At 43.7% G+C, this 61,343-nt stretch overlaps 1 protein-coding gene and 1 non-coding gene across 3 annotated transcripts; both read left to right on the forward strand.

Annotated features, from left to right (window-relative positions):
* The first annotated feature begins 14,494 nt into the window (after window positions 1–14,494).
* On the forward strand, window positions 14,495–14,549 carry LOC123726249 (U7 small nuclear RNA). Its single transcript, XR_006758641.1, has one exon. It is a non-coding gene; the product is annotated as a U7 small nuclear RNA (small nuclear RNA).
* Window positions 14,550–35,963: 21,414 nt separating this feature from the next.
* On the forward strand, window positions 35,964–56,405 carry LOC106568073 (cytochrome P450 3A30). 2 transcript variants are annotated; one of them, XM_045692985.1, is made up of 14 exons: window positions 36,022–36,258; window positions 38,103–38,233; window positions 39,086–39,179; window positions 39,314–39,366; window positions 39,859–39,958; window positions 40,039–40,152; window positions 40,737–40,825; window positions 40,919–41,067; window positions 41,293–41,420; window positions 42,068–42,146; window positions 50,881–51,041; window positions 51,190–51,416; window positions 55,543–55,705; window positions 55,957–56,405. In XM_045692985.1, exons 2-14 carry the CDS (start codon window positions 38,196–38,198, stop codon window positions 56,044–56,046), a joined length of 1,485 nt encoding a protein of 494 aa, XP_045548941.1. In that variant the 5' UTR covers window positions 36,022–36,258; window positions 38,103–38,195; the 3' UTR covers window positions 56,047–56,405. The 2 variants fall into 2 exon arrangements, with proteins under 2 accessions (XP_013993552.1, XP_045548941.1); XM_014138077.2 differs by lacking the exon at window positions 38,103–38,233 and having other exon boundaries at window positions 35,964–36,258.
* Window positions 56,406–61,343: the final 4,938 nt, after the last annotated feature.

A 61,343-nucleotide genomic window follows, 5' to 3' on the forward strand; every position in this document is an offset into this window, starting at 1 on the left:
TTAAACTTGAATAAAAATCTCCCCCATGTATACAGGGGACTTTCAAGATCGAAAGAAATCCATGTTATTCCTGCAATACTAACAAACTTCACAAGCTAACTGGAATTGAAACGACAGTAAGATTGGTGTGTTTACAGTGAAGATGATCTCACCAGCACATCGCTTGCACTAGTAAACAAAATGTATGCTCTTGGTGGTGAATTTTACCTCGCCAATCTCTCTGTCCATACTGTCTCTGAGTTGACTGATTTCACTTTGAAAAGTATTGAGCACCTTTCTACCTTTCTGTCTGTCACTGTCTCCCTGTCCACTCAGCCAGCCAACTCACCGTATCCCCCCTTTTCCCTCCCCTTCACTCTCTCCCTGTCCACTCAGCCAGCCAACTCACCGTATCCCCCCTTTTACCTCCCCTTCACTCTCTCCCTGTCCACTCAGCCAGCCAACTCACCGTATCCCCCCTTTTCCCTCCCCTTCACTCTCTCCCTGTCCACTCAGCCAGCCAACTCACCGTATCCCCCCTTTTCTCTCCCCTTCACTCTCTCCCTGTCCACTCAGCCAGCCAACTCACCGTATCCCCCCTTTTCCCTCCCCTTCACTCTCTCCCTGTCCACTCAGCCAGCCAACTCACCGTATCCCCCCTTTTCCCTCCCCTTCACTCTCTCCCTGTCCACTCAGCCAGCCAACTCACCGTATCCCCCCTTTTCCCTCCCCCCTCCCCTTTACTCTCCTCCAGTCCACACAGCTACTCAACATAATACCACCCTATCCCAGCATGACTCATCATGCAACCCCCCCAAACACATATAAACACTTTCTATTTTCCCTTTCTTAGACACTTCCTATTGTCCCTTCCTTGGACACTTCCTATTGTCCCTTCCTTGGACACTTCCTATTGTCGCTTCCTTGGACACTTCTTATTGTCCCTTCCTTGGACACTTCAAATGCATCTCCATCATTCCTCTCTCTACTTTCTTGCTAGACACAATTGATCTGATCTGAGCCAGACATCCACAGAGAAGCAAGAGAGGTACCAATCCCACACAGTCAGGCACACACACACACACACACACACACACACACACACACACACACACACACACACACACACACACACACACACACACACACACACACACACACACACACACACACACACACACACACACACACACATGCACATGCACACACTGGTTGTATGGTGGAGTACAGCTGGTCAGTCAGTGACCAGCTAGGGCACCTTACCCCAGCTAGGGCACCTTACCCCAGCTAGGGCACCTTACCACAGAGTGCAGTATTTCCAGTTTTCGTGAATGGTAGCTCTCAGGGATGAGTTGAGTGATGGGGACAGAACAAGAGAGGAATCAATTCAAAGTTCCCCAAGGATATCAGACAACAAACACCTGAGCCCAGTCAATACCTACTCTCTACTCCAGTGGAGGCTGGTGGGAGGAGCTATAGGAGGATGGGCTCATTGTAATTGCTGGAATGGAAGAAATGGAACAGAGTATCCCCCTTCTTCTCCCACCTTTACTCTCTTCCTGTCCACACAGCAACTCAACATAATACCACCTCTTCCCAGCATGACTCATCATACCCCCCCACACACACACACACACACACACACACACACACACACACACACACACACACACACACACACACACACACACACACACTGAAGTCTGTGAAAGGTGACATTCACCAAGCTGTCCACCAACCCCGCCAGACAAGTCATGGCATTGTCAGTCGACCACGCAAGGGTACAATTAACTTTGGGAGCCTCCTGACAGCTGTGTGTGTGTGTGTGTGTGTGTGTGTGTGTGTGTGTGTGTGTGTGTGTGTGTGTGTGTGTGTGCGTGTGTGTGTGCGTGTGTGCACGTGTGTGTGTGTGCGTGTGTGTCTGACTAGTTGAGACGTGTGTGCGTGCGTGCGTGTGTGCGTATGTGTGTGTGTTAGTGGCCCTTTATCAACTAGCTGAGATGTTGATGAAACATGCTGATGAAACATCTCTTACCTCAGCTGACCTCATCTCGTCTCAACTAGTCAGACGAGGTGGGTGTCATTTTACAGACTCTGCCCAGTCTCTGGCCCCGGGGTGACAGGACAAGCCCAAAGTTTATTACTCAAACAATTAACAACTATCATCAACAACAACTGGGTGACCCCCAGTCCCAAACCAACCTCTAGTCATGCAGAGGACTCAATGGTCCCCAGTCCCAAACCAACCTCTAGTCATGCAGAGGACTCAATGGTCCCCAGTCCCAAACTGGTGGTGTACGGCTGGTGAGTCCTAAGCAACTTTGCAGTATTTCATTTTTTGTGTTATTTCTTACATCATTAGCCCAGAACGTCTTTTGTGATATTATTAAATACAGACGGAAATAACTTTAGCATATCAGAGCAGCGGTAACTCACCAGCATTATGACCAGGAATACCAATATCCAAAATTGGATCCTTTGTTCGTACCCCCCGGGGCAATAGAACTTATCGCAGAGAATGCTCCAAGACGCCGCCGGCGGAGAAGTGGACTTCTAGTCCGACTCAGGAGGCATGCTCACCATCCACTGCTTCTGAGTGTATTACTCGCTAATGTTCAATTTCTGTACAATTCTAGTAGACGAGCTCAGGGCGAGGATCTCCTTCCAGTGAGACATCAGTGACTGTAACATACTCTGTTTCACGGAATGATGGCTCTCTCCGGAAATATTGTCCCGTCCATACAGCCAGCTGGGTTCTCAGTACATCGCACAGACAGGAATGAAGAACTCTCCAGGAAGAAGAAGGGCGGTGGTGTATGTTTTATGATTTACTACTCATGGTGTGATTGTGATAACATCCAGAAAGTCCTTTTGTTCACCCGACCTAGAATACCTCACAATCAAATGCCGACCGTATTACCTCCCAAGAGAATTCTCTTCGGTTATAGTCACAGTCCCTCAAGCCGATACCACGACGGACCTCAAGGAACTACACTGGACTTTGTGCAAACTGGAAACCACATATTCTGAGGCCGCATATATTGTAGCTAGGGATCTTAACAAATCAAATTTGAGGAAAACGCTACCAAAGTTATATCAACACATTGCCTGTAGTACTCCCGCTGCAAAAACATTGTTACTCTCTCTTCCGGGATGGCTACAAGGCCCTCTCTCGCACACCCTTCGGCAAATCAGGTCACGACTCCATTTTGCTCCTCCCTTCCTATAGGCAGAAACTCAAACAGGAAGTACCCTTGCTAAGGTCTATTCAAGGCTGGTCTGACCAATCGGAATCCATGCTTCAAGAAAGTTTTGATCACGTGGACTGGGATATGTTCCGGGTAGCCTCTGAGAATAACATTGACGTAAACACGGACACGGTGACTGAGTTCATCAGGAAGTGTATAGGGCATGTTGTACCCACTGGGACTACTAAAACCTACCCAATCAAAAACCACGGATAGATGGCAGCATTTATGCAAAACTGAAAGCATGAACCACCGCATTTAACCATGGCAAGGTGACTGGGAATATGGTTGAATACAAACAGTGTAGTTATTCCCTCCGTAAGGCAATCAAGTAGGCAAAACGTCAGTACAGAGAGAAAGTGCAGTCGCAATTCAACAGCTCAGACGTGAGACATATGTGGCAGAGCCTACAGACAATCATGTATTACAAAGGGAAAACCAGCCATGTCGCGGACACAACCTCTTGCTCCCGGAAAGGCTAAACACCTTCTTCGCCCGCTTTGAGGATAACACAGTGTCACTGACACGGTCCACTCCCAAGGACTGTGGGCTCTCGTTCTCCATGGCCGATGTGAGTAAGACATTTAAGTGTGTTAACCCTCGCAAGGCTGCCGGCCCAGACACCATCCCTAGCCGCGTCCTCAGAGCATGCGCCCCAGCCTGCTGTCCCCACTTGCTTCAAGTGAACCCAAGAAAGCAAAGGTAACAGATCTAAATGACTATTGCCCCGTAGCACTCACTTCTGTCATCATGAAGTGCTTTGAGAGGCTAGCTAAGGATCATATCACCTTTACTTTTCCTGCATAACACATCAAAAGATCCACAGACGCTGCAATTGCCATTGCACTGCACACTGCCCTATTCCTTCTGGACATTAGGAATACCTATGTAAAAATGCTGTTAATTGACTATAGCTCAGCCTTCAATACCATAGTACCCTCCAAGCTCATCATTAAGCTTGAGGCCCTGCGTCTTAACCCCGCTCTGTGCTACTAGGTCCAAGACTTTCTGACGGTCCGCTCCCAGGTGGTCAAGGTAGGAAACAACACCTCCACTTTGCTGATCCTCAACACAGGGGGCCCACAAGGGCAAGTGCTCAGCCCCCTCCTGCACTCCCTGTTCATCCATGACCCTATAGCCACGCAAGCCTCTAACTCAATCATCAAGTTTGCAGACGACACAACAATAGTAGGCCTGATTACCAACAATGACGAGACAGCCTACAGGGAGGAGGAGAAGGCCCTGGCGGCATGGGGCCATGAAAATAACCTCTCCCTCAACGTCAACAAAACAAAGGAGCTGATCGTGGACTTCAGGAAACAGCAGAGAGAGTACGCCCCTATCCACATCGATGGGACCGGAGTGGAGAAGGTGAAAAGCTTGAAGTTCCTCAGCGTACACATCACTGATAGTCAGAAATCGTCCACCCACACAGACAGTGTGGCAAAGAAGGCGCAACAGTCCCTCTTCAACCTGAGGAGGCTGAAGAAATTCGGCTTAGCCCCTAAAACCCTCAAAAACTTTTACAGAGAGCATCCTGTCGGGCTGTATCACACACCTGGTACAGCAACTGCACCGCCCGAAACCGCAGGGCTCTCCAGAGGGTGGTGCGGTCTGCCCAACGCATCACCGGGGGCACACTGCCTGCCCTCCAGGACACCTACAGCACCCGATGTCACAGGAAGGCCAAAAAGATCATCAAGGACATCAACCACCGGAGCCATTGCCTGTTCACCCCACTATCATCCAGAAGGCAAGGTCAGTACAGGTGCATCAAAGCTGGGACCGAGAGACTGAAAAACAGCTTCTATCTCAAGGCCATCAGACTGTTATAGCCATCACTAGGCGGCATCCACCTGGTTACTCAACCCTGCCCTATGTACATAGACATGGAATCACTGACCACTTTAATAATGGAACACTAGTCACTCTAATAATATTTACATACTGCTTTACTTCATATGAAAAAAAGTGTTCTATTCTACTGTATTTTAGTCAATGCCACTCCGACATTGGCCGTTCTTAATTCCATTCTTTTATTTATAAATGTGTGTGTATTATTGTGAATTGTTAGATACTACTGCACTGTTGGAACTAGACCCGCAATAACATCTGCTAAATATATGTACGTGACCAATAAAATTTGATTTGATTTGAATACCTACTCTCTTCTCCAGTGGAGGCTGGTGGGAGGAGCTATAAGAGGACGGGATCATTGTAATGGCTGAAATGGAAGTAACGAAACGGAATCAAATATGGTTGGATATGTTTGATACCATTCCATTTATTCCATTCCAGCCATTACAATGAGGCCATCCTCCTATAGCTACTCCCAACAGCCTCCTCTGCCTCTACTCTGTCTCTGTTCTTCCTCTGATACGCTGTTCCTCCATACATCCTCCTAGAAATATGATGCGCTATTGTACGACCGGGTAAGACGTATGATACTATACGTAAGTCGTCCTCTGATTCTTATTAATGTGTACGATTCCATTCATAATGTAACCTAATGTAACGTAATATTATTCTAAATGAAGGGACCAGATTTACATACCAAATCCTACAAATCCTGTTACCTCAACCAAGTTGAGTTAACAGCTTGCAACCCTAGATAGGTATAGGTGCTGTCAAGCTCATATGAGAAAAAAATATGTGGTCTTATTATAGCCTTGTGTGCTCTAGTCTAGATTGTAAACTCTGGCACAGTAACATAGATACAGTTGAAGTCGGAAGTTTACATGAGCTTAGGTTGGTGTCACAGGCGTCAAAATGAGTAGACCAAGGTGCAGTGTGGAATATGTTAATCTTGATGTTTAATGAAAGAATGAACACTTACAAATTAAACAAAAATGACAGCAGACAGTTCCGTCAGGTACTCACAACTAAACGGAAAACAACTACCCACAAAAAACAAAGGAAAAACAGGCTGCCTAAGTATGGCTTCCAATCAGAGACAACGATAGACACCTGCCTCTGATTGGAAACCATACCCGGCCAAAACATAGAACACAAAACATAGAATGCCCACCCACCTATCACACCCTGGCCTAGCTAAATGGAGAAAACACAGCTCTCCGAGGTCAGAGCGTGACAGTTGGAGTCATTAAAACTCGTTTTTTCAACCACACCACAAATTTCTTGTTAACAAACTATAGTTTTGGCAAGTCGGTTAGGACATCAACTTTGTGCATGACACAAGTAATTTTTCCAACAATTGTTTACAGACAGATTATTTCACTTATAATTCACTGTATCACAATTCCAGTGGGTCAGAAGTTTACATACACTAAGTTGACTGTGCCTTTAAACAGCTTAGAAAATTCAAGAAAAAGATGTAATGGCTTTAGAAGCTTCTGATAGGCTAATTGACATCATTTGAGTAAATTGGAGGTGTACCTGTGGATTTATTTCAAGGCTTACCTTCAAACTCAGTGCCTCTTTGCTTGACATCATAGGAAAATCAAAAGAAATCAGCCAAGTCCTCAGAAAAAAAATTGTAGACCTCCACAAGTCTGGTTCATCCTTTGGAGCAATTTCCAAACGCCTGAAGGTACCACGATCATTTGTACAAACAACAGTACGCAAGTATAAACACCATGGGACCACGCAGCCGTCATACCGCTCAAGAAGGGGACGTGTTCTGTTCCCTAGAGATGAACCTACTTTGGTGCGAAAAGTGCAAATCAATTCCAGAACAAAAGCAAAGGACCTTGTGAAGATGCTGGAGGAAACAGGTACAAAATTATCTATATCCACAGTAAAACTAGTCCTATATCGACATAACCTGAAAGGCCGCTCAGCAAGGAAGAAGCCACTGCTCCAAAACTGCCATAAAAAGCCAGACTACGGTTTGCAACTGCACATGGTGACAAAGATCGTACTTTTTGGAGAAATGTCCTCTGGTCTGATGAAACCAAAGTAGAACTGTTTGGCCATAATGACCATCGTTATGTTTGGAGGAAAAAGGAGGAGGCTTGTAAGCCGAAGAACACCATCACAACCGTGAAGCATGGTGGTGGCAGCATCATGTTGTGGGGGTGCTTTGCTGCAGGAGGAACTGGTGCACTTCACAAAATAGATGGTATCAAGGGGTAGGGAGATTATGTGGATATATTGAAGCAACATCTCAAGACATCATTCAGAAAGTTAAAGCTTGGTCGCAAATGGGTCTTCCAAATGGACAATGACCCCAAGCATACTTCCAAAGTTGTGGCAAAATAGCTTAAGGACAACAAAGTCAAGGTATTGGAGTGGTCATCACAAAACCCTGACCTCAATCCTATAGAAAATTTGTGGGCAGAACTGGAAAAGCGTGTGCGAGCAAGGAGGCCAAAATTCATCCAACTTATTGTGGGAAGCTTGTGGAAGGCTACCCGAAACGTTTGACCCACGTTAAACAATTTATAGGCAATGCTACCAAATACTAATTGAGAGTATGTAAACTTCTGACCCACTGGGAATGTGATGAAAAAAATAAAAGCTGAAATAAATCATTCTCGCAACGATATTTCTGACATTTCACATTCTTAAAATGAAGTGGTGATCCTAACTGACCTAAGACAGGGACTTTTTACTTGGATTAAATGTCAAGAATTGTGAATAACTGAGTTTAAAAATATTTGGCGAAGGTGTATGCACACTTCCGACTTCAACTGTACATAAATGACACTGCAATACATCCTTTCAACCATATATGGGCTAAGCTTACTTTAAACGACTCATCAACTGCTTTCTCAACATGATTGCGTGGGTCAGTGAGCCTCCGCTCAGTATGACCAAAAGTCAAATGACGTCAGCGCTAATCAGTCAGAGCTAATCAGTTGGAGCTAATCAGTCAGGGACATACATAGAGATATAACTGCTCATAGTCCTTTGAGATTAAAACATTAACATATGATCCTCATGACTTCTTCAATAATATAACGTAAAATGCCTCATGAGGTAGGTTTAGAAATTCTTTGGGATTGGTGTCACTTCCAAGGGACGGTTGAGTTAACATAGGCAAAACCTCATGCTAATCACTACAGTTGTGATTAGCATGAGGTTGTAAGTAACAAGAACATTTCCCAGGACAAAGACATATCTGATATTGGCAGAAAGCTTCAATTCTTGTTAATCTTACTGCACTGTCCAATTTACAGTAGCTATTACAGTGAAATAACTACTGACCAATACTCTAGTTATAGAGTCTGTAGAGTTACTGACCACTACTCTAGTTATAGAGTCTGTAGAGTTACTGACCACAACTCTAGTTATAGAGCCTGTAGAGTTACTGACCACTACTAGTTATAGAGTCTGTAGAGTTACTGACCACTACTAGTTATAGAGTCTGTAGAGTTACTGACCACTACTAGGGTTATATCCTGCCTGTTTGGCCCTGTCCGGGGGTATCATCGGATGGGGCCACAGTGTCTTCTGATCCCTCCTGTCTCAGCCTCCAGTATTTATGCTGCAGTAGTTTATGTGTCGGGGGGCTAGGGTCAGTCTGTTACATCTGGAGTATTTCTCTTGTCTTATCCGGTGTCCTGTGTGTATTTAAATATGCTCTCTCTAATTCTCTCTTTCTCTCTTTCTGTCTTTCTCTCGGAGGACCTGAGCCCTAGGACCATGCCTCAGGACTACCTGGTATGATGACTCCTTGCTGTCCCCAGTCCACCTGGCCGTGCTGCTGCTCCAGTTTCAACTGTTCTGCCTGCGGCTATGGAACCCTGACCATAGCCGCAGGTGCTTGTTGCACCCTCGACAACTACTATGATTATTATTATTTGACCATGCTGGTCATTTATGAACATTTTAACATTTTAACATTTTGACCATGTTCTGTTATAATATCCACCCTGCACAGCCAGAAGAGGACTGGCCACCCCTCATAGCCTGGTTCCTCTCTAGGTTTCTTCCTAGGTTTTTGGCCTTTCTAGGGAGTTTTTCCTAGGGAGTTTTTCCTAGCCACCGTGCTTCTTTCACATGCTTTGCTTGCTGTTTGGGGTTTTAGGCTGGGTTTCTGTACAGCACTTTGAGAATATCAGCTGATGTACGAAGGGCTATATAAAAATAAATTTGATTTGATTTGATACTCTAGTTATAGAGTCTGTAGAGTTACTGACCACTACTAGTCATAGATTCTGTAGAGTTACTGACCACTAATCTAGTTATAGAGTCTGTAGAGTTACTGACCACTACTAGTTATAGAGTCTGTAGAGTTACTGACCACTACTCTAGTTATAGAGTCTGTAGAGTTACTGACCACTACTAGTCATAGATTCTGTAGAGTTACTGACCACTACTCTAGTTATAGAGTCTGTAGAGTTACTAACCACTACTCTAGTTATAGAGTATGTAGAGTTACTGACCACTAATCTAGTTATAGAGTCTGTAGAGTTACTGACCACTAATCTAGTTATAAAGTCTGTAGAGTTACTGACCACTACTCTAGTTAAATATTCTGTAGCATTGCTGAACACTACTCTAGTGTTTCGATCTGTAGCATTGCTGAACATTTCTTTAGCGTTGGACACAGTGCTGAATGCTACTTTGATCTGAACACTCCTCTGTCCTCAGGTTCAGTAAGGAGAACAGAGAGAACATTGATCCCTACACCTTCCTTCCGTTTGGGATGGGGCCCAGAAACTGTATCGGCATGAGATTCGCCCTCCAGACCATTACGCTGGTGATAGTAGAGATCCTGCAGAATTTCAGTTTTGTCACCTGCAAGGAGACAGAGGTGAGATTACTGATTGTCTCAATGAGATTATTGATGTGCTTGAGTCCATACGTACAGTGAAATCGTGTGTTTGAAAATGGTGGTGAAATTTTGGCTTGTGATGGCATATCTTTGTGTTGTTGACTGTAGTAGCTGTTTGGGTGAGTTTAGGTTCTCAAAACAGAATTAAACTGTAACTGATCATATTGATCTGATCTTCTCGAGTGTTTCATCAAGTCATTTGTGTCCATGTTGAACTAAGCAAAGGGGCTTTCATTCCCAGCACCATGTGGAGACTGTATGGTGCTGTTTTCATATCGGTATTCATATTGACTTCCTGGATGTGTCCTCAGGCTCCTCTGGAGCTGTTTGACAACGGCTTCATCACCCCAACGAAGCCCATCAAGCTGAAGCTGGTCCCCCATGTTGTGGCCCCCAGCCAGGACTGAGGGAGAGGAGAGGAGAGGAGAGGAGAGGAGAGGAGAGGAGAGGAGAGGAGAGGAGAGGAGAGGAGAGGAGAGGAGAGGAGAGGAGAGGAGAGGAGAGGAGAGGAGAGGAGAGGAGAGGCACAGGTATACAGGACACTACCCTTGTTAGTCTAGCCTGTGCGCTCCAGGCTGTGCGCTCCAGACCTCCTGTGCTGGTTCATGGCCCGGTGTATCCAGTTCCTGCTCCTCGTACTAGCCTCAAGGTGCGTGTTTCCAGTCTGGCACCTCCAAAGCCAGCACCACGCACCAGGCCTCCAGTGCGTCAGCCCAGTCCAGTACGTCCAGTTCCCGCTCCTCGCACTAGCCTTGGGGTGCGTGTCTCCAGTCTGGTACCTCCAGTACCAGCCCCACGCACCAGGCCTCCAGTGCGTCAGCCCAGTCCAGTTCGTCCTGCTCCTGCTCCTCGCACTAGCCCTGTGGTGCGTGTCCCTAGTCTGGCGCCTCCAAAGCCAGTCCCACACATCAGGCCTTCAGTGCGCAGTCCCCGTCCAGAGCTTCCGACGACAGTTCCCCGTCCAGAGCTTCCGACGACAGTTTTCACCGTCCAGAGCTTCTGGTGACAGTTCCCCGTCCAGAGCTTCCGGTGACAGTTCCCCATCCAGAGCTTCCGGTGACAGTTCCCCATCCAGAGCTTCTGACGACAGTTCCCCGTCCAGAGCTTCTGGCGACAGTTCCCCGTCCAGAGCTTCCGGTGACAGTTCCCCGTCCAGAGCTTCTGGTGACAGTTCCCGGTCCAGAGCTTCCGGTGACAGTTCCCCGTCCAGAGCTTCTGGCGACAGTGCCCCGTCTAGAGATGGCCCACAGTTCAGAGCCTGCAGAGACGGCCCACAGTCCGGAGCCTGCAGAGACGGCCCACAGTCCGGAGCCTGCAGAGACGGCCCACAGTCCGGAGCCAGCAGAGACGGCCCACAGTCCGGAGCCAGCAGAGACGGCCCACAGTCCGGAGCCAGCAGAGACGGCCCACAGTCCGGAACCGACAGAGACGGCCCACAGTCCGGAACCGACAGAGATGGCCCACAGTCCGGAACCGACAGAGACGGCCCACAGTCCGGAACCGACAGAGACGGCCCACAGTCCGGAACCGACAGAGACGGCCCACAGTCCGGAACCGACAGAGACGCCCTACAGTTCGGAACTGGCGCAGCCAGAGACGCCCTACAGTCCAGAACCGGCGCAGCCAGAGTCGCCCTACAGTCCGGAACCGGCGCAGCCAGAGTCGCCCTACAGTTTGGAACCGGCGCAGCCAGAGTCGCCCTACAGTCCGGAACCGGCGCAGCCAGAGTCGCCCTACAGTCCCGAACCGGCGCAGCCAGAGTCGCCCTACAGTCCCGAACCGGCGCAGCCAGAGTCGCCCTACAGTCCAGAACCGGCACAGCCAGAGTCGCCTTCCAGTCCAGAGCTCCCGGTGTCGCCTTCCAGTCCAGAGCTCCCGGTGTCGCCCTCCAGTCCGGAGCTCCCGGAGTCGCCCTCCAGTCCGGAGCTCCCGGAGTCGCCCTCCAGTCCGGAGCTCCCGGAGTCGCCCTCCAGTCCGGAGCTCCCGGAGTCGCCCTCCAGTCCGGAGCTCCCGGAGTCACCCTCCAGTCCGGAGCTCCCGGAGTCGCCCTCCAGTCCGAGGTCTCGAGCGACGCGCATCAGCCCGAGGTCTCCAGCGACGCGCCTCAGCCCGAGGTCCCCAGCGACGGGCCTTAGCCCTGAGCCTTCAGTGGGGGTGGACAGGTTAGGTTGGGTACTAGGGCCAGAACCAGAGCCACCTCCGTAGGGGGAGTATTGGGGAAGGGGGGGTGTTTGCACAGGAACCGTCGGTGACGGTGGCCACCCTCCCTTCCCTCCCTGTAGTTTGGGGATTTTTGTTGTGGGGTTTTCATTTGTGTCATATGGTTAAGGTGCATTCAGTGTCTGCACCTTTGGGGGGGGGGTTCTGTCACGTCCTGACCAAAGGGTGATTTTGTTATTGTAGTTGGTCAGGACATGGCAGGGGTGTGTTTGTTTTATGTGTTTCACGTTTTTTTTTTTGGGGGGGGGGTTATGTTCTATGTTAATATATTTGTATGTTCGTTCTAGTTCTTATATTTCTATGTTTAGTTTATTGGGCTTACCTTCAATTGGAGGCAGCTGTTCCTCGTTGCCTCTAATTGAAGGTCCTATCTAGTAGGGGTGTTTTTCCATGGGTTTTGTGGGTAGTTGTTCCTTGTATAGTCAGAGCACCTTACAGGACTGTTTTTTGTCGTTGTTTTTGTAATAGTGTTTTGTTTTGGTTTCCATCTAATAAAAGAAGATGAGTATTCATATACCCTCTGCGTTTTGGTCCACTTCTTACGACGCATATGACATGAAGAGAGTGAACGAAGTATGTTATAGGTTAAAGCTCCCCTCCTATTACCGCATTAACCCCTCGTTCCATGTGTCTCTCCTCAGGCCGGTGGTGGCTGGCCAACTCCAGGAGGCTGAGGTGCAGGAGGTTCCTCCGCCCCCTCTGGACATTGAGATGGCCCCGGCATACTCCGTTCGATCCATCCTGGATTCGAGACGTCGGGCGGGGGGTCTTCAGTACCTTGTGGACTGGGAGGGGTACGGTCCGGAGGAGAGATGATGGGTTCCGGTGGAGGATGTGTTGGATCCTTCCCTGCTTCGAGAGTTCCATGGTCTCCATCCGGATTGCCCTGCACCTCGTCCTCCAGGTTGTCCCGAGGCCGGTGTCGACGCACTGCTGGAGCCGCGCATCAGGGAGGGGTACTGTCACGACTTCTACCGAAGTCGATGCCCCTCCTTGCTCGGGTGGTGTTCGGCGGTCGACGTCACCGGCCTTCTAGCCATCATTGATCAGTTTCTCATTTTCCATTGGTCTTGTCTTGTTTTCCTACACACCTGTTTCCAATCCCATTAATTACATGTTGTGTATTTAACATTCTGTTTCCCCTCATGTCCTTGTCGGTGATTGTTTTTGTGATGTTAAGTTACCTGTGTTTTGTATCGGTGTGCGACGGGTATATGTTTCCCATGTTATTTTGTACTTTGGTTGTGGAGTTTATTTTTTAAATTAAAATACTCCAGATCAAGCAATTTGGTTTCTCCTGCACCTGACTTCCCTGCCACCTACATACACGAATATGACACATTTTGCATTTAGAAATGTTGTATCATTTTGTATAATCACCTTCTAGTGTAAAAATAGGCATTGGTCTGATGCCGAAAAAGAAAGGAAATTCACATGAGCATCACAATGCCTATTCCACCCATGCTCTACCAAGGTTTTCCAGCACACAGTTCTGATCTACTACAGTAGCTTTGTTGGTATTGTACTTCAGACTATGTGTAGGCAGGTTGCTTAGGATTCACACCTGTTTTTAGTTTTTAATGTTTTTTAGGAATGTATTGTTATGTAATTTGTAGTGTAACTACAATAATACTGCTGGACTGAAGTAAACGTTTTTTACTGAATAGACGAGCTGTTTGAGTTGAATCTCTTCTGTTCCCAAGTCACCTATATGTTCAACTGTTGGCCAGTTGTGTGTAGTCTATCAACATGAACAAGGTATTTATTACCAACAAGATATTTATTACCTTGACCTATTGCCAGATAGTTGTTCAGTACCAATCTCTCTCTTTCAGAGACAACCCAACCAGCCAGTCAGGTTTCTGTCAGTCAGGTTCCAAACTCTCACAGTGACTCAGCACTCTGACACACACACACTCCGAGACACACACACACACACGCCGGGTATAAGCAATATTCCAGTCTCAGATCCCACATAAACAATACTACAGTTTACTATAGAATACATTTAAATCCATTAAAGTTTGTTGTACTCAAATCAAGTTGAGGAAGAAAAAAGGAGAACTCCCCCACCACCTCCCCTTGTACCTTGCCAAACCTTACCATCAACAGACAAATACATGGAGAAGAGGGTTTGAAGTGGGCATGAAGCCCTGAGATGTTCCAACCAGTCCCAAAGTTTGTTGTCGTCGTCCTTACAGGTTACAGAAAAGAGCAGAAGCTCTGAACTCTCTGTTCAGAACCCAGTCCTACCTACCTACCTAGCTACCTACCTAGCTACCTACCTACCTACCTACAGGTTATGGAAAATTAGCTCTTTTAGCATTTCTCCAGTAGGTTTCCTCAAGGAGAAAGCCCCCCTATTCTATGACAAAAACACTACAGTAAATGCTACAGGGATATACCCCAAAACATTACAGTGAATACTACAGTATACTACAGTGCCCCAAAACACTACAGTAAATAGTACAGTATACTCCAGTCCCCCAAAACACTAAAGTTAATAATTCAGCAGGGCTATTCAACTATATTCTTAAGGGGGCCAGATTTGAAAAAGGTTATTTACAGGGGGGCCAGACATTTACTTTATGGGATTACTCTTCCTAAAACCAGTATAAAAAACAATGCACAAACACAATTATAATCTTACTACGTAAGCACTTTTCTTAAAAATTAATCGTTGCTAAAAGTTAATTTTAAGTGCTTTAAGATTAGCCTAATTCAGCGCATCCAATTGTTTTAATAATGGAATATATTTTTACTTGTAACACAGTTGACCTGCATCACATTAATACATTACTTTTCTGTCCGTTTTACATACATACACTGAACAAAAATATAAGCGCAACATGTAAAGCGTTGGTCTCATGTTTCATGAGCTGAAATAAAAGATCCAAGATCTTTTCCATACGCACAAAAATCTTATCCTCTCAAATTGTGTGCACTCATTTGTTTACATCCCTGTTAGTGAGCATTTCTCCTTTGCCAAGACAATCCATCCACCTGACAGGTGTGGTATATCAAGAAGCTGATTAAACAGGGACAATAAAAGGCCACTCTAAAATGTGCAGTTTTGTCACACAACACAATACATCGGATGTCTCAAGTTGTGAGGGAGCGTGCAATTGGCATGCTGACTGCAGGAATAACCCCCAGAGCTGTTGCCAGAGAATTGAATGTTAATGTCCCTACCATAAGCTGCCTCCAACATCGTTTTTAAGAATTTAATAGTACGTCCAACCGGCCTCACAACCGCAGACCACATGTAACCACGCCAGTCCAGGACTTCTGCTGAAGAGTATTTCTGCCTGTAATAAAGCCCTTTTGTGGGGAAAAACTAATTCTGATTGGTTAGGCCTGGCTCCATGGTGGGTTATCCAAAAGCATTGCACTACACCCACATTAACATCTGCTAAGTATGTGTATGTGACCAATACAATTTGATTTGGGCCTGGCTCCCAAGTGTTGCATGTTGCGTTTATATTTTTGTTCAGTATACATGATCTAAGTGATTGATACAGTTGGTAATCAGCAGTCATAAAAGTAAACCTTATTTAATTGGAAGAACTACAAAATAGTGATTTTGTCAGACAGCATAGGCAGCAGCTCTATACAGATGAGACGATGACTTGGAATAAAATAATATTTGTCAAATAAAACACATGTAATATACACAACAACTGAAATATTTTATTAAAGTAAAGTCATGTGAATAAATAATGGTTAATAAGCAGTCACTACCATCATGGGACTTTTATTAATTGTTTTATTATGTGTTGTTACAGCATTCAACCCACATAATGCATAGTGCATTTAATAGTAAAAAATAACTAATCGAAACCAAATCAAAAACCCTTGATTCTTTTTTTATAATCAAACCAAAATTTAACTGACCTCAAAAAGCACCAATCGCTCAGCACAAAAATGTAGCCACAACACAACTAGCTGTTCTATATTTGGCGTGTTCAGTGGTGGCAAAAGTAGCCAATTGTCATACCTGAGTAAAAGTCAAGATACCTTAATAGAAAATGAAGTAAAATTGAAAGTCACCCAGTTGTAAATACTAATTGAGGAAAAGTCTAAAAGTATTTGGTTTTAAATATACTAAAGTATCAAAAGTAAAAGTATTTTATATTTTATATTCCTTATACTAAGCAAACCAGACAGCATCATTTTCTTGTTTTTTAATATACGGATAGCAAGGGGTACACTCCAACACTCAGACATCATTACAAATGAATCAATTGTGTTTAGTGAGTCTGCCAGATCAGAGGCAGTAAATGTTCTCTTGATAAGTCTGTGAAATTGACCATTTTCCTGTCCTGCTAAGCATTTGAAATGTAACAGGTACTTTTGGGTGTCAGGGAAAATGTATGGAGTAAAAAGTACATTATTTTCTTTAGGAATGTAGTGAAGTAAAAGTAAGTTATCAAAAATATGAATAGTAAAGTAAAGATAAACTCAAAAAACTACTTAAGGACGTCTTTTCCGTCTTTTCCTTTATGCAGATGACTCTACACTTCTGGTGTCTCATACAAGTAAAGCTATGTTGGAGAGCATACTTAGCACAAAGCTTACTAACATTATCAAATGGCTTGGAGATAATAAGCTATCCCTGCACTTAGGTAAAACTGAGGCAATTATTTTGGGGTCCAGACCTAAATTGTGTAGGACCTCTGAAATCAGAGTGGAGTTAGGTTTTAGTAGTCAACACCTCACCTCCTATGTTAGCTACTTGGGATGCATTCTTGATGGAAGCTTGGGATGTGTGAGTATTGCCACTAAAATGCTAGTGAAGGTTAATGCCAGAATTACGTTTTTGGCTAGAAAGTCCAAGCTGCTTGATAAGGACTCCATGAGAGTGCTAGTCACCACCCTCGTTCAATGCCATTTTGACTATGCTAGTACTTCCTGGTTTGGGGGATTAGCTAAGCTTCTGAAGGGGAAGCTACAGATAGCCCAGAATAAGCTGATCAGGGTAATATTGAAGGTGAGTCCATGTACTCACTTAGGCAAGAGCTGCTTTCAGGAACTCAACTGGTTGCCTGTTGAGGCTAGGGTGTCCCAGATCAGACTGGGTTCGGTTTACAGGAGTATTTATGGTTCTGCGCCCAGATATCTAACTGATTACTTTCCCCATGTTAGGGATGCACACAATCACAGCACCAGATCAGGTATAGCTAATGTATGCTTATACAGGTTCAGGAGTAATCCTGGGAAAGGTACGTTCTTGTATACTGGAGCCTCAGAGTGGAATGTGTTGCCTCTGCCCATAAAAACGACGTCCTCTATAGGCAGCTTTGAAAACAAAGTAAAAAACAGTTTGATGTGTTCTGTGCCCACTTGACTGTTGCAACTGCGATGATGAGATAATGTTATTTTTCTTTGTTTTTATGTTTTATTATCTTACTGTCATACTGTGTGCAATCATGTTGGATCTTGCCTAGCCATCTTGTCTCAAGACCACAATGGAAATAAGTCCCAGACTTTATTCTGTGTTATCCTAAATGATTTTACTCATGTGCATGTATGGTTTTTCATTAATAAACTCAACTAAAAGCAACAAACTACTTAAGTAATGACCAAATGACTCAAGATTTCCCGAAGGGGATGGCTCCCATTTTACGGGCTCCTAACAAATCGTGCCATTCTATGTGTTTTTTAGCATTGTTTGTAGCTGTTGTTGTACACGGTCTCTTATGACCAAAAAGAGCATCTGGACATCAGAACAGCGATTACTCACCTCGAACTGGAAGAAGATTTTTTATTTAACGAATCGGAGGCGAAAGATTTACAGCTCCTCTCGGACCAGGCCCAAATCCCCATCATTCGCATGAAGAGGAGACGCCGATACAGGGGGCACAGATGCGGGTGCTTGGTGAGAATTCGTCAGTGAGTGGATAATCTGCATTTACCATCCATCCTACTGACGAATGTGCAATCACTGGAGAATAAACTGGATGAGCTCCGTTCGAGACTATCCTACCAACGAGACATTCAAAACTGTAATATCTTATGTCGTGGCTGAATGAGGACATGGATAATATACAGTTGGCTGGGTTTTCCGTCCATCGGCAAGACAGAAAAGCAACCTCTGGTAAGACGAGGGGTTGTGGTTTTTGTCTATTTGTCAACAACAGGTGGTGCGCGATCTCTAAAATTAAGGAAGTCTTAAGGTTTTGCTCGCCTGAGGTTGAGTACCTCATGATAATCTCTAGACCCCACTATTTACCAAGAGAGTTTATCTATATTTTTTGTAGCTGTCTATTTACCACCACAAACCGATGAAGGAACTAAGACCGCACTCAATGAGCTGTAAAAGGCCACAAGCATACAAGAGAATGCTCACCCAGAAGCAGCTCTCCTAGTGGCCGGGGCCTTTAATGCATGAAAACTTAAATCCATTTTACCACATTTCTACCAGCATGTCACATGTGCAACCAGAGGGAAAAAAAACTCTAGACCACCTTTACTCCACACATAGAGATGCGTACAAAGCTCTCCCTCACCCTCCATCTGGCAAATCTGACCATAATTCCTGCTTACAAGCAAAAACTCAATCAGGGAGGTGTTACTACAGACACAGGTTCATTCCCAGGCTGTGCCACAACCGAACGTGGCCGGGAGTCCCTTAGGACGGTGCACAATTGGTCCACCGTCGTCCAGGTTAGAGGAGGGTTTGGCCGGGGGGGGGCTTTACTTGGCTCATAGCGCCCTAGCGACTCCGTGTGGCGGGCCAGGTGCTTGCAGGCTGACCCTGGTCGCCAGTTGAACAGTGTTTCCTCCAACACATTCGTGCGGCTGGCTTCCGAGTTAAGCTGGCAGGTGTTAAGGAGCGCGATTAGGCGGGTCATGTTTCGGAGGATGCTTGACTACACCTTCGCCTCTCACGAGCCCAGTGGGGAGTTGCAGTGCAGTGATGAGACGATATTGAAATTGGGGAGAAAAAGGGGCGGTTAAATACCCAAACATTTTTTCAAGCAAGATGTACCAGTGACTTGTTCAATATGGAAGTGGTCTGATGACGTGGATGCTAAGCTGCAGTACTGTTTTGCTAGCACAGACTAGAATATGTTCTGGGATTCATCCAATGGCATCGAGGAGTATACCACATCTGTCACTGGCTTCATCAATAAGTGGATCAACGACGTCATCCCCACAGTGACCATACGTACAAACCCCAACCAGAAGCCATGGATTAAAGGCAACATTCGCATTGAGCTAAAGGGTGGAGCTGCCGCTTTCAAGGAGCGGGACACTAATCCAGACGCTTATGCAAAATCCCACTATGCCCTCTGATGAACCATCAAACAGGCAAAGCATCAGTACAGGACTAAGACTGAATCCTACTACACCGACTCTTATGCTCGTCAGATGTGGCAGGACTTCCAAACTATTATGGATTTCAAAAGGAAACCCAAACGCGAGCTGCCCAGTGATGCGAGTCTACCAAACTAGCTAAATGCCTTCTTCGAGGCAAGCAACACTGAACCATGCATGAGAGCAACAGCTGTTCTGTACAACTGTGTGATCATGCTCTCCGTAGCTGATGTGAGTAAAACCTTAAACAGGTCAACCTTCACAAGGCCGCAGTGCCAGACAGATTACCAGGACGCATACTCAGAGAATGCGCTGACCAACTGGCAAGTGTCTTTACTGACATTTTCTACCTCTCACTGACAGAGTCTTTAATACCCACATGTTTCAATCAGACCACCATAGTCCTTGTACCCAAGAAAGCCAAAGTAACCTGCTTAAATGACTACCCCATAGCACTTACATCTGTAGCCATGAAGTGCTTTCAAAGGCTGGTCATGGCTCACATTAACACCATCATCCCAGAAACCCTAGAACCATTACGATTAGCATACCGCCCCAACAGAGCCACAGATGATGCATTCTCCATTGCACTCCACACTGCCCTTTCCACCTGGACAAAAGCAACACGTATGTGAAAATGCAGTTTGTTGTGTCATGACGTTGGCCTGTGGGTAAGGTTTATGACCCCCCCCCCCATAAATACCTTTCTCCCTTCCCCTCTCTGACCCTACTGAAGGACTGCTGTCCTGTTAAATATAGAGAGTCTGGGAACATCAAACAAATGGGGAAAGGAACCATATTTTGGTAATAAAACCAGTTGGAAATATGCTTTGGAACGTAATGAGTATGGATGTCAGTTCGGTTGTCATCTGAGACATTATGACTGATGACAGGACGACATAAACTGTACCTGGGAAAGTATACACCCTCTAGTTATCAGAGTCACATGGAATTGTTATGCAATTGAAATGTTTGATATTGAAATTGTTTGTTAGGAGATTAAATGTAATTTTAGCTTCCAAATGAGAGAATTGGGTTTTCATAAGGAAAGTGCCCTGCTTGATCAGTGGCCCACCCCTGTGAAGAGACAGGGGTTATAAACGATGAAACACATCCTTCCCCCTCTCCACTATATAAGCCTTTGACGAAAAGATAACCACAGGTTCCAGTACGTGAGGTCTGCAGCCTCTACGTTAGAAGGACACACGTCAAGTACAGAACTAAGCCAACCTCGGCGTGAGCTTTGGTGGCGAATGGTATGAACTTTGAGCTTATTCACTACAGAAGTGATACACCCTAGCCGTTGAGTTAGCAGCGGCCGCTGTAGACGTGGGCTAGGAAAGGACGGACGACGGATCCAGTCTAACAAACAGACGAAGATACCACCACGTATCCAATTTACCACCAGAGACATTCTTCCGAGGACAGGAAGATCTGTTGGCCAACCCGACCAACATCTACGACCAATCTACCGAAGCGCAGCTCAGAGTAAATATTTATTGCATTTTCCTTTTCCAAATGGTTGGTAATTTAGAATGCATAAGATAATGCATTTACGATAGCATAGCTGCTGTTTCTTCGTTCCTAAGTCTTCCCGCTCTTTCATTCAAGCCCAACCCCCTTTCCTTTGTGTAACCAGACATCATACAGGTTCCCTCCACCAGGACGTTTTCTGTATGACATCATATGTATTCGGTGTATTTGTAATTCTGTGTGATTAGTTAGGTATTTAGTAAATAAATAATTAAACCCAATTTTGTATTGCTGATTCAACTTGTTAGCCAGGGTTTGTGAAGATAACCAAGAATTTACAACGTTCATTATGAGACTGAAAATAAGATAAGGGTTAATATTGACTGCTACCGATGTAAAGTATTACTAAGTATTTTAAGAGTTTATTCGGAAGATAACGGCTCTATAAACGTTCTTCCGTGGTGCCCCGACTTTCTAGTTAATTACATTTACATAATTAGCTTAATCAGGTAATATTAATTAGAGAAAGAATTTATAGGTTAGCATGTCATATCACTTAATCCGGCATAGCCAAAGACACGACAGTTGACTACAGCTCAGCATTCAACACCATAGTGCTGTCAAAGGTCATCACTCAACTAAGGACCCTGGGACTTATCACCTCCCTCTGCAACTGGATCCTGGACTTCCTGCCGTGCCGCCCCTAGGTGGAAAGGGTAGACAACAACACATCTGCCACGCAGATGCCATCCAGGACCTCTATACCATCCAGGACCTATATACCAGGCGGTGGTCAAAGACTCCAGCCACTCTAGTCATAGACTGTTCTCTCTGCTACCGCACGACAAGCGATACCGGAGCGCCAAGTGTAGGTCTAAAAATCTCATTAACAGCTTCAAGTCATTGCTAAACAATTAATTTAATGGCTACCCGGACTATTTGCTACTTGGTGTTTATTATCTATGCAAATTACTTTACCACTACCTACATGCACATATTACCTCAATTTACCTCGACTAACCTGTACCCCCGCACATTGACTGTATATAGCCTTGTAATTGTTATTTTATTGTGTTACTTTTTTTCTTACTTTAGTATATTTGTTTTTTTATGTACATTTTTTGCATATATTTTCTTACATCTTTTTTTAATTTCTGCATTGTTGGTTATGGGCTGGTAAGTAAGAATTTCACGGTAAAGTCTACACCTGTTGTATTCGGCGTATGTGACAAATAAAATTTGATTTGAAGTAGCATTTTCAAGTATTTTTACACCATTGGGTGTGCTTGCAGTCCAAATTGCAGCCTTCCCAACTGTACAGTATGTGCTTGTGATAAATTGTATAATTTCTTTAGAAGCTATTGATCCTCTGAAGCTAAATTATGTTATCTGTTGTAGTATTTCGAATAATTGTATTGATGTCTGATCAGACAGGAGTAATATATGTTTTTTATAGCCTAATTTTGGCTGAATTATTTCAATTTATCAGTGGGTGCTGCAGCACCCCCATTACCCCTACTTCCCGAGGCTATGCCATTCAAAACAATTTTTCCCAGTCGGAGCTCGTTTTTTTTACAGTTTTCTTCAATGCACTGAAGTCGGAAGTCTCAGATTTCACACAAAAAAATGTACATACCTTGGCCAAAACATCAGAGGCACAGGTAACTTCACAAAGCTGTGAACAATCTGAGAGACAAGTCAAGAAGAGCCTTCTACGCCATCAAAAGGAACATGAAATTCGACATACCAATTAGGATCTGTCCCAAAAAATACTTGAATCAGTTATAGAACCCATTTCCGTTTATTGTTGCAAGGTCTGGGGTCCGCTCATCAACCAAGAATTCACAAAATTGGACAAACACCAAACTGACACTCTGCATGCCGAATTCAGCTAAAATATCCTCTGTGTACAACGTAAAACACCAAATAATGCATACAGAACATAATTAGACCTCTAATGATCAAATTCCAGAAAAGAGGCGTTAAATTCTGCAACCACCTAAAAGGAAGTAATTCCAAAACCTTCCATAACAAAGCCATCACCTACAGAAAGACTAACCTGGAGAAGAGTCCCCTAAGCAAGCTGGTCCTGGGGGTCTGATCAACAAAATTAGATCCAACCAAATTATGATAAAACAAAAAAGATTGCTTGACACATTGGAAAGAATTAACAAAAACACTGAGCAAACTAAAATACTATTTGGCCCTAAATAGAGAGTACACAGTGGCAGAATACCTGATCACTGTGACTGACCTGAAACAAAGGAAAGCTTTGATTATGTATATACTCAGTGAGCATAGCCTTGCTATTGAGAGAGGCCGCCGTAGGCTGACCTGGCTCTGAAGAGAAGACAGGCTATGTGCACACTGCCCACAAAATGAGGTGGAAACTGAGCTGTACTTCCTGACCTCCTGTTGTAAAGTATTTAAGTAAAAATATTTTAAGTACTACTTAAGTTGTTTTTATAGGTATCTGTACTTTACTATTTATATTTTTGACAACTTTTACTTTTACTTCACTACATTCCTAATGCAAAGAATGTACTTTTCAATTCATGCGTTTTCCCTGACACCCAAAAGTACTCATTACATTTTGAGTGCTTAGCAGGATAGGAAAATGGTCCAATTCACGCACTTATCAATAGAACATCCCTGGTCATCCCTACCGCCTCTGATCTGACGAACTCACTCAACAGTGGAGTGTGTCCCTGGCGCACTGGCGGATTTAGGTATAGGCAACATGGGCAGCCGCACAGGGCTGAATCTTGCCGAGGGCGGCACAGGCACCCACACAAAATAATGTGGTTTTCTATCGCTCATTTTCACGTCACATCAATGATATCATGTCACCGTGTGGGACTGTGGGTCAATTAACCTTGTCGGAGTGGGTACCCTGATTCTAGTTTGTGAGCTAGGAAAGCTACTGCCTGGGAAGGTCTCCCACTCAGAAGTACGAGATGGGGAGGGGGGCGGGGGTAGGTTGACCTCAGTTCTTTCCATTGGAAGCCTGAGCTAGGGGGAGCGGGGGGAATCTATCAAATAGCACACCTCTAACTTTGTACAGTACTAATGCAATTAGTGAAATCAGTCACACTACGAAATGCTACTAAATAAACCACAATTCATTCATAACACTGTTAATAGTGTTGCATTTTTTTCTGGTGTGTTCGAAATTGTTAAGAATAATATATAACCAGTCTGCACACCATCAAGGTGAATTGGTTTAGTCTTGACTCTTGGTTGACAGTGTTGGGGGATGGGTAATGTATTGATGCTCGAGTGCCAAATCAACACAAATTTGTTTCTGTTTGCCTTCGTTACTACTTTTTTATATTTATGAGTATTATTTTTGTATATATTTTTATCTTTATATACACTGCTCAAAAAAATAAAGGGAACACTTAAACAACACAATGTAACTCCAAGTCAATCACACTTCTGTGAAATCAAACTGTCCACTTAAGAAGCAACACTGATTGACAATAAATTTCACATGCTGTTGTGCAAATGGAATAGACAACAGGTGGAAATTATAGGCAATTAGCAAGACACCCCCAATAAAGGAGTGGTTCGGCAGGTGTTGACCACAGACCACTTCTCAGTTCTTATGCTTCCTGGCTGATGTTTTGGTCACTTTTGAATGCTGGCGGTGCTTTCACTCTAGTGGTAGCATGAGACGGAGTCTACAACCCACACAAGTGGCTCAGGTAGTGCAGCTCATCCAGGATGGCACATCAATGCGAGCTGTGGCAAGAAGATTTGCTGTGTCTGTCAGCGTAGTGTCCAGAGCATGGAGGCACTACCAGGAGACAGGCCAGTACATCAGGAGATGTGGAGGAGGCTGTAGGAGGGCAACAACCCAGCAGCAGGACCGCTACCTACGCCTTTGTGCAAGGAGGAGCAGGAGGAGCACTGCCAGAGCCCTGCAAAATGACCTCCAGCAGGCCACAAATGTGCATGTGTCTGCTCAAACGGTCAGAAACAGACTCCATGAGGGTGGTATGAGGGCCCGACGTCCACAGGTGGGGGTTGTGCTTACAGCCCAACACCGTGCAGGACGTTTGGCATTTGCCAGAGAACACCAAGATTGGCAAATTCGCCACTGGCGCCCTGTGATCTTCACAGATGAAGCAGGTTCACACTGAGCACATGTGACAGACGTGACAGAGTCTGGAGACGCCGTGGAGAACGTTCTGCTGCCTGCAACTAATTGGGGAAGATGGGCTCGTGGTAATGTGTTTGATTCCATTAGCTCTGTTCCAGACATTATTATGGGCTGTCCTCCCCACAGCAGCCTCCACTGGTGTGCCGATAGGGTGCATGGGGATTGAACAGCTCTGTTCTGTTCCGACAAAAGTGTGGTTATATGTAGAAACCAGCCTGCAAAGTTTAAATTTAAGTCTCTAAAATCGATAAATCAACATATCCCCAAGCAGCTAAGAGTTTGAGCGAGTTGGTAAAGTGGTGCGGCGACACATCCAACAAGCCATGGCTTCTCCCAGAGGAAAAGACAAGGAGCAACTTGGAGATGCGAACGAGAGCAATGAACTGTTAAAGGCTATCCAGGAAAACAGATGCTCTCAATCTAATGAACTGCTACAATCTGTTATTTCAAAAGTAGATTAACAGTCAAAAGAAAGTAGGCTATCGTGTCAGACACACACAAACAAGGCGTGCGCATGAACAAACAAGAGAACAAAAGTGCTTTTTGGATCCAAAGTTGCAAACTTTAGAAGATGAATTGGACCAGGAAGACAAATATCAGAGGAACTTGACGTGGATATATCACGGAAAGATCTGGAACAATGCCATAGGATCGTCGTGAAACAGAAGAAGGCTAAATACCCATGCTGGTATTCTTCAAACTGTGGAACTATCAGACCAAAATAAACATTGGGGGAAAGGAGATCAAATTCCACAGCAGGTCCATTCAATTCGTCCAGGACCTGTCTGCTAAGCTGAGAGAGAGACGAAAGGAAAATATTCCGATCAGACAATCACTGGAGGATAAGGGGATCAAATTGAAGCTCTGCTTCCTGGCAGTGCTGTGGGTATAGAAGGAAATGCAAAGGATGGAATTCACAAGTGTGATGAAGCCCTAATCAAGCTACAAGAAAAGAAAACAAGGAGGTGGAGAGAGATTTGTTTGGTTTGGGAGAGCGAAAATAAAGGATTTAACTATACTACAATGTGTTGGCTTCTAATTCGAAATAAACGTATCCATGTTACCATACTAGAACGAGGGTGAGTGGATAAGAACTATGTGTGGAAAGTTTCTGAGTGGGACAAGGGGGAGGGCAGAAAGTTTACATTCTGTTAAAACATGGTATTGTTAAATATCATGGCTCCTAAGGAGGGGGTCAAAGGGCAACAGTCTGGTTTCAGTCACTGATAAGGTAGGACAGCCATGGAGGAGTGAGGAATTTGGCCCGAGGTCAGGTCAGATGACAAGGTACCATCCTGTTACACACACACACACACACACACACACACACACACACACACACACACACACACACACACACACACACACACACACACAAGCACACACACATACTTACACGCCCACTACACCACTGAGAGGAACCAATTAAGTTCCTGACTAGCAACAGAGATGTATTGGCTGACTAGATGTGCAAGGATTGGACTCCGCCTAGTAGGATGGTATAAATATATGTGCTTGTGTAAACATGTCTATCTTTGCAGCTGTTTGACCCAGTGGGTGAATAAACTTGGTTTGTGCTTTTACTGGTCATCCATTAGGTTTTGACAGAGTGAAAACGAACAAATGTAATTGTATTTATTTTTGTGACTTAACCTGCTGTAAAATGAATAAGAGTTCTGGACATTATTATTCCTTGTTTGTTTATAGCTAAGATTCAATGGAGTGGAGAGGTGCTCTATCCGAGCGATTGGGACGGGGTGAGTGGGAGGGCATCAGACACCTTTCTGAAGTGTGTGGGGCCTCCACTCATCTCATTTCAGTCTCTTGGTGGATCCACTCTCCCAATTAGACCCCCACCAGCCACTATATTTTAATTTAATTTACAAGGTAATGCAACTGACCACAACACTTATGGGGCAGTCTTTCTCCAATGTATGTACAAGGACATAATCCACAGGCTTTTGGTACATTAGGAGAGGAGTTGGAGCTTAAATGCCCTAAAAGGGCATAGTGCCTCAAAGTACAAAGAAGCAGTTTGCTTTATGATGTTTTCTGTTTCCTGTTTTGTTAAATGTCTGCTCAGCCCACATGCTCAGAGCGCATCCTCAAGACTCGAAATGTATTAAATACGTAAATGATAAGATTTGAACCTTTACCATTACAAACTTAGACATAGAGGACAGAGAAAAGCCGAACTCCAATATACACTGAACAGAAATATAAACGCAACATGTAATGCACAAAAAGGTTATTTCGCTCAAATTTTGTGCACAAATTTGTTTACATCCCTGTTAGTGAGCATTTATTCTTTAGCATGACAGGTGTGGCATATCAAGAAGCTGATTAAACAGCATGATCATTACACAGGTGCACCTTGTGCTGGGGGCAATAAAAGGTTGTTCAACACAATGGGGGACATTATGAACAAAATTATCCTTTTTAGCCTACACTTTGTACTCCTTTTGACACTAGAATAAATGTTTCTGACTTATTATCGATGCTATCAGAGAAGTTGTTTATTGCCTTCAGTTGAGCTTTAAGTGCACATGTATCAAACCGTAGCAAAACATTTTGTAAAGTGACACTTTTTGCACAAAAACTTGTTTGTTATTGGACAAAATTAGGTAGGTTCCTCTCCGTTTCAGCTCGTTTTCTTCCGTGTGGTTCCTAGTGAATACACCCCAGGACTGGGGTAAAGATGGTTCTTGGTGAATACACACCAGGACTGGGGTAAAGATGGTTCTTGGTGAATACACCCTAGGACTGGGGTAAAGGTGGTTCCGGTTGAATACCCATCAGGACTGGGGTAAAGATGGTTCTTGGTGAATACACACCAGGACTGGGGTAAAGATGGTTCTTGGAGTCGGAGGCCGAGACTTCTCTGGTCTCTACTCCTCCCGTTGTGGGGTCTGAGACGCCGACGGCTCCCACCATTAGCTCTGACAAATTGAAAACCCTAGTCATTGGCGACTCCATTACTCGCAGTATTAGACTTAAAACTAATCATCCAGCGATCATACACTGTTTACCAGGGGGCAGGGCTACCGACGTTAAGGCTAATCTAAAGACGGTGCTGGCTAAAGCTAAAACTGGCGAGTGTAGAGAGTATAGAGATATTGTTATCCACGTCGGCACCAACGATGTTAGGATGAAACAGTCAGAGGTCACCAAGCGCAACATAGCTTCAGCGTGTAAATCAGCTAGAAAGATGTGTCGGCATCGATTAATTGTCTCTGGCCCCCTCCCAGTTAGGGGGAGTGATGAGCTCTACAGCAAAGTCTCACAACTCAATCGCTGGTTGAAAACTGTTTTCTGCCCCTCCCAAAAGATAGAATTTGTAGATAATTGGCCCTCTTTCTGGGACTCACCCACAAACAGGACCAAGCCTGGCCTGTTGAGGAGTGACGGACTCCATCCTAGCTGGAGGGGTGCTCTCATCTTATCTACGAACATAGACAGGGCTCTAACTCCTCTAGCTCCACAATGAAATAGGGTGCAGGCCAGGCAGCAGGCTGTTAGCCAGCCTGCCAGCTTAGTGGAGTCTGCCACTAGCACAGTCAGCGTAGTCAGCTCAGCTTTCCCCATTGAGACCGTGTCTGTGCCTCGATCTAGGTTGGGCAAAATTAAAAATGGTGTTCGCTTTAGCAATCTCACTAGTATAAAGACCTCCTCCATTCCTGCCATTATTGAAAGAGATTGTGATACCTCACATCTCAAAATTGGGTTACTTAATGTTAGATCCCTCACTTCCAAGGCAGTTATAGTCAATGAACTAATCACTGATAATAATCTTGATGTGATTGGCCTGACTGAAACATGGCTTAAGCCTGATGAATTTACTGTGTTAAATGAGGCCTCACCCCCTGGTTACACTAGTGACCATACCCCCCGTGCATCCGGCAAAGGCGGAGGTGTTGCTAACATTTACGATAGCAAATTTCAATTTACAAAAAAAAAAAAAAATTACGTTTTCGTCTTTTGAGCTTCTACTCATGAAATCTATGCAGCCTACTCACTCACTTTTTATAGCTACTGTTTACAGGCCTCCTGGGCCATATGCAGTGTTCCTCACTGAGTTCCCTGAATTCCTATCGGATCTTGTAGTCATAGCAGATAATATTCTAATTTTTGGTGACTTTAACATTCACATGGAAAAGTCCACAGACCCACTCCAAAAGGCTTTCGGAGCCATCATCGACTCAGTGGGTTTTGTCCAACATGTCTCTGGACCTACTCACTGCCACAGTCATACTCTGGACCTAGTTTTGTCCCATGGAATAAATGTTGTGGATCTTAATGTTTTTCCTCATAATCCTGGACTATCGGACCACCATTTTATTACGTTTGCAATTGCAACAAATAATCTGCTCAGACCCCAACCAAGGAGCATTAAAAGTCGTGCTATAAATTCTCAGACAACCCAAAGATTCCTTGATGCCCTTCCAGACTGCCTCTGCCTACCCAAGGACGTCAGAGGACAAAAATCAGTTAACCACCTAACCGAGGAACTCAATTTAACCTTGCGCAATACCCTAGATGCAGTTGCACCCCTAAAAACTAAAAACATCTGTCATAAGAAACTAGCTCCCTGGTATACAGAAAATACACGAGCTCTGAAGCAAGCTTCCAGAAAATTGGAACGGAAATGGCGCCACACCAAACTGGAAGTCTTCCGACTAGCTTGGAAAGACAGTACCGTGCAGTATCGAAGAGCCCTCACTGCTGCTCGATCATCCTATTTTTCCAACTTAATTGAGGAAAATAAGAACAATCCGAAATTTCTTTTTGATACTGTCGCAAAGCTAACTAAAAAGCAGCCTTCGCAAATGGAGGATGGCTTTCACTTCAGCAGTAATAAATTTATGAACTTCTTTGAGGAAAAGATCATGATCATTAGAAAGCAAATTACAGACTCCTCTTTAAATCTGGGTATTCCTCCAAAGCTCCATTGTCCTGAGTCTACACAACTCTGCCAGGACCTAGGATCAAGGGAGATACTAAAGTGTTTTAGTACTATATCTCTTGACACAATGATGAAAATAATCATGGCCTCCAAACCCTCAAGCTGCATACTGGACCCTATTCCAACTAAACTACTGAAAGAGCTGCTTCCTGTGCTTGGCCCTCCTATGTTGAACATAATAAACGGCTCTCTATCCACCGGATGTGTACCAAGCTCACTAAAAGTGGCAGTATTAAAGCCTCTCTTGAAAAAGCCGAATCTTGATCCAGAAATTATAAAAAACTATCGGCCTATATCGAATCTTCCATTCCTCTCAAAAATTTTAGAAAAAGCTGTTGCACAGCAACTCACTGCCTTCCTGAAGACAAACAATGTATACGAAACGCTTCAGTCTGGTTTTGTGAAGGTGGTAAATGACCTTTTAATGACGTCAGACCGAGGCTCTGCATCTGTCCTCGTGCTCCTAGATCTTAGTGCCGCTTTTGATACCATCGATCACCACATTCTTTTGGAGAGATTGGAAACCCAAATTGGTCTACATGGACAAGTTCTGGCCTGGTTTAGATCTTATCTGTCGGAAAGATATCAGTTTGTCTCTGTGAATGGTTTGTCCTCTGACAAATCAATTGTAAATTTCGGTGTTCCTCAAGGTTCCGTTTTAGGACCACTATTGTTTTCACTATATATTTTACCTCTTGGGGATGTCATTCGAAAACATAATGTTAAATTTCACTGCTATGCGGACGACACACAGCTGTACATTTCAATGAAACATGGTGAAGCCCCAAAATTGCCCTCGCTAGAAGCCTGTGTTTCAGACATAAAGAAGTGGATGGCTGCAAACTTTCTACTTTTAAACTCGGACAAAACAGAGATGCTTGTTCTAGGTCCCAAGAAACAAAGAGATCTTCTGTTGAATCTGACAATTAATCTGGATGGTTGTACAGTCGTCTCAAATAAAACTGTGAAAGACCTCGGCGTTACTCTGGACCCTGATCTCTCTTTTGAAGAACATATCAAGAGTGTTTCAAAGACAGCTTTTTTCCATCTACCTAACATTGCAAAAATCAGAAATTTTCTGTCCAAAAATGACGCAGAAAAATTAATCCATGCTTTTGTTACTTCTAGGCTGGACTACTGCAATGCTCTACTTTCCGGCTACCCGGATAAAGCACTAAATAAACTTCAGTTAGTGCTAAATACGGCTGCTAGAATCCTGACTAGAACCAAAAAAATTGATCATATTACTCCAGTGCTAGCCTCCCTACACTGGCTTCCTGTTAAGGCAAGGGCTGATTTCAAGGTTTTACTGCTAACCTACAAAGCATTACATGGGCTTGCTCCTACCTATCTTTCCGATTTGGTCCTGCCGTACATACCTACACGTACGCTACGGTCACAAGACGCAGGCCTCCTAATTGTCCCTAGCATTTCTAAGCAAACGGCTGGAGGTAGGGCTTTCTCCTATAGAGCTCCATTTTTATGGAATGGTCTGCCTACCAATGTGAGAGACGCAGACTCAGTCTCAACCTTTAAGTCTTTACTGAAGACTTATCTCTTCAGTAGGTCCTGTGATTAAGTATAGTCTGGCCCAGGAGTGTGAAGGTGAACGGAAAGGCTGGAGCAACGAACCGCCCTTGCTGTCTCTGCCTTGCCGGTTCCCCTCTTTCCACTGGGATTCTCTGCCTCTAACCCTTTTACAGGGGCTGAGTCACTGGCTTACTGGTGTTCTTCCATGCCGTCCATGGGAGGGGTGCGTCACTTGAGTGGGTTGAGTCACTGACGTGGTCTTCCTGTCTGGGTTGGCACCCCCCTTGGGTTGTGCCATGGCGGAGATCATTGTGGGCTATACTCGGCCTTGTCTTAGGACGGTAAGTTGGTGGTTGGAGACATCCCTCTAGTGGTGTGGGGGCTGTGCTTTGGCAAAGTGGGTGGGGTTATATCCTGCCTGTTTGGCCCTGTCCGGGGGGTATCATCGGATGGGGCCACAGTGTCTTCTGATCCCTCCTGTCTCAGCCTCCAGTATTTATGCTGCAGTAGTTTATGTGTCGGGGGGGCTAGGGTCAGTCTGTTACATCTGGAGTATTTCTCTTGTCTTATCCAGTGTCCTGTGTGAATTTAAATATGCTCTCTCTAATTCTCTCTTTCTCTCTTTCTGTCTTTCTCTCGGAGGCCCGAGCCCTAGGACCATGCCTCAGGACTACCTGGTATGATGACTCCTTGCTGTCCCCAGTCCACCTGGCCGTGCTGCTGCTCCAGTTTCAACTGTTCTGCCTGCGGCTATGGAACCCTGACCTGTTCACCGGACGTGCTTGTTGCACCCTCGACAACTACTATGATTATTATTATTTGACCATGCTGGTCATTTATGAACATTTTAACATTTTAACATCTTGACCATGTTCTGTTATAATATCCACCCTGCACATCCAGAAGAGGACTGGCCACCCCTCATAGCCTGGTTCCTCTCTAGGTTTCTTCCTAGGTTTTTGGCCTTTCTAGGGAGTTTTTCCTAGGGAGTTTTTCCTAGCCACCGTGCTTCTTTCACATGCTTTGCTTGCTGTTTGGGGTTTTAGGCTGGGTTTCTGTACAGCACTTTGAGATATCAGCTGATGTACGAAGGGCTATATAAAAATAAATTTGATTTGAAATTTGAATACACCCTAGGACTGGGGTAAAGGTGGTTCCGGTTGAATACCCACCAGGACTGGGGTAAAGATGGTTCTTGGTGAATACCCACCAGGACTGGGGTAAAGATGGTTCTTGGTGAATACACCCCAGGACTGGGGTAAAGATGGTTCTTGGTGAATACACACCAGGACTGGGGTAAAGATGGTTCTTGGTGAATACACCCTAGGACTGGGGTAAAGGTGGTTCCGGTTGAAGACCCACCAGGACTGGGGTAAAGATGGTTCTTGGTGAATACCCACCAGGACTGGGGTAAAGATGGTTCTTGGTGAATACACCCCAGGACTGGGGTAAAGATGGTTCTTGGTGAATACACCCAAGGACTGGGGTAAAGATGGTTCTTGGTGAATACACCCCAGGACTGGGGTAAAGATGGTTCTTGGTGAATACACCCCAGGACTGGGGTAAAGATGGTTCTTGGTGAATACACCCCAGGACTGGGGTAAAGATGGTTCTTGGTGAATACACCCCAGGACTGGGGTAAAGATGGTTCTTGCTGAATACACCCAAGGACTGGTGTAAAGATGGTTCTTGGTGAATACACCCTAGGACTGGGGTAAAGGTGGTTCCGGTTGAATACCCACCAGGACTGGGGTAAAGATGGTTCTTGGTGAATACCCACCAGGACTGGGGTAAAGATGGTTCTTGGTGAATACACCCCAGGACTGGGGTAAAGATGGTTTGTGGTGAATACACACCAGGACTGGGGTAAAGGTGGTTCCCGTTGAATACACACCAGGACTGGGGTAAAGGTGGTTCTTGGTGAATACACACCAGGACTGGGGTAAAGATGGTTCTTGGTGAATCCACACCAGGACTGGAGTAAAGATGGTTCTTGCTGAATACACACTAGGACTGGGGTAAAGATGGTTCTTGGTGAATACACACCAGGACTGGGGTAAAGATGGTTCTTGGTGAATACACCCCAGGACTGGGGTAAAGATGATTCTTGGTGAATACACACCAGGGCTGGGGTAAAGGTGGTTCTTGTGATGGGGGAATCGTAGGTAGCTCGTTTCAGCTAGTTGTGTCTTGTTATTGCTCAAATCAAAATCAAATATTATTTGTCACATGCGCCGAATACAACAGGTGTAGGCCTTACTGTGAAATGCTTTCTTACAAGGCCTTAACCAACAATGCAGTTCAAGAAATATAAATATTTACTAAACAAACTAAATTACATAACAATAACGAGGCTATATACAGGGGGTACCGGTACCGAGTCAATGTGCGGGGGTACAGGTTAGTCGAGGTAGTTTGTACATGTAGAATGGGGTATATTGACTATGCATAGATAATAAACAGTGAGCTGCAGCAGTGTAAAAACAAAGGGGGGTGGGTCAATGTAAATAGTCTGGGTGGCCATTTCATTACTTGTTCAGCTGTCTTATAGCTTGGGGGTTGGAGCTGTTAACCTCCCTGGGCCACCTAGTCAACAGCCAGTGGAATCGCGTGGCGCAAAATACAAATACCTCAAAAATGCTATAACTTCAATTTCTCAAACATATGACTATTTTACACCATTTTAAAGACAAGACTCTCGTTAATCTAACCACATTGTCCGATTTCAAAAAGGCTTTACAGTGAAAGCAAAACATTAGATTATGTCAGGAGAGTACCCTGCCAAAAATAATCACACAGCCATTTTCAAAGCAAGCATATATGTCACAAAAACCAAAACCACAGCTAAATGCAGCACTAACCTTTGATGATCTTCATCAGATGACACTCCTAGGACATTATGTTATACAATACATGCATGTTTTGTTCAATCAAGTTCATATTTATATCAAAAAACAGCTTTTTACATTAGCATGTGATGTTCAGAACTAGCATACCCACCGCAAACTTCCGGAGAATTTACTAAATTACTCATGATTAACGTTCACAAAATACATAACAATTATTTTAAGAATTATAGATACAGAACTCCTTTATGCAATCGCGGTGTCAGATTTTAAAATAGCTTTTCGGCGAAAGCACATTTTGCAACATTCTGAGTACATAGCCCGGCCATCACGGCTAGCTATTTTGACACCCACAAAGTTTGGCCCTCACCAAACTCAGATTTACAATAAGAAAAATTGGATTACCTTTGCTGTTCTTTGTCAGATTACACTCCCAGGATTTCTACTTCAACAACAAATGCTGTTTTGGTTCCAAATAATCCATAGTTATATTCAAATACCTCCGTTTTGTTCGTGCGTTCAGGTCACAATCCGAAGGGTTGCATTTTGTGACAAAAAATGTAAAAATATTCCATTACCGTACTTCGAAGCATGTCAAACGCTGTTTAAAATCAATTTTTATGCTATTTTTCTTGTAAAATAGTGATAATATTCCAACCGGGCGACGTTGTATTCATTCAAAGGCTGAAAGAAAAAAATGGAGAATTCTCATGAATGCGCTTCTCATTCTCACTGTTCCCAGGCTGACCACTCACAAACAGAGCTGCTGTACTTCGCCCAGAGACTGCAGACACCCCATTACACTTTCTGGCGCCTTCTGAGAGCCAATGGAAGCCTTAGAAAATGTCACGTTACAGCAGAGATGCTGTATTTTCGATAGAGATGCAACTGAAGGACAACAAATTGTCAAACAGGGCACTTCCTGTATGGAATCTACTCAGGTTTTAGCCTGCCATATGACTTCTGTTATACTCACAGACACCATTCAAACAGTTTTAGAAACTTTAGAGTGTTTTCTATCCAAATCTACAAATTATATGCATATTCTCGTTTCTGGGCAAGAGTAGTAACCAGTTTAAATCGGGTACGTTTTTTATCCAGCCGTGCAAATACTGCCCCCTAGCCCCAACAGGTTTTAAGGAGCCTTTTGGTCCTAGACTTGGCGCTCCTGTTCTGCTTGCCGTGCAGTAGCAGAGAGAACTATCTATGACTTGGGCCAATCATTTACATTCCTGTGTCATTTGTTTTACTTCTGCCCGCCCCTCGCCCTCCCCCATAGAGAATGATAGATGCCTATAATGGCCAAAAGGCGTTTTAGCATGGGTAGCACCATTGAGGGCTTCCACCATGCTTTTGCCATTTTAATGTAGTCAAAGTGTTCATCTGGTGGGGATTTCTATAGGTTGTAGCCTCAATGGTGCTGCCCACGGTGTCATAGAAGCTATAATGGTACATATATAAATATGAGTCCTCTATCTATCTCTATTCTCTCTCTCTTTCTCACTCGCTCTCTCTGTCTCTCTCTCTCTAAGGAATCGCCCTGTTAACCCTCACACTACAGAATAGCACTTTAAAAGGCGGAAGTAAAATAATTACACCGTTCCTTTGTGGACCGCCATAATATTACAGAAGAAGAAGAGAGAATTACAGGTCGGTCAGAGCCTACAGTCAGAGCCAAAAGCGCAACAGAGCGGAGACACGATGTGGTACTTTCTTTCGGTCTCCACAGAGACATGGACTTTGATAGCGATACTATTTGCTCTCTTCATGTGGTAAGTACCTTTTATTAGATAAGGTTAATAATCATGCTTGCTGTACTTACCTGCTGTTGAGAAAAGGACAAAATGTCCTTAATATATCTACAGTAATAATGGAATGATAGTGTTTCACAATATTCTTTCCCCAAAATGTTATTTGGCCCACACACAATTTTATTCTAATGGTGAAGCCTTCTTATTGTTCAACAAAAGACAGACCGTTTCTTGTGGTCAAATTGGCTGGGGCCAGCAAGTCTCTTGTTTTGAAAACAAGATACAGTTTGTTGTTGTATTGTTGCTTGTAGTACCAGATTTTGCAGCTCTTTCAGAACATCAGCTGACTGGATTTGGGAGAAGGAGAAATGGGGAAGGCTTGGGCGAGTTGCTATGGGGGGTGCAGTGCTGTTGACCGGGGTAGGGGTAGCCAGGTGGAAAGCATGGCCAGCCGTAGAAAAATGCTTATTTAAATTCTCAATTATAGTGGATTTATTGGTGGTATAATGAGCAGGGCTAGAGGCTCTACAGTGAAATAAGCCAATAAACACTAACCAGAACAGCAATGGACAAGGCATATTGACATTAAGGAGAGGCATGCTTAGCCAAGTGATCAAAGGGGTCCAGTGAGTAGTGAGGTCGGTTGCGGTCACGGCGATTCAGACAGCTAGACAGGCCATGGGTAGCAAGTTGGAAGAAGATGGTCTGTTATTAGCCACCTCGTGCGTTTCCGTCGGTAGATTAGTGGGGTTCCGTGTGGTAGAGGGGACCAATCCAATTGGCAAAATAGTTATAGTTATAATGGGCCAAGAAAATTGGCCGATAAACCTATTCAGATAGCAGCCGATAAGACAGCTAATGATTAGCTGGCCTCAGACGTTCAGGTTACGTCACAACGGAGGGGCCAGTTGGATAACTCCCTCTTGCAGATAACGTCGTTAGTACAGTTGTGAAGGCCCGATGGGGCTCCGCATCAGCAGTAAAACAGGTCCGTATAGGTGATTGTAGCCCAGGAGTGGTTGATGGAATTCTTCAGCTGGCTAGCTCCGGAATAATTGATGTTAGCTCCGGGACCGACGTTAGCCAATAGTCACTCGGGTAGCAGCTAGCTAGCTGCAAGATCCAGGTGTAAATGTTCAGAGCCTGCGGTAGAAATCCGGGGAATTGGAGAGAAAATAGGTCCGGTATGCTCTGGTCTGAGTCGCACTGTACAAAACTGGCGATAGCTTTTCGAGCTAAGGGATAGCTGATGACCGCCAACCGTGGTTAGCTGAATTCTAACGTTAGCTAGTGAACTGGCTAACTTCTGGCTTGCTTCTGTTTTGGATTTCAGATTTGAGGTAAATAATACTTTTTTTAAATTGGTGAGGCGGGTTGCAGGAGAGTGTTTTGAAGTTGAGTTTTTAGAAGAAAAAAAATATATATCTAAAAAGATATGCGAAGAAAATATGTAAATATATATATACACGGGACAAGACGAGGACAAAGGACGTCTGACTGCTATGCCATCTTGGATCTCAAGTGATGAATGTTGTGTTTTATACTGAACCTTGAGTGTATTATCTGTACTTTAACTACTGTGGTTTGAAATATTACTGTATAATCTATTATTACATGGACTAAATGAGAACGACTTCTCTCTCTCATTGAGGCCGACCGGGGTACTGCAGGCAATGTTTTCAGAAAGTAGGATCTCCCATTGTAGTCAATGGGAGTATGGCAATCTTAATGGTCAATATTCATGGATGTAAAAACAATTCTGATGTCACGATTCTCTAAGACAGAACCCAGAAGCAGACCAGGACAAGGTGAGTAAAATGAAAGTGAGTATTTATTGGTCTTGATGTGTATATTGAGTAATCCAGGAGACGGAGCGGCAGCGGAGGTGAGTCGATGAGAGAAAATGGGTTGATCCAATGACGTCACTGTATCCACCGACGGCCAGGCAAGGGAGTTGAATGTTCCGGGAGAATGACTGTAGACGGAGTAAACGGGAGTGAGTAACCAGCAACAAGTACAAAACAAGCTCAGGAAACATGAGGCTGATACGCTGAGATGCAGGTGCGGGTAATTACTAGATCTCCCGCCTAACTTCGTTGCCTAGCAACCAGACAGGGTGCGTTCAGGAACCTTAGACAACGCTCCAAACAAAAAACAGTCAGCTCAGGCAAAAACAGACTCAGGAAGCGGGATTCCTGACATCTGAACGCAATCATGGTACCAATACTTGCTTCTATTTCAGATGTATGTCCTTTAACTAATAATTTTTCATTATAAACTGTGTGGTTCAAGCCCAGAATGCTGATTGGCTGAAAGCCATGGTATATCAGACCGTATACCATGGGTATGACAAAGCATTTATTTTTACTACTCTAATTACATTGGTAACCACTTTATAATAGCAATAAGGCATCTCTGGGGTTTGTGATGTATGGCCAATATACGCCAATATACCACGCCTAAGGGCCGTGTCCTAGCACTCTGCGTTGCGTCGTGCGTAAAGAACAGCTCTTAGCCGTGGTACATTATCCATATACAACACCCCTCGGGGCCTTTTTGCTTAAATCACACACATCAGAATAATTTAGTGGCTACTGGCAGCCTGCAGTACCCCCGTCGGCCATCAACTTTAGATACTCAATGAGGGGCAGTACTGAGCTAGCCTGCAAATTCACTTCCCTTGAGTGGCTCAAACTGCATACGATGTTTCCAAAAACTCCTCCCTGAAGCAGGATGGCGACACACTAAAAAGATAGTTCCTGGTCTTCAAATGGGCGACTGGGAATTCAGGTAGGAAACAATTGGGTCGCTCCCCTCACTGAATTTTTCTCTCTAACCCTATAATAAGGTATGGGTATGCACCTTATGGATTCTTCAAGAAACTCGGCATCCAGGGACCTAAACCTCTCCCCTTCATAGGGACGTTTTTAGAGTACAAAAGGGTGAGATTACTACTACATTAATAATACTACTTCTACTGGTGTGTAGTGTGTTGCTCAAACTCACTGGGTGTCCATATAGTGTTGACATGAGGACCATGAGGACTCAAGCTGATCTCCTCTCCCTTCTTTCACAGGGTCTCTTCATATTTGACAATGACTGTTACCAGAAGTACGGCGATGTGTGGGGGTAGGTGTGTGTGTGGGGGTAGGTGTGTGTGTGGGGGTAGGTGTTTGTGTGTGGGGGTAGGTGTTTGTGTGGGGGTTGGTATGTGCGGGGGGGTTTGGTGTTTGTGTGGGGGTAGAGGTGTGTGGGGGGGTAGGTGTATGGGGGTAGGTAGGTGTGTGTGTGTGCGGGGGGGTGGGTGTGTGGGGGGTAGGTGTGTGTGTGTGTGGGGGTAGGTGTGTGTGTGGGGGGGTAGGTGTATGGGGGTGGGTAGCTGTGTGTGTGCGGGTGGGTAGGTGAGTGTGTGTGTGGGGGGGGGTAGAGTGTGTGTGGGGGATAGGTGTGTTTGGGTAGGTGCATTTGTACAAATATAGGGGAACTATGTTTTCAATGTTCTGGTGAATTATTTGTAATTCTGGCTCTTTTAATCATTCTTAGTATTTAGTAGTTCTTAATAGTATTTAGTAGTTCTTAATAGTATTTCGTAGTTATTTTAGTATTTTGTCATTCTTTTAGGTTATTTGATGGCAGACTGCCCGTAATGGGTGTGATGGACACAGCCATGATCAAAACCATCCTGGTGAAGGAATGTTACTCTGTGTTTACCAACAGACGGGTAAGCAGAAATACCCAAACAACCCTAACCTCTCTAACCTTCAATCCTGATCCTAACCCCTCTAACGTGTGTGTGGTCAGGACTTTGGGTTGAACGGGGAGCTCCACGACGCTGTAACAACCGTAGAAGACAATGAGTGGAAGAGAATCCGCAGCACTCTGTCTCCCTCCTTCACCAGTGGACGACTCAAAGATGTAAAGACACACATGCATGAATGTACACACACAGCACTCAGGGGTTGTGGAGCCTCTACAGAGTACGTCTAGTGGAGTATACATCCAGCATGTACAGAGTACGTCTAGTGGAGTATACATCCAGCCTCTACAGAGTATGTCTAGCAGAGTATACATCCAGCCTGTACAGAGTACGTCTAGTGGAGTATACATCCAGCCTCTACAGAGTACGTCTAGTGGAGTATACATCCAGCCTCTACAGAGTACGTCTAGTGGAGTATACATCCAGCATCTACAGAGTACGTCTAGTGGAGTATACATCCAGCCTCTACAGAGTACGTCTAGTGGAGTATACATCCAGCCTCTACAGAGTATGTCTTGTGGAGTATACATCCAGCCTCTACAGAGTACGTCTAGTGGAGTATACATCCAGCATGTACAGAGTACGTCTAGTGGCGTATACATCCAACATCTTTGAGAAAGCTGTTGTCCTGGGCTCCCTATATCCAGCCCTGAGAAAAGATGAGCTTCAGAAGCCAGGACGCAGAACAAATGGGAGAATATGTCTAGTTTAGCAAGACAATATGTATATTATTTTTTGACAGATGTTCAAGATAATGACTCAACACTCCAGAAACCTGGTGAAGTTTCTGCAGAAGAAGGTAGACTCTGACGAGGTCCTGGAAGTTAAAGAGTGAGTATGGGTAATGTAGTTGATTAAATGTGCGAATGAGGCAGTAACATTACATCTTACTCATCCATTTTATTGTGTGTGTGTGTTTCCCAGAATCTTTGGGGCCTACAGTATGGACGTGGTGGCAAGTAGCGCATTCAGTGTTGACATTGATTCTATCAACCAACCCAATGATCCCTTAGTCGTCAACATAAAGAAACTACTCAAATTCAACCTGTTAAGTCCTCTCCTAATCTTAGTAGGTAAGCTGTGCATGTGTGTGAACATAATGTAGTCCCTATATCTCTCTGATGTAGTCAAAGAGGAATGACATGCCTTGTTAAGCAATGTATTTTTCATTTCCATGTACAGTGTAAATTGCCACTCTTTTCTTTTATTATTTCCTCATCTCTTCTTGTTTCTTCATTTCAATTATCTTCTCTCCTGTCTTCTGCTCTTCTGTTATTTCTCTCCTTCTCTCACTCCAGTGTTGTTCCCGTTTATGCGTCCGCTCCTGGAAAAGTGTAAGGTCTCTTTCCTACCTGCCGGTGCTATGAAATTCTTCTATTCCTTCCTGAGGAAGATCAAAGCAGAGAGGAGCAAGAATGTGCACAATGTGAGCTACAACCCTTAACCATAACCACCTACCCTAACCTAACCACCTACCCTAAACCTAACCTATCCGATTGCCTAGTCACTTCAAACTGCCAGGGCTCTACAGTGCAACCATTTTACTCACATATGCTCCTAAATATTTTGCTGTGCGACCTGGAATTTGTATATAGGAGCACCACCACCCATGGCAAAAATGAAGGATTCTAGCTTTAATATCAGAAATATTTTTCATTGTGCTCCTAAATTTCTTTGTGTGCTCCTAGATATTCAACTTAGGCGCACACACAAGCTCCCTGTAAAAAAGGTCAGCTTGCCTGCCTTTATGTACAAACAGTACCTACCTTAATATCTCGTACCCCTGCACTTGATCTGGTATGGGTACTCCCTGTATATATCTTCATTCTTGTGTATTTTATTACTTGTGTTGCTATTTTTATTTTAAATTGTATTTAACTCTATCATTGGGACGGGGTCATAAGCAACAATTTCATGGCAAAGTCTGTGTGACAAATACAATTTGATTTGATTTAATTTCCACCCCAACCATACCCCAGGCAGTACTAGGCCTAAACCCCAAACCTTATCCTCAACCCCACTGAAGTGGCATCATGATTACTGATAGGTGTGGTGTTTGGTTTGGCCCTGCAGACCAGAGTGGACTTAATGCAGCTGATGGTGGACTCTCAGATCCCACAGGACCACAGCTCCAAGGAGGCCGCACACAAAGGTAAGTAACTCAAAATCATGGACAGGGTTGACAACGGTCGTTTTGTGGTTCGTTCTGCGCTATTGTGTTGTGGTTCTCTCTGTACAACCTCATCTCAGAGCATTCCGTATTATTCTGTATGTACACTACCATTCAAAAGTTTGGGGTCACTTAGAAATGTCCATGTTTTTGAAAGAAAAGCCCAAAAAATGTCCATTAAAATAACCTCAAATTGATCAGAAATACAGTGTAGACATTGTTAATGTTGTAAATGACTATTGTAGCTGGAAATGGCAGATTTTTAATGGAATATCTACATAGGTGTACAGAGGCCCATTATCAGCAACCATCACTCCTGTGTTCCAATGTCACGTTGTGTTAGCTTATCCAAGTTTATCATTTTGAAAGGCTAATTGATCATTCGAAAACCTGAAAAATTTTATTCTGATTAAAGAAGCAATAAAGCTGTCCTTCTTTAGACTTGTTGAGTATCTGGAGCATCAGTATTTGTGGGTTCGATTACAGGCTCTAAATGGCCAGAAACAAATAACTTTCTTCTGAAACTCGTCAGTCTATTCTTGTTCTGAGAAATGAAGGCTATTCCATGCGAGAAATTGCCAAGCAACTGAAGATCTCGTACAACGCTGTGTACTACTCCCTTCACAGAACAGCGCTAACTGTCTCTAACCAGAAAAGAAAGAGGAGTAGGAGGCCCCGGTGCACAACTGAGCAAGAGGACAAGTACATTAGAGTGTCTAGTTTGAGAAACACACCTCACAAGTCCTCAACTGGCAGCTTCATCTCAAAACACCAGTCTCAATTTCAAATTTTACATCTAAGATGTTTGGTGCAGTATTTCTTAATGAAAAAATGTGCATGAAAACGTGTCGTCTCTCATTGAATGACAACAAAGACTTTATTGAAGAATCCCTACTGTTGACCAATCAACTCCAAACTTCGGCTGGCCTCCAGAAAGCATGTTGTGTGCCCAAACAGCCGAAAAAAGTCTAAAACTAACAAAAACGTCACAAAATGTAGTCATAATACATGCACAAACTCTTCCGAACTGTTTATGTGGATACCTTTACTCAGCCAGCCAGGAGTACCTGTAGGTGAGAATGGAGGAGAGTAACTGATCAATTGTTTCATCCATGAGAGAGGTTTCATCTGAGCAAGGGTTCAAAATCATCAATAAAATATAAACAAATAATTATTAAAAAGCTCTAAAAAAAACATAAATCCAGCACATCTACACTATGTGCCGGGTAACGTCCATGAATGTGTGGTAGCGTTCGCCAGCCCTAACACCGATAACATTATCATAACAACATGTTATGGGGCAGACAAAAGTGCATTTTTACAGCTAATCTCATGCTATTTTACACATTTTGCTATGAGGCTGAGAGAGAACTTTGCAGCTAATTTCCTGTAAAAAATGGCTTATGACGTGTTTGTTACAGGTCCCAGGATTGAGACCAGGAAAACAATTGTTTCCTGTAGAACAGGAGAAATGATGAGACGAAAAGTTGGCTGGTTTCAGAAAAAGATCTCAATATAATGTTTTTTTAAATTCAGAAAGTGACAAGGGTCAATTATCTGGTTCATTACAATTGTTTTGAAGAAAAATCTAAATGCAGTTGTCATTATCAATACAAAAATATCTACCTAAAAAAATACATTCACATACTTTCATATCATATGTTCAGTCTAACAGTACAAAATAAAGGCTATTCTCTTAGAAATAGTGCAAAAGGTTGCGGTGGAATATTCTAATCAAGTGAGAGAGACTATAATTTCTTCAAACAATCATCTTTATTCAATATCGATTAATTATTGCAATAATGAGACCAGTCAGAAATGTCCTATTTGTTAAGTATATAATCGTTAACTATTAATATCAAACAAATCAGGCAAAAATGTAATTTTTCTATCACAAGGTATGCTATCTAGCATGTAAAACCATCCAATTGTGTTCGTCCAACACTTCTCAACAGATTACCCACTATATTAGTGTAAACATACATTTTGCCCAATGCTACACAATTGACAACAATGACCCCCACTAGCCGTGCTACAGCTAACAGTAAAATGCATGAAAAGCTAAGCATATAGTCCTGTGTGATGCTAGCCACAATAAGGATTATCCATAAGTGGAATTTGTGTTTCACCTTCACTATCTAGTCCAAAATATTTGGACAAGATAATGCTAAACAAGGTCGGAATGTTGTTTTATAAATTCAACAAAAGACAATAATTAGTTCATTTGACAAAAAAACAACAACAGTTTATCGCACTGTGGATGTATTCAACTTTAGAATTGCATTGGGGGGACCTTATATGCACTGTACAGCCTATGGATCTGGGGTCCATGAAATGGAGTGTCCGCCTACTTTGTGACATCCACAGATTACAGTTCTGAAGAGATTACACAAATATTAGCGCTGTAGCACATATTGCGGGACTTTGAAACCGATGTGAAATGAGCCACATTAAAGTTACCAGAACATTCATATTGCAATGTACAGCCTTATCCCAATTCATGGATCCAAGATCCATAGATAATGCTGTACATTGCAATATGAATGTTCTGGTAACTTTAATGTGGCTCATTTCACAACCGTTATCAATCTGGATCTGAGGTCCATGATAAAAATGGCGGCGGAAGAAATGGCAGCAGTTTTACGGGCGCCCAACCATTTGTGCTATTATGTGTTTTTTTTCACGTTATTTGTAACTTATTTTGTACATAATGTTTCTGCCACCATATCTTATGGCAAAAAAGAGCTTCTGGATATCAGGACAGCGATCACTCACCTCGGATTAGACTAAGATTCTTTCTTCAACAAGCAGGACGCACAGGACATTCTCCGAACAGCCGACAAGGCCAACATCCCAGTTATTTGCAAGAGGAAGAGATGCAGGTACAGAGGACACAGAGACGGGGTGCCTCGTAAGGATTCACAGAAGGCGAGTGGGAAAGCTGCCGTTACCGTCAATATTACTCGCCAACGTGCAATCATTGGACAATAAATTAGACAAGGTACGATCACAAATATCCTACCAACGGGACATCAAAAATGGTAATATCTCATGTTTCACGGAATCGTGGCTGAATGATGACATGGATATTCAGCTAGCGGGATATACGCTGCACCGGCAAGATAGAACCACACACTCCGGTAAGACGAGGGGGGGCGGTCTGTGCATATTTGTAAACAACAACTTGTGCACGAAATCTAAGGAAGTCTCTAGAGTTTGCTCGCCTGAAGTAGAATATCTTGTGATAAAATGCAGACCACACTATTTGCCTAGAGAGTTTTCAGCTATACTTTTCGTGGCAGTTTATTTACCACCACAGACAGACGCTGGCACTAAGACCGCACTCAGTCAGCTGATAAGGAAATAAGCAAACAGGAAACCGCTCACCCAGAGGTGGCGCTCCTAGTGGCCGGAGACATTAATGCAGGGAAACTTAAATCAGTTCTACCTAATGCAGGGAAACTTAAATCAGTTCTACCTAGTTTCTATCAACATGTTAAATGTGCAACCAGAGGGGGAAAAAATCTAGATCATCTGTAATCCACGCACAGAGACACGTACAAAGCTTTCCCTCGCCCTCCCTCGCCCTCTAAATCCGACCACAATTCTATCCTCCTGATTCCTGCTTACAAGCAAAAATTAAAGCAGGAAGCACCAGTGACTCGGTCTATAAAAAAGTGGTCAGATGAAGCAGATGCTAAACTACAGGACTGTTTTGCTAGCACAGACTGGAACATGTTCCGCGATTCTTCCGATGTTATTGAGGAGTACACCACATCATAACTGCATCGATGACGTCGTCCCCACAGTGACTGTACGTACATACCCCAATCAGAAGCCATGGATTACAGGCAACATTCGCACTGAGCTAAAGGGTAGACTGCCGCTTTCAAGGTGTTGGACTCTAACCCGAAAGCTTACAAGGAATCCTATTATGCCCTCCGACGAACCATCAAATAGGTAAAGCATCAATACAGGGCTAAGATTCAATCGTACTACACCGGCTCCAACACTCGTCTTATGTGGCAGGGCTTGCAAACTTTTACAGACTACAAAGGGAAGCACAACCGCGAGCTTCCCAGTGACACAAGCCTACCAGACGAACTAAATCACTTCTATGCTCACATCGAGGCAAGCAACCCTGAGACATGCATGAGAGCATCAGCTGTTCCGGACGATTGTGTGATCACGCTCTCCGTAGTTGACGTGAGTAAGACCTTTAAACAGATCAACATTCACAAGGCTGCGGGGCCAGACGGATTACCAGGACGTGTGCTCCGGGCATGTGCTGACCAACTGGCAGGTGTCTTCACTGACATTTTCAACATGTCCCTGATTGAGTCTGTAATACCAACATGTTTCAAGCAGACCACCATAGTCCCTATGCCCAAGGAAGCAAAGGCAACCTGCCTAAATGACTACAGACCCATAGCACTCACGTCTGTAGCCATGAAGTGCTTTGAAAGGCTGGTAATGGCTCACATTAACACCATTATCCCAGAAACCCTAGACCCACTACAATTTGCATGCCGCCCAAACAGATCCACAGATGATGCAAACTCTATTGCACTCCACACTGCCCTTTCCCACCTGGACAAAAGGAACACCTACGTGAGAATGCTGTTCATTGACTACAGCTTAGCATTCAACACCATAGTACCCTCAAAGCTCATCACTAAGCTAATGATCCTGGGACTAAACACCTCTCTCTGCAACTAGATCCTGGACTTCCTGACGAGCCGCTCCAAGGTGGTGAGGGTAGATAGCAACACATCTGCCACACTGATCCTCAACACTCGAGCCCCTCAGGGGTGCGTGCTCAGTCCCCTCCTGTACTCCCTGTTCACTCATGGCTGCATGGCCAGGGACGACTCCAGCACCATCATTACGTTTGCAGAAGACACAACAGTGGTAGGTCTGATCACCGACAACGACGAGACAGCCTATAGGGAGGTCAGAGACCTGGCCGGGTGGTGCCAGAACAACAACCTATCCCTCAACATAACCAAGACTAAGGAGTTGATTGTGGACTACAGTAAAAGGAGGACCGAGCATGCCCCCATTCTCATCGACAGGGCTGTAGTGGAGCAGGTTGAGAGCTTCAAGTTCCTTGGTGTCCACATCACCAACAAACTAGAATGGTCCAAACACACCAAGACAGTCGTGAAGAGGGCACAACAAAGCCTATTCCCCCTCAGGAAACAAAAAAGATTTGGCATCGGTCCTCAGATCCTGAAAAGATTCTACAGCTGCAACATCGAGAGCATCCTGACCGGCTGCATCACTGCCTGGTACGGCAATTGCTCGGCCTCTGACCTCAAGGCACTACCGAGGGTAGTGCGTACGGCCCAGTATATCACTGGGGCTAAGCTGCCTGCCATCCAGGACCTCTACACCATGTGGTGTCAGAGGAAGGCCCTAAAAATTGTCAAAGACCCCAGCCACCCCTAGTCATAGACTGTTCTCTCTACTACCGCATGATAAGCGGTACCGGAGTGCCATGTCTAGGACAAAAAGGTTTCTCAACAGTTTTTACCCCCAAGCCATAAGACTCCTGTAAATGTAGATAAACATATCTACATGTACAGTTGAAGTCGGAGGTTTACATAAACCAAATGGCTACCTGGACTATTTGCATTGTGCCCCCCCCCCAACCCCTCTTTTACACTGCTGCTACTCTCTGTTTATCATATATGCATAGTCACTTTAACTATACATTCATGTACATACAATCTCAATTGGCCCGACCAACCAGTGCCCTCGCACATTGGCTAACCAGGCTATCTGCATTGCGTCCCGCCACCCGCCACCCGCATATACATCATATACATATCATATATGCAGTCACTTTAAACATATCTACATGTACAGTTGAAGTCGGAGGTTTACATAAACCTTAACCAAATACATTTAAACTCCGTTTTTCACAATTTCACAAAAAATTCCCTGTCTTAGGTCAGTTAGGATCACCACTTTATTTTAAGAATGTGAAATGTCAGAATAATAGTGGAGAGAATGATTTACTTCAGCTTTTATTTCTTTCATCACATTCCCAGTGGGTCAGAAGTTTACATACACTCAATTAGTATTTGGTAGCATTGCCTTTAAATTGTTTAACTTGGGTCAAATGTTTCAGGTAGCCTTCCACAAGCTTCCCGCAATAAGTTGGGTGAATTTTGGCCCATTCCTCCTGACAGAGCTGGTATAACTGAGTCAGGTTTGTAGCCCTCCTTGCTCGCACAAGCTTTTTCAGTTCTGCCAACACATGTTCTGTATGATTGAGGTCAGGGCTTTGTGATGGCCACTCCAATACCTTCACTTTCTTGTCCTTAATCCATATGCCACAACTTTGGAAGAATGCTTGGGGTCATTGTCCATTTGGAAGACCCATTTGCGACCAAGCTTTTACTTCCTGACTGATGTCTTGAGATGTTGCTTCAATATATCCACATAATTTTCCTCCCTGATGATGCCATCTATTTTGTGAAGTGCACCAGTCCCTCCTGCAGCAAAGCACCCCCACAACATGATGCTGCCACCCCCGTGCTTTACGGTTGGGATGATGTTCTTGAGCTTGCAAGCCTCCCCCTTTTTCCTCCAAACATAACAATGGTCATTATGGCCAAACAGTTCTATTTTTGATTCATCAGACCAGAGGACATTTCTCCAAAAAGTATGCTCTTTGTCACCATGTGCAGTTGCAAACCGTAGTCTGGCTTTTTTATGGCTGTTTTGGAGCAGTGGCTTCTTCCTTGCTGAGCAGCCTTTCAGGTTATGTCGAAATAGGACTTGTTCTACTGTGGATATAGATACTTTTGTACCTGTTTCCTCCAGCATCTTCACAAGGTCCTTTGCTGTTGTTCTGGGATTGATTTGCACTTTTCGCACCAAAGTACGTTCATCTCTAGGGGACAGAACGCGTCTCCTTCCTGAGCGGTATGAGGGCTACGTGATCCCATGGTGTTTATACTTGCGTACTATTGTTTGTACAGATGAACGTGGTACCTTCAGGCGTTTGGAAATTGCTTCCAAGGATGAACCAGACTTGTAGAGGTCTACCATTTCTTGAGAATTTCTTAACTCTTCTTGAACTGCACTGTTGGTTAAGGGCTTGTAAGTAAGCATTTCACGGTAAGGTCTACACTTGTTGTATTCGGCACATGTGACAAATAAAGTTTGATTTGATTTGAGAAAGGTGGGTTTCTTAGCATTCATAGCCATGGTTGTCAACTGCATCAGGACGTGGCTCGAACTTCGCGGTCCTCACCGCAGGTACTTCATCCCCACTCTCGTCAGGTTCCATCACTCAACTACTGGAGCACGTATCCCTCTTTTTGCACATGACGCCAACCTTCCTCACCACACCGCTTCCCTCTACACTAAACTCCTTGGTGGTCATCACTGCACATGCCACCGCATTTAATTAATCCTCACTTTCATCACGTTCAATTTCCTTCTCTAGCTCTTCCAAAGGTTCTGTGTAATCCTCCATTCCATATTCACTCAAAACATATTCCATTTTTCTCCTTTTTTTCTTGTCCGACATCTTCTCCTTCATCAGATCTTCCAGAAGGCTTGTGAAATCCCCCACTCCATATTTACTCATAATATGTTCCTCTTTCTTCCACCTTTCCACTCGGACACGTGCCTCCTGCCCCCCCCTTACATACTCATATGGTATCTGGGGGGGATGATGTGCCTACGCCAGTGACTGAGACGTTCAAATCCCAAATGAGGTTGACTCCTAAGTAATACGAATTTTGCTGGACTGCAAAACCACTCCCACAATTATCATATTTCCCAGCATGCTCTATTGCAGTTAAATTTGTTTTTTATTGTTTCTTTCAATATCTGAGAGAAAATGTTGCAGTTTTAAAGCTTACTTCCTTCAATTCTACACATATTACCACAGGGCGGAGAGAAAAATGGTCCGTTTTATAGCCAATCCCATGCTGTTCTACACATTTTGCAATGAAGCTTAGAGAATTTAGCATTTTTATAGCTAATTTCCTGCTATTCTACACGAGGCTGAGATAAAAGACCCTGTAAGCCCCCCACCTTGCAGGGGCTGCTGGGGTGTGTGGTATGCCAGTGTTGATTGAATAATTAATTAATTAATTAATCTTATGCTACACAAAGATAAATAACATACATTTTTCTAAACTAATCCAATCTGTTAGTTGGATTTATTGCACCCATTACTGAAATGGTAGTTCCAGTTTAGATGGATTCTGAATAGAGATCGTGGGAATCCACTTCGGGTTGAAATTACAATAGGATTTAAACATCACTTTGCAAGCCAGCATAATGTGACTTGATGCTGGTTTTGCTTTAGCTTATGCTGGTCACTAGTGTCCAACACACAGCAAATATTGGTCACCAGCAAAAAACACAGCAAATGCTGATCACCAGCAAAACCACAACAAAGGCTGGTCCCCAACGAAAACACAACGAAGGATGGGATGCCAGCATAACCAACTAGACCATGCTGGTCAGACCAGCTTGACCAGTTAGATCATGCTGGTCTGCCAGCATAACCAGCTAGACAATGTTGGTCAGCCAGCAGAACCCGTTAGACCATGCTGGTCAGACCTGCTTGACCAGCATAGACCAGCAGAAGCCAGCATGGAACAGCATAGACCAGCTTGAAATGTATGCTGGTCTAGGCTGTTGGTTTTTAGCAGGGCTGAGCGATTGTGTTGTGGTTGTGTTCCAGGGCTGACAGACCATGAGATCCTGTCCCAGGCGTTGACATACATCTTTGGGGGCTATGAGACCAGCAGCAGCACACTGGGTTACCTATCCTATAACCTGGCAACAAACCCTGACGTCCAGGCTGCCCTGCAGGATGAGATCGACAAGATCTTCCCCGACAAGGTGACCTCAAGCTTCCATTTTCACCCCATTCTGGAACTTTGAGGGTTTATGACATAGCCCCTCTAGTAATTAAATAGGATCTCGATGGCCTAAGGTCACTCAAGTGTTTCCCATGAAGGGTAGTGAATTTGTACCTGTCTCCCTGCAGGCTCCGCCCACCTATGAAGGGCTGATGCAGATGGAGTATTTGGACATGGTCATCAACGAGACCTTGCGGGTGTATCCCATCATTAGCCGGCTAGAGAGGGTTGCCAAGGCAACCGTGGAGGTGAATGGTGTGACCATCCCCAAGGGAACTGTTGTCATGATCCCAATCATGGTCCTTCACCACCACCCGACACACTGGCCCAAACCTGAAGTCTTCCGACCAGAGAGGTACGGTACATACAGTAACACTCGTCTCTGCTTTACTACTGGGTTGTTTCGCACAAAGCTGGAACAAAAAACAGACCATGATGGTGCAGTGGTCTAAGGCACTGCAACGCAGTGCTAGCTGTGCCACCAGAGATTCTGGGTTTGAGCCCAGGCTCTGTCGCAGCCGGCCGCGACTGGGAGGCCGATGGGGCGGCGCACAAGCATCGTCCGGGTTAGGGAGGGTTTGGCCGGCAGGGATATCCTTATCTCATCGTGCACTTGCGACTCCTGTGGCAGGCTGTGCGCAGTGCACGTTGACCAGGTCGCCAGGTGTATGGTGTTTCCTCCAACACATTGGTGCAGCTGGCTTCTGGGTTGGATGTGCATTGTGTCAAGAAGCAGTGCGGCTTGGTTGGGCTGTGTTTCGGAAGACGCACGGGAGATGCAGCGATGAGACAAGGCTGTAACTACTACCAATTGGATACCATGAAATTGGGGAGAAAAAAGGGCTAAAATATATATATATTTTTTAAACCATGTACCAAACATCCTTCCTCCAAAAGATTTGTTTGTGTATTATACTTGAAAAAGTAATATATTCAATTTCATAAAGAACCAAAAAGTCATGGTCTGTTGTTGTTCCAATTTAATGTGGAATGACCCAAACTCTTGGCTCTACTCTATCCTACTTTACTCTACCATAGTAAGAAACAAATAGTCAACTCTACTGAGTACTACACCACAGTTACTGAACACTACTAGTTATAGAGTCTGTAGAGTTACTGACCACAACTCTAGTTATGGAGTATGTAGAGTTACTGACCACAACTCTAGTCATAGAGTATGTAGAGTTACTGACCACTACTCTAGTTATAGAGTCTGTACAGCTACTGAACACAACTAGTTAGAGAGCCTGGAGAGTTACTGACCACTACTCTAGTTATAGAGCCTGTAGAGTTACTGACCACTACTAGTTATAGAGCCTGGAGAGTCATTGACCACTACTAGTTATAGAGCCTGGTGAGTTACTGACCACTACTAGTTATAGAGCCTGGAGAGTTACTGACCACTGCTAGTTATAGAGTCTGTAGAGTTACTGACCCCTACTCTAGTTAAATATTCTGTAGAGTTACTGACCACTACTAGTTATAGAGCCTGTAGAGTTACTGACCAGTACTAGTTATAGAGTCTGTAGAGTTACTGACCACTACTCTAGTTATAGTATGTAGAGTTATTGACCACTACCAGTTATAGAGTCTGTAGAGTTACTGACCACTACTCTAGTTATAGAGTCTGTAGAGTTACTGACCACTACTCTAGTTATAGAGCCTGTAGAGTTACTGACCACTACTCTAGTTATAGAGTCTGTATAGTTACTGACCACTACTAGTTATAGAGTCTGTAGAGTTACTGACCGCTACTGAACACAACTAGTTAGAGAGCCTTGGGAGTTACTGACCACTACTCTAGTTATAGAGTCTGTAGAGTTACTGACCACTACTCTAGTTATAGAGTCTGTATAGTTACTGACCACTACTAGTTAGAGAGCCTTGAGAGTTACTGATCACTACTAGTTATAGTCTGAAGAGTTACTTACCACTACTCTAGTTATAGTCTGTAGAGTTACTGACCACTACTAGCTATAGAGTCTGTAGAGTTACTGACCACAACTCTAGTTAAATATTCTGTAGAGTTACAGACCACTACTAGTTATAGAGCCTGGAGAGTTATTGACCACTACTAGTTATAGAGCCTGGAGAGTTACTGACCACTACTAGTTATAGAGCCTGGAGAGTTACTGACCACTGCTAGTTATAGAGTCTGTAGAGTTACTGACCCCTACTCTAGTTAAATATTCTGTAGAGTTACTGACCACTACTAGTTATAGAGCCTGTAGAGTTACTGACCAGTACTAGTTATAGAGTCTGTAGAGTTACTGACCACTACTCTAGTTATAGTATGTAGAGTTACTCACCAGTACTAGTTATAGACTCTGTAGAGTTACTGACCAGTACTAGTTATAGAGTCTGTAGAGTTACTGACCACTACTAGTTATAGTATGTAGAGTTATTGACCACTACCAGTTATAGAGTCTGTAGAGTTACTGACCACTACTCTAGTTATAGAGTCTGTAGAGTTACTGACCACTACTAGTTATAGAGTCTGTAGAGTTACTGACCACTACTCTAGTTATAGAGCCTGTAGAGTTACTGACCACTACTCTAGTTATAGAGTCTGTATAGTTACTGACCACTACTAGTTATAGAGTCTGTAGAGTTACTGACCACTACTCTAGTTATAGAGTCTGTAGAGTTACTGACCACTACTAGTTATAGAGTCTGTAGAGTTACTGACCACTACTCTAGTTATAGAGTCTGTACAGCTACTGAACACAACTAGTTAGAGAGCCTTGGGAGTTACTGACCACTACTCTAGTTATAGAGTCTGTAGAGTTACTGACCACTACTCTAGTTATAGAGTCTGTAGAGTTACTGACCACTACTAGTTATAGAGTCTGTAGAGTTACTGACCACTACTAGTTATAGAGTCTGTACAGTTACTGACCACTACTAGTTATAGTATGTAGAGTTACTGACCACTACTTGTTTTAGAGTCTGTAGAGTTACTGACCACAACTCTAGTTATAGTATGTAGAGTTACTGACCACTACTAGTTATAGACTCTGTAGAGTTACTGACCACTACTAGTTATAGAGTCTGTAGAGTTACTGACCACTACTCTAGTTATAGAGTCTGTAGAGTTACTGACCACTACTAGTTATAGAGTCTGTAGAGTTACTGACCACTACTAGTTATAGTACGTAGAGTTACTGACCACTACTAGTTATAGAGTCTGTAGAGTTACTGACCACTTCTCTAGTTATAGAGCCTGTAGAGTTACTGACCACTACTAGTCATAGAGTCTGTAGAGTTTCTGACCAACACTAGTTATAGCGTTTGTAAAGTTACTGACCACTACTAGTTATAGAGTCTGTAGAGTTTCTGACCACTTCTGGTTATAGTGTCTGTAGCGTTACTGACCACTAGTAGTTATAGAGCCTGTCGAGTTACTGACCACTTCTAGTTAATGTCTGAAGAGTTACTGACCACTACTAGTTAATGTCTGAAGAGTTATTTACCACTACTAGTTATAGTCTTTAGAGTAACTGACCACTACTAGCTATAGAGTCTGTAGAGTTACTGACCACTACTAGTTATAGAGTCTGTAGAGTTACTGACCACTACTAGTTATAGTCTGTAGATTTACTGATCACTACTAGTTATAGATTCTGTAGAGTTACTGACCACTACTAGTTATAGATTCTGTAGAGTCACTGACCACTACTTGTTATAGATTCTGTATAGTTACTGACCACTAGTCTAGTTACAGAGCCTGTAGAGTTACTGACCACTACTAGTTATAGTCTGTAGAGTTACTGACCACTACTAGTTATAGAGTCTGTAGAGTTATTTACCACTACTAGTTATAGTCTTTAGAGTAACTGACCACTACTAGCTATAGAGTCTGTAGAGTTACTGACCACTACTAGTTATAGAGTCTGTAGAGTTACTGACCACTACTAGTTATAGTCTGTAGATTTACTGATCACTACTAGTTATAGATTCTGTAGAGTTACTGACCACTACTAGTTATAGATTCTGTAGAGTTACTGACCACTACTTGTTATAGATTCTGTATAGTTACTGACCACTACTCTAGTTATAGAGCCTGTAGAGTTACTGACCACTACTAGTTATAGACTCTGTAGAGTTACTGACCACTACTAGTTATAGAGCCTGTAGAGTTACTGACCACTACTAGGTATAGTCTGTAGATTTACTGACCACCACTAGTTATAGAGTCTATAGAGTTACTGACCACTACTAGTTATAGATTCTGTAGAGTTACTGACCACTACTAGTTATTTAGTCTGTAGAGTTACTGACCACTACTAGTTATAGAGTCTGTAGAGTTACTGACCACTGCTAGTTATAGAGTCTGTAGAGTTATTGACCACTGCTAGTTATAGTCTGTAGAGTTACTGACCACTACTCTTGTTAAATATTCTGTAGCATTGCTGAACATTTCTTTAGCGTTGGACACAGAGCTGAATGCTACTTTGATCTGAACACTCCTCTGTCCTCAGGTTCAGTAAGGAGAACAGAGAGAACATTGATCCCTACACCTTCCTTCCGTTTGGGATGGGGCCCAGAAACTGTATCGGCATGAGATTCGCCCTCCAGACCATTAAGCTGGTGATAGTAGAGATCCTCCAGAATTTCAGTTTTGTCACCTGCAAGGAGACAGAGGTGAGATTACTGATTGTCTCAATGGGATTATTGGTGTGCATGAGTCTTTGTGTGTATGCGTGCAAGTTTTTGAATATGTTGGTGGTGAATGTTGGTTTGTGATGGCATATCTTTGTGTTGTTGACTGTAGTAGCTGTTTGGGTGAGTTTAGGTTCTCAAAACAGAATTAAACCGTAACTGATTACGTTGAGAGACTGTGTGGTGCTGTATTCATATCGGTATTCATATTGACGTCCTGGATGTGTCCTCAGGTTCCTCTGGAGCTTTTTGACAACGGCTTCGTCGCCCCAACGAAGCCCATCAAGCTGAAGCTGGTCCCCCGTGTTTTGGCCCCCAGCTAGGACTGAGAGGAGAGGCGCAGGTATACAGGACACTACCCTGTTAGTCTAGCCAAGTCGGTTTCTGCTTCAGTCAGACATGGTTGGCATGGCAATGAGTAAAACATTGTCTAAAGGGCAAGGCAGCCTGCCTGTTGGAAGGGATCAGTTTAGACTCATTGATAATCCAGGTTAATCCTCTGGAATGAGGAAAATGTTTGATTTTATAGTGAAGAAACTACCCAACTAGCTATATTACTAAAATATTGACGGTATGTAGGCTTTTTGTATCATATTTTCAGGAATCCCTTGAAATTAAGACGACTCATCTCAAGGGTCATGCAATGAGTATTAAGTGAATAAAATATGGACAATCGTAGTAACCATGTGTGTGCCTTCATTTGTTTTGTAAAATAATTACTGTTCAGGCATTGAACAACCACAGATCACTAACTAACTTACCTGCAAGAAACTGCTTCAACACAATGTACAACCAATATATAATATATGACCATTAATTATCTAATGCTATTACTGATGTAAGATAGTATCCCTCATATACCCCTCTTATAAAACTCACCTACCATGTCCACCAACCCCTCCTGTATATTATGCTTTGCAATATAATGCCTGAGTCTGTCACCTCCTCTGTTTGTGCTGTATGGTGTTTTGGAATGTGTTATGTAATGACTTATTCTGTAGTGTAATTCTAACAGTAATACTGCTGGACTGAAGTAAATGTTTTCTACCTGATAGACGAGCTGTTTGAGTTGAATCTGTTCTGTTCCCCAGTCACCAGTATGTTCACCTGTTCCCCAGTCACCTGTACGTTCACCTGTTCCCCAGTCACCTGTACGTTCACCTGTTCCCCAGTCACCTGTACGTTCACCTGTTCCCCAGTCACCTGTAAGTTCACCTGTTCCCCAGTCACCTGTAAGTTCACCTGTTCCCCAGTCACCTGTACGTTCACCTGTTCCCCAGTCACCTGTACGTTCACCTGTTCCCCAGTCACCTGTACGTTCACCTGTTCCCCAGTCACCTGTACGTTCACCTGTTCCCCAGTCACCTGTACGTTCACCTGTTCCCCAGTCACCTGTACGTTCCACCTGTTCCCCAGTCACCTGTAAGTTCACCTGCTCCTCAGTTGTGTGTAGCCCTGTAACCTTTTTATATCTGGAGAGAAAAAAAAACAATCTACCAACATGAATTTCTCTAGCTGTAACCTATCAATATAAAGAAAGTTGCACACTCCATGTATAAACTCCTTACCAATGTTTCGGCATCATTGTGCCTTCCTCAGGGTAATGTCATGAATACTTGAACCAGGTTATAAGCTAATAAACTGTAGAAAGAATATACATTTATAAGACTTTTTCGTAAAGGAAAATGTGTTCATAAGAAGGGCCTGAGATCAAAATCAATATTCAGACCACTAGGGGTCAATGTTTTTAGATAGGATGGATTTATGGATTATCAAAGAGAATGATGCATTACACACAGATTCATACACAAAGCCCACAGATCCCAATACCTTGCTATGTGCGGATAGTATGCATCCCCTTCCCCTCCAGAATGGACTACCATACAGCCAGTTATGCAGGTTTAAACTAATCTGTGGCCACAAGTCCGATTTCGGCAGCAATGCTGACAGATACATTTAAAATGAGAGGCTACAAGTACAAAACTCTTGATGCTGCAATGATGAAAATAAAACCAAGAGAGGAATTACTAAAACTCAACCAAAGAAGAAAAACAACGCGACCGTCTTTTGCACTAAGTACCCCAAGGGTTCGGAGAAATTCTTTTTTATTTAACTAGGCAAGTCAATTAAGAACAAATTCTTATTTTCAATGACAGCCTAGGAACAGTGGGTTAACTGTCACAGTTGTCGAAAGGAGAAGCGGACCAAAGTGCAGCGTGTGTGTCGTTCCACATTTTATTTACTCTGTGAAACTATGCAATACATAAATAAACTGAATAAACAAACCGTGACGCAGCGGTGAAACATACACTACTCAAAATGAATCTCCCACAAACCCAGGTGGGACAAACACCAACTTAAATATGACTTCCAATTAGAGACAACAATGACCAGCTGCCTCTAATTGGAGATCATCTCAAACAAAGCCCAACATAGAAATACAAAAACTAGAACAACCCAACATAGAAATACAAAACTAGAACATAACAACATAGAAAAACTAAACTAGAAAACCCCCCTGTCACACCCTGACCTACTCTACCATAGAAAAAACAGCTTACCATGGTCAGGACGTGATATTAACTGCCTTGTTCAGGGGCAGAACAACAGATTTTTACCTTGTCAGCTCAGGGATTTGATCATGCAACCTTTCGGTTACTAGTTCAACACTCTAACCACTAGGCTACCTGCCGCCCCAAATGAAAGCAATTCTGAAAAATCACTGGCATATTCTGCAATCAGACAAAAAAATCGCACACCACTTCAAGGTATCCCCACTGGTGGTCTATAAGCGTGGTCGCAATATTGGAGATAGTTTGGTGAGATCTGACATATCCCCTGAGCCCACTCAGACACTCTTGACACCTATCCTAAATGGGAACTACAAATGTGGCTCATGCGCACAGTGCAATAGCACTATAAAACATCTTTCTTCCGACACCCTCATACAGGTCGAAAGATCCCTGTTAGGGGTATCATCTCATGCAAGACCAAGGGAGTAATCTATTTCATCACCTGTTCATGTAGAAAAATCTACGTAGGACAAACGAAAAGACAATTAAAACAACGCATAGCTGAACACCGCAGCTCAATCAGGTGTAAGAACATTGACTATCCAGTAGCAGCTCACTTTGTTGAAGCTAACCATCCCATCTCCTCCCTCAAATACACAGGCATTGAGCATGTTGCTCTACCAAGGAGATGAGGTAACATCGAGATCCTACTACAACAAAGGGAGGCTTACTGGATATCCCATCTAAAAACATTGACCCCTAGTGGTCTGAATATTGACTTTGATCTCAGGCCCTTCTTATGAACACATTTTTCCTTTATGAACAAGTCTTATAAATTGATATTCTTTCTCCAGCTTATTAGCGTACAACATATATGTTCCCCCTGTTGATGATGCTCATTATACATTAAGGTTGAACCAAAAGATAATATGTTACAAATATAAAATGAAATACGAAATTATTATTTGAAATTGAATGAAACATAATGTATGCTGATGCTAATATGATAAATAATATTCCATTATGTTTCTATATGATAACAATAGCGTAATATATTTAATATGCCATATACTATTTTTTAACAGTTTCACTAATTAATTTGAATTAACTTCATCATTATGATTATTGTCATTGGTTGGACTAATTGCACTGTTTGTCTACATAACCTGGTTCAAGTATTCATGACATCACCCTGAGGAAGGCAAAGTGATGCCGAAACGTTAGTGAATACCCATTAAATTGCTGGGAGTTTATACATGGAGTGTGCGACTTTCTTTAATTTGATAGTTTATAGATTATTCGCCGTTCGTCAGCACCTCCACACAAACTTTTTTTTTCAGGGTGTGCGCCAGCTCATGCTTTTTAATCTAGCTGTAAACTACCTAACACAGACACACCTACTGGTTACTGCTCAGCCTGTTATCTCATAATTATAGTGATAATAACAGACCAGGATTGTGTGCATAACCTATTTATCTAGGCTGTACATAGTGTAGGCAACAGTGCTGATAGTCTGTCTGTACAGAGGGTGGACTACAGTGTTGATAGTCTGTCTGTGCAGAGGGTGGACTACAGTGTTGATTGTATGTACACACAGTGTAGGCTTAGCCACGCTGTTGTTAGCGTGCATAGAGGGTTAGCTACATTGCAGTAGGTACAAAGGTTTGCTTGAGGGACGTCAGGTGTGTCTCACTGAAAATGAACCCATGGGATTTTTCTGTTTATCAACTTGAGTCTGGTTTTTGCCATTCAGGTTTCAAACTCCCACAGTGACTCAGCAGTCTGAGACACACACACACACACACACACACACACACACACACACACACACACACACACACACACACACACACACACACACACACAGTGGCGACCCATCATCCAGGGTACATGGGGCTCTGTTTTTTGCCCCACCTGTTAAGCAAAAAAACAAGTATGATGTTGGCATTAATACGTGTCACATTTCAGTTTGTAAACAATGTAAAAAATAATAATAATTGAGTTAATAAAGCCGCATACAACCATGGTCTTTTTTTTGCCTTCTTGCATAGGGCAGCTCCAAAATCTAGGTGTTTCAGCCTAGCTCAGTGCTTTCTGTGGTGGTGTGGCAGCCAGTGGAAAATATGGAGGTTGGGTTTGGTAATGTTCTCTAGTTGCGACTTGATTGGCTCAGTGTTCTGTCATTCATGGGGACACTACGTCACCGCAAAATCTACGAGGAGAGCTCTAAAATTTACATTAGAAGTGCCCATCCAAGAAGGCTCAAGGTCATTGGTCAAATCACGTAATATCTACCTTAGTTTTGATTGGACTGATCATATTAACATCATATTTCCAAAATTTTAGCTGGAAGGCTAGACCAGCAGACATCACCATGAATCAAGTCGACAATCTACTGGCAAATCCTTTTCAATCCTTGTCATATGAAGATAAATTATAGATAAAACGTATCAGTGCTCATCGGCCACTGGACATAATACTAAGTGTATGTTGTGTAGTAAGCTGTTAGTAGCCCATGTGCCTCACCCTAATAATTTGGTCCCTTTCCCCCTCATAACTTAGCCTCCTGTTCTGACTTGGTGGTGCACATGTAGCCTATAGCCTGTTTTAGAGTAATGTCATCATCAAATATTTTATTTGTCTGCTTATATGCCCCCTTTATTTATCCTACGGTTCTGACTTAGTGTACAGGGAGAATACTGTAATAACGGCCCATGTTCTGAATTTTGTCACTGTACGTTTCAAAAGTGCTGAACAAATAGCTATATTGACTACCTCCGTCCTACCTCGCACATTGTCTTAATCGAAAATAACGGATTGCCTCTTATCCACTCGTCGTTCCCTTGTGCCATAGTTTGCACATCTCAATTGTCAGTAGAAACCACATTTATTTAAGCAAGTCAGCCATATCAGCTATGTTTTTTTTAAAGGCAGTAAATGAGGCTGAATGAACTGTTTAGCTGCCAGAAAACGCTCCGCTGATAGCCAGGTGTAGCAGTGGTAAGGATTCACTCCCTGGTACTGAAAAGAATCTCTGCTGTTGGAACAGCTTTATGTTGGCCCTAACAGTTTGTGGGCACCGTTTATCACAGTTATAGTGCAATTAA

This window comes from Salmo salar, chromosome ssa13 (assembly GCF_905237065.1).
Source record: "Salmo salar chromosome ssa13, Ssal_v3.1, whole genome shotgun sequence".
Lineage (NCBI taxonomy): Eukaryota > Metazoa > Chordata > Actinopteri > Salmoniformes > Salmonidae > Salmo > Salmo salar.

Excerpts from the sequence above, each read along its gene's own strand:
- LOC106568073 (XM_014138077.2), top strand. The coding sequence starts at position 36,188 with ATGTGGTACTTTCTTTCGGTCTCCACAGAGACATGGACTTTGATAGCG. Across the intron at positions 40,826-40,918 it reads GAGGTCCTGGAAGTTAAAGA|AATCTTTGGGGCCTACAGTA; the intron begins GTGAGTATGGGT and ends TGTGTTTCCCAG. Across the intron at positions 51,417-55,542 it reads GAAGTCTTCCGACCAGAGAG|GTTCAGTAAGGAGAACAGAG; the intron begins GTACGGTACATA and ends CTCTGTCCTCAG.